Raw genomic sequence first — 72,089 nt, forward strand, 5'->3', positions numbered from 1 at the left:
TGTCACTTGTCCTAACCCGTTTCCATCTGATGTCAGAATTTCTTCCTTGTTATTGTTGCTCCTTTCGGAGCTTGTTTTAGGGGGCCTCCATTACCCCGATTCCATCCTTTATTGTCACACTTGGGGATATCTCACTTGTTTCCAAGAACTCTCCTCCCTATTCCAACCCTTCAGGATCCAAATACAGGAGGCAGCCTTCCCAGCTTCTCGAAGCATCTTCGAAAAGCGTCTTCCTTTGACGGATACTTCAAATAGTGGTACTAGCCCAGTCAGGTGCAGTTGCGCCCAATAACCTTATTCACGTATCCTGTGACTGAAACTTATCTTTTTAAGCATTCCAGACAACTTTGACCTCTTCAGCCATGAAGTCCTTGTGAAATGAACTATGTAGACAGGACAAAACAATGTGCTTCGTGTTAAAGCTTCCTGCTGACTCCAGGTCATTATTTGATGTCGGTACTGAGAATGACGCCATCAGAGCTGCCAAGGGGGAATAGGACCGTTGGATTCCACACAAGAAGACCCTGGGTTTTCTGTACAGTTTTGTTCTTGTGTTATGCTATTAAGTTTGCTCTTGAGTCCCTCTGCCCCTTGATCTCAAGATGCCACCTGTCACTTCTGACCACAGCTCCTCCCATCCAGACTTCTCGTCTACCACAGCCTCAGACAAGAGGCGCTCACCATCATTGAGCTGGTGTCTGAAAGGAACCCGGAGCATTTGGTTGTCGAGAAGCTGCCTGTGTGAAGCCTGCCCCAAGCTCCTTCCCTCCCTCTGCTTGGTTACAGTGGCTGAGGACACAAGGAAGTCTGAGTTTGAATTCCTGCTTTGTTTCTTACCAGCGGGGTGATTTGGGATAATGTATTTCATGTCTTTAAGCCTCAGTTTCCTCCTCTGTAAAGCAGAGATTATAATGTCTTTCATGCATTAGGATGTTCTGGAGATTAAATGAATGAATATTTGTAGAGCACGGAAAGCACTTGTTGACACTACTATATATTTGTTAAATAACTTAGATTATTTCTTTTTTAAGTCCCTCACTGTACTATATATAAACTTAAAATATACAGACAAGAAAATAACAGTAATTTGTTCCCATGTTTGTTTCATCAATAGATGGTGAGGGCCTGAAGAAAAGGCACCATGCATGACTTATCGCTTGTAATGTCTGTGTTTTGAGATACATAGCTGCTCACCTGCCTTCTCTGAATTTCTGACCATTCTCATAGCTAAGTGACATCACTCAAGATCTATGTTGTGCCCTGTGACACGTGCGTCCTTCACCTGACCACTCTGTGACAGATTAGTAAACCCACAGTGACCGTTTGAGTCAAGACTAGCCCACAGGTATCCCAGTGACTCAGGCAGATCTGGGCCCATGAAACCTGGGCATATGTGATTGGAAGATGCTCTTTATGAAAAAGAATATAAAGGTATATATGATATCAAATATACATCTAGAATGAGAAAACACATTTTGACAAATTATTAATTTTTAAAAGTTGACCAATATCCGGAAGAACACCATAATTGGCATTCGTTGACTGTCTGAAACACCTTGAAAATAGTTTATCCCTGGTTTTTGGCTGCATATACATACAACTAAAATTTTGAAGTGTCATTGTCTTTTTCTAAAGAGAATAGAAAGATAATTCATGGGTGATTTTTAAATTATTAGTTCTATTTTGGCAAAGTAGACCTTAGGATATCACACATCCCATAACTGGGAGAAATTTCCACCAACAGCTTCCGCCTCTGTACGTTGGAGGGCTTATTTCTCCTGCTTTATCCATCTGCTTGCAGACCTGGGCATGGAGGACACATTCAGATCCTGACACGCCCGCTAGACGCACACCTTCCTGTCACAACAGCAGGTGAATTAGTACCACTGGCAGCGGGAATGTTTCTAGAAGTCTAACCATGTATCACATCAGGAAAGCGAGCAGAATTTAGCCATCCTTGGAGAGATTGTGAACACACAGACCCAAACTAAGCATATCCCCAACTCCACTACTGCTTCTCTGGGTCCCCTGAAGGTCCTAACCATACCAAGATCATGGCCTAGTGTGAAGGGGAGACATCAGAGCCGAAAAAGACTGCTGTCTTAACCAATGTCGATACAATATCTCACGAGGCAGATGTTCCAAAGACACATGACCACACGAACACATTCCTAGGGTTCCCCCCAGGCCCTGAAAGGGGCCCATGCATGTGAAGAGATAAATCATCAGCTTCATTAGCTTTAGGGTAAATAAGACTCTGCCTCGGACCTCGGCTTTATGTGGATTGGCTGGGAACGATGAGCTGAGTCAAGTACATCTCTTGCCAAGTGTTATGGAAGTGGAATTCTGAGCCCGCTGCCAAAAAGCTGTGGGGATCTGAGCTGAAAGTCATGTATACTCACTGACTGGGCAAACTACTGGGGCATGTGTTTGAAATAAAAGAGAAAAAGAAACTGATCAAGAAGGAGAGGGAAATAAAAAAAAAACATAGGTGTGCTGGGGCCTCGAGTGAGAGGCATGGAAAATGCACAGATGTCCCAGACTGCCTTAATTACAGCCTTTCCCGAGGCTTGTTTTGGGGCTTGTTTCTGAATTCCCAGCAGATCTGTCTATATCCTTAAAATAAACCCCACTATTTGAGTCAGTTTGAGTAAATGCTTCACCTCTTCAACTGAACAGTGTGCTAGGGTATTTCTCTGTTTTCTGTCTTTGCTCAGTATCTCCGACCTACATTGGGATTTTGCTTGGCAAAAGAAGAAAAAGGAGAAGGAGAGGGAGGAGAAGAAAACTGGAGGACAGGCCCACAGCCCTTTCTGGGTGTGAACTATGGCATTGACCGCGAGGGCTTCGGGCATCTATTTTAGTTTCTCAGGGGTCACTGTTTCTCCCTTTGTTGTCACAGTCTACTTCTGGGTAGTTGAAGTGATAAATGAGGGTGTGTTGTTATGTGAAACCACAGTGTGGATGGTGGGATGTAATCTTAGGGGAAAACCGGAATTAATTCATGTCCACCCCAGCCTAGGGGGACTCCAAAACAAAGTTTGTTCTTGGAAACCACAAACAGAGGCACAGAAAGACACAATCTCTTTCCTCTCAAATTTCATTTCCTCTCTGACATTTTCTTTTTTTCTTTCTGTTAAGGAGCATTTAGCATAAGCCTAGGGTATAACAGGGAATGTTGTTGTCACCCTGGAAGATACAAAAGTGACTATGACCTGGAGCCTTGTTTCAATTTGTTGAGTGTCTAGCAGTTACCTTGTATCCTTTCCAAACCATCACCTCTTAGAGGCCCTCCATCATTGTCATATTCACAAAGGTATTTCCAGGAATGAACCACATGGAACACAAGTACAAGGCCTTCCTTTTTTGAAAGTACCATAATTGTATCAATTTGTTCTTCTGAATGAAGACTCTTTGAGAGGCAGACCTGATTATAACCCTGCAAGAACTTCCTCACGAAGAGGTATCCATATCAAAAATGCTTGTTTTTGATTCTTGGATTCAGAAAATAGGATCACTTATTTGAGAACCGATTTGGTACTCCCCAGGACTCGTAGTTTCCATTACTTGGATCTTTTCCCCATCCCCCAGTGGGACCACAAAGTCTCTGAGGACAAGCGTTATGTTTAAAGAACTATCATGTTCTATGCTGTTCTTGCTACATGTCCCGTAAGTGGTTGTGAATTCATTTTGCAGTGTTTGGATTATGGGACCCCTCCCTCTGTGGGCTGCAGCCTTCATAATGATTTAATTAGTACATTTTGCTTTTCCAATCTGATTCATAACCTACATTTAATTACTGCAAAGTATCTCTGGAGTGCAAGGACAAAAATTATTACTACGACATTTGAAGGAGTTGAGACTTAGACAAGTCACAGAAACCGCTAGGCACAAGCAAGAACTATCTAAAGGGGAGTTTTCCTGCCACCAGATTTTTCCTTTCAGCCCGATCATGGTGTCTCTCAGAAACTCACTACTCTGATAGCTGATGGCCAACAGGACACAAGGATGGAGGCAATGGATTGCACGGAAAACTGAGAGAAAAATACCAAGAGCGATCGCCATTTCAGGCCCAGCCTCTGCACCAGACCCTTGTAGATATTAACAAGTTCACGTGCGAGTGTCCGACTCTTCTCCAAACCCACCTAGGTCTCTGCCTTTTTGTTGGAGGTGTCCATGAGGACTGATTTCAAACGCCTGGAGAGAAGAAGACAAACACCATGTTAGAACTGCAAATGCAGAGTCTACACATAGTAGGGATTCAATCCCATTTTTTTTTTTTTTTTACCAATTCATCAATGTGTTTATTTTGTTGGCTGAGGACAGCAGTCTCTTAACATTGTAAAATTTATCTGGCATCTCCCCTCACCTCCAGGGTCAAGCCCACACTCCTTCCCATGGGATTCAAGGCCCCAGTGCTGTGGTTTTTGCCACTGGACAACTGAGGATTTCAGTGACGTGACACAAAGTCAGGTTCAAGGCCAGTCTGACCTTGATGGGATGGCTGTGAGACGGACGATGGCAGCGTGGGCTTGTCAAAGATCCCCCTTTGGGCCAGTGCCCTGCAGAGCTCACCTCCCCATCCCTTGATTCCCAGCTGAAGTTCTTTTCCTTTCAGAGTGGACTGGAGTGTGACACGATGTATGACGGAAGGTCACCACCTGGCATGGTATCTGATGCCAGAGATTTTGGACTCATTCCCAAATGAATGAGCACTAAACTCCTAGCTGTTTCCAGCAAAGCTCAGTAGTTGCCTCTGAGATTAAGGAAGGTCCATCTCCTGATAATCTGCCTGGAGTTACTTCTCAGGCTCCTGTCCTAACTTGGCCCCAATGTGGCAGCCATACAAGAATGGACAGTGACAACAGCCCCACGGCCCTCTGGTCCTCCAGATGGTGACTGCACTAAAACCCCCATCATTGTTGATTTTTTTTGTTAGTGTTCTGGTAGCTTGCAGGTACTAGACCTTCTGTCTTCTGTTATTCTTTTTTTTTCTGGAATGTTCTGAGAACTGCCAGAATTCCCAAGCCTATCAGCGACCACTAGGTTGCCCAAACAGTTTGTCATCCATGTGTGTCCATCACATTGCCAAAGGAACATGGGCCTGGTGGGGGCTGTACGTGGGCTTTGGCACGATTCCCCATGCCTCAAACATGTAAACAGCCAAGTAACGATAGAGACGATGAATTCATGACTTTATTTGCTGATATTGCTTTGATTTTAAATTAATGAAATAAATGCACTTTTGAAAAATAAATCAAACTAAGCACTGCACACGAGCACTTCGGAGACTGTCAGCTTAAACCAATCTGAAAGCTATGCCTTTTAACACAGACATTGGACATGAAGAAGACCTCTTGGGTCATTAAAGCTCACCCCCTGCCAATATCAGAGCAGCACTGGGCTGGTTTGGGGGGTGTGACTGTCTCAAATTCCCTTCCATCCAAATCAAGAGAGGCTTGGGCTGAGTCCTGCCTCGAGTTAGTCACGCCCTGTGGGGTGACACAGCCATTGCTGGAGTGCGCAGCCGCCCTCTCTGGCACAGCCTTGATTTGAAGCCATCTCTGATCAAAGGAAATGAGACCATTACTCCCATCACTACCTGACTGGACTCTGCCAAAACCTTGGGATGTGCAAACATCTCTAACACATCCAAAGCCAGGTCTCCCACTTAGCTGTGGGGCGGCCAGAATCACCCCACGTTTGCTGTTAATCACATTCCCCCCCTTGTAGGTCTGGCTGGGACACAGCTCCAGCTATATGTTCTGTCCAGCCACCTCTTCGTGTCCAGTGAGAGAAGCCCACAGCCTACCTCCAAGGTCACGCACCTGCATTCTAGCCGGTGTGCATTCTTTGTTGTGTTTAGAACTGTTATAGACAAAAGTGTGGGGAATTTCACCCTGATTTTCAAGCAGCCTCCTCTCCCTGGAAGACACAGCTCGGTGTCTCTGTCCAGTGAGTTAGTAAAGTTTGACTCTCGTGGAGGAATATTTTTGTCATAACCCACTGCTTGCGGCACAGTCGATCCAATTATTTGGAACAGGCAATCTGTCATTCTATTGTTTCCTTCCAATAGTCCCACTCTGGTGGCAGTTGTAGAAAAGAAACCACTTTTAATTAAAAAAAGAAAAAGGGGTGAGGGTGAGGGGAGCAACCCAAAATAGCATCTCAAAGAAGTATTTCTTAGGTTACTGGAGGCCAGGGGTCTGGGTCTGAGAACCTGATCACATAAAAAGGCAAAGAGTACTCCTCCAGGTGACAAATGTCTCGGGGATAGGAAGCTGTCACGTCTTTTGGCCCCTATAGAAATGACACTATTTGTCCGCCTGCTATTCAAACCACCAGCTTTCTGGAGCCTTTTACATGGGTTGCTCTGGTTAGTTCTGTTAATTAACAGGGTTTTTGCTCTCTCTAGTCTTGCCACGTTGCAAACATCATACGCTACGAAGTTGATTATGGACACACACACTTACTTTTTCAAAACCCCAAAAGGGATTCCTGACCCAGGAAGAGATCATTTCATTCTCATTTGTGAATTCATTTATTTTTTTTAAAAAAGAGGTTATAAAATGTTATTTTCCTATAAAAGTATAAGAATTAAATATAATAGAATCCAATAACAAAACCATCTTTATAGTATTGAAGGAGAACCATTCCGTTCAGAACAAAACAGGTACGGAACAAGCAGTTATTAAAAAATAGGACTGTTCTGTAAAACAAACAAACAAACAAAAAAAAAAACCAACAATATATCAACCAGTCAGAATTTGGAATTTCCCATAAAAGTGAATCCAGGAGATGTTGCCCAATGTGGTCACTGTATAAACTGGCCAAGGCTGCCATAACTAAGAACCATAGATGCCAAGATCAGGTGGCTGAAACAGCAGGGATTTATTTTCTCATGGCCAGGAGGCTGTAAGTTCAAGATCAAGGTGTCAGCAGGGTTGGTTTTCTCTGAGGCATCTGTGCTTGGCGTGTAGATGGCCGTCTTCTCCCTGTGTCCTCATACGGTCTTCCCCCAATGCCTGTGTGTGTCCTAATCTCTTCATATAAGGACATCAATCTTACTGGATGAGGGCTCACACTCCTGACCCTATTTTAACTTAATTATCTCTTTAGCGGCCCTGTTTCCAAATCCAGTCACACTCTCAGGTTATGACTTCAACCTATGGATTTGGGGAGGTACACAATTCAGTCTATAACAGGCCCTTGAAGTTATCATAGTTACTTTTGTGTCCTTACGTGTTGATTTCCAGGTAACACTGTTCTGTGGAAGGTTCCATGGGCTTCATCCTGAAACCCATATCTTCTCGAAGCCATTACACCCAAGCCTGCTCACACAGGGCCACTCAGTTCTCCCTGTTTTTGCGTCCTTGCATGTGGCCTCTCCTTGCCCTACAGACTGGATAAGCATTTGCCCTCCAGCTTTTCAGCCTTGGCTCACCTCGCTTAAGAACCCTTCTTCTAAGGTCCTTCCCAACCCACAGGCCATTCCTTGGCTCAGGGCCTGTAGCTCTTGAATTTCGGGCTTCATAGAGACCAAGGGATTGGAACTCCTGTAATGGGGAACTTCGTATGTGCTGAATCAAATGCAACTGGATTATTCTGCAAAATAATCCACTTTGCAGTTCATTTTAATTTTGGATGCCTCAATCAACTTCGAAGTGTGCCCATTTATGCTGGCCTGGTGGGTTTTGAAATTCTAAAGTGGATGCAAATTTGAATGTACATTTTGGTAGCTTTACACGGCAAAATGATTACCCCAGTGTAAAACTAAATGATCAACGTATTTTAAAAGTTCAGACAAATATTGCATCGTGATTTTTATTCTCAAGCAAATGAGGCCTCAACACCACACAGATAAATCATCAAACATCTGAAAACAGGACTTGTGTCCCCTGGCCCCAATGCCTTCCACCACTCTGTGTTTTTGGACTCACGTCCCTCGAAATATGTACACGGAGTTCATGTTATTTGGGGTAATGCCCAAAGTCTATCAGACAACCTTCAGAGAAAGGGAGGACCACCCTTGCCGGGGAGACAAAATGAACAATACTGGGAGCAACACATGCACGAGTGCACACATATTTGTTGAGCCACAAGGAAAGACAGATGCCCTCTTTGAATGTCAATTAAACTTGGGTTTAAATTCCAGTTCTCAACTGCGTTGGAAGGATCGTTCACTCCTTTGTGCCTCGGTCATCTTGTTTGTAAAATGGGAATACACATCTGCCTTTCTGGGCATTGCACAGCTTGGGGTTCACCCTGCAGTGGGTGCAGCCCAGCTCGGTTTCAGACACACCGGGGCCACTTCAGAGGGCTCTTGTTAAACTCTTCTTCCAGTGGAAATTTGACACAATGTGTAGAGGGAGATAAGATTGAGAAAACCTGCAAAAACACAGAAGCGGAAACACAAATGGGGAAAAAATCCTGGTCACTGACAATTCTTTAGCACTCAGGTGTCCATCACGCGTATCTGTAACTTATATATGATGAGCCTGAAACCATTCAGCGGCAAAACCCTGGGGTTTTGCAACCAAGGCGATACAGGACTATGACAGCGTCTGTGAGTTGTTGCATGACAGGAGATGTTCCTGTTACACTTAATCTGAGACTTACTTTGTATGCTTGTATGAAAGATTCTATGGCACATGTCACCTCCCTAATACTATACCTCTGCACAGGGGAGAGGCGGGCCTTTTGCAGAGAAGTCTCTGGAAGAGTGAACTGTCCTAAATGTAAGCACTCTGCAAAGACTCTTGCATCAGAAGGACCAGAAGCAAGAATTCAGATTCAGGTGGGGCACACCGCCTGTTTAAAAGTCTTAATGACGAAATGCTGTCAAAGGTAGTGAAGGAGGGCCGTGGTCACTCCCGGGACCTGATTCAAAACTGCAGGAGCCTCAATGGAGAGGGGCAGTGGCTGTGGGCCATGGTGGGATATAGAAGAAACTGAGCAAACGAGGCGGAATCAGATCAAAGAGCAAAGCATGTGCCCAGGACACAGCGGAGAACGCGCTTCATAGTGAGACAGGATGTGTGTCAACATCAGACCATTAGTTCCTGCAGTTCGCGTACACAGACTGCTTAAATTAACCACTCTGCACACACTCACCTTGTTTATTTTACTGGGATTTAGACTTTTCCAGCCAAGCCTGTTTCTTGACATTATCAATCCTAAACTCAAGACTCCTGAGAGTTTTCACTAACGAGACAAGAAGAGGTGTCACGAAGAGCACTTAATTATTTCCTGTTCATGATTTCTTGACATTTTCATAAGAATTCTGAAATATGGTTTTATGCCCATTTTATGGAAACGGTAAGATGGAGGCTAAGGTGAGGCAAGTGAGGGACCTAGCTGCAACGTTTAAGGTGGCACTCATCCCCAAGTGCCCAGCTGGCGCCTGAATGCCGCTGAGGGCTACTGCCTCCATAAATGTGGTGCCCTTGATGCCTCACCCGTGTTCTGGGCCGGGGAAACAGGGACAGGGAGGTAGGGAGCCGGCCGCCATTTCCAAGTTGGTTCCAGTTGGGCCTCGAATTTCTCTCAGGCGAAAGCAGCTGATATTTGTAGAGAACTTCTCTGGTGGCGCATGGTACACTCTCCTGGTGACATGTCCCCCATAAGGAATGGGCCCTAGACAAGCTGAATGATATCTGCTTCTCATCAGATGATCAGGTGTTACTTACAGAGAAGCCGCAGCCGCACTCTCCACAAGCTCACACACCGTCGCAGGAGCCAGGGCTGGTCTCCAGGGCTGCCTGGAAACGGGGCCAAATGGAGAGAGATGATTCATTCAGTGCTGCGTGGTTCACTTGCCCCAAGCGGGGAGGCAAAAGGAACAACAGGAAGAGGTCCCTGCTGATCCACGCGGTGGAATCGGTGGGGCCGGGAGGCAAGACGTGACAGGCAGGCCTGGGATGAGGGAGGTGGCAGAGGGTGCACCCCTACAGCAAACTGCCCTCCACCTGGAGCGAAACCGCACTTGCACCCTGGCCTGTGGAGCACACGATGTGCAGGCTGCAGTCGCTTCACAGCCTGTTCCCCGCGCCAGCCCAGCCACCGCCTCCCAAGAGGAGAGGCATGTGCTCTGACGGCTGCCTGGGAGGGCCATCTGTGATCTCGGCGCTCCAGGCACAGGCTCTGGCAGAACACGGAAGCCACCCAGACACTCGTCTGGTCTGTCCGTCTGCCTGCTGTGGCCTGAACCCACAGGTCCCCAGCCCACAGCCCCCTGTGAGGCCATGTATCGGGGTGTAGGAGAGCATTTCTAGAATAACACATCGTTTGTCTATGTAGGTTGTAGCCCGATGACAGAAGGTACAAGTACAAAAGCTCAGAGTGTTTGAACTGGACGTCTCCTTGCTGTGCACAGGCCGCGGGGCTGCCTCTTCATTACACAAGGGCATCGGAAGCCCAGGTGACTAAATGACGGACGCACATCGTGTAGCAAGAGCTCAGGTCGCCCTCCTTGTTCTGTGCATTCCCATTCAACTCAGCGGACGCGTACTTATGTCTAGGATGTCGAGCACGCTCAGAGGCCACCACATGTGGTCCCAGAACCCAAGTCCTGGGTCCTTTTCAACCTGAGTTACATTTCAAGCTGTTTTCCTTCGTTTAACAACCCGGGATCAAGGGCAACACGCCCATAGGAAAACTAAAGAGAAATAAGCCTTGCTGCAGCATACATTTGTTTTGTTTTGTTTGTTTGCTTGGGTTTTTTTGCTTAGCCTGCCCACATAAGGCTCTAGAACTTGGACTCTGACATAATGGTCAGTTGGGTCCATGACTTTTGTGTGTGTGTATGTATGTATGTATATCATAGCTAAAGAGTTTCTTCACAGAACAACCTGCTTAAAATGACACGGCACAACTTCTGCAGTAGAAACTATGTCCTTTCTCTATACACTTAATTAAAACACAGTGTAAACAACCCAAAGCTGAGGCATATATAAGCCCCCAGCCCTTTAGCAAAATGTCATCAAAAGCACTCTCTAAACTGGGGCAAATTCAGACCCTGTTTTACTGCAATTCATTCATTTTTTTTTATTTTTCATTCAATCAACAAACATTTAGTGGACCTCTTCTGTGTTTTGGATACATCCTGATTTCCTTTCCTCTTGTATACATGCCAATCTCTTTCGAAGCTGTGCAAGAGTGAAGCTGCTTCTGTGACCTGTGATTTTTAGGATGCATTTCAGGGAATTCTTTATTAATTGAGTGTCTGTCGTGACGATTGGAGCTATAACACCTAGTATGACCGTCTAGATTGCTTACGTTTCAAAGCATTCTGTGGAATGCCGTCATCCCTGTCTTTCTTTTCTCAGCAAGCTCTGATGTAACCCAAGTTCAATGTGGGGATGGAAGCCATTTCATACTCCACTTGAGGTTTGGCAGGAAGCAGGCAGTTTCCATATCGAGTTTGACCTGAAAATAGGATTCCCACTACATGAAATTGACCTATGGATTGATTAGGTGATCCTTGTTGGGTCATAGGATAAAACATCCTTCCCAGCTTGTAGGAGTTGCCAATCTCTTTCAATGAAATCATGTCTCATAGCTTGGGCCACTTATGCAAGCTTCTGTAGTGAGCTTAGAAGTCTGTGTGTGCTCATCATTGTGAAAGTTCCACTAGGGCTTGGCGTATCAATGTGCTCAAAGAGTTTCTTAAAGAGAAAATTACATACATATGCTAGATAGCAATGCCAAGGGCAAGTGTCACTATTTTCTTGTATTTTTTTTTAAATAAGGAAACTGAGTTTCTTAGAGTGAATTGATCACTTGACCATTATATTTAAAACACCTTTAAGGAATTTGATACTCTCAATATCTAATGGATCTTAGTTCCCTCATATACAAAACAATTTAAATTTCAGATTTTCAATGTGCAGTGTTAATATAAAATGTCAAAGGGTTTACAATTTTATAACATTAAAAATAATATACCTGTTATTTCAACAAACGTTTATCGATTGGGTTCTATGTGATGGGCGCTCTTCTAGATAGTAAGGGTACAGTGGGGATCAGAAGAGACAATATCCCAAAGCTCAAAAATTTAACGAGATAAGAAAGACAATGAACCTCACTATTAAATTAAAACAAAATTGTCGTAATCATTAAGCTAATAATGATAACAGAGGATGTGACAAAAGAGTGACTAGGTAGCGACTTCAGGTTATCTGTTCATGTAAGAGCCTTCCCGAGAAGTGACATTTGAGCTAAATCTATGTGATGAAAGGATGACTGTGCCTAGATCAGGAGAGGGGGAAGCATTCCAGGCTGAGGAAACTGCTAGTCCAAAGGCCCTCAAACAGGAATTAGATAGACTATCCACTGAACAAAAAGAAGGACAGAGTGTGTGTTGCATAATGGGCAAGATGACAGGAAAGAAGACGTCAGGGCTGATGTGGGTAGGAGCCAGAGAGTCTGTGAGCTCAGACAGGGAGTTTGAATTTTATTGTCAGAGTGATGGAAATTCACTGGAATGTTGGGAGTAAGACGTCCATGTCATATTATTTGCATTTCAATAACATCACTCTGGCTACAATGGATGGGCTGAATGAGGAGAAGTATGGGTCCAAGCAGGTAGACCAGGTGGGATACAATCTGAGTTGCATAGAGAAAAAAGGATGCCTGCCTTGCCCTACGGTGACAGCAAGGAAGATGGAACAAATCAGATGATTCAGCATCTATTTAGGAGATGGAGCTTACAGCATTTGCTGATGGGCTGAATTTGTGGTGGTTGGTGAGATGTTTGAAAATGTTGGTAAAGTTTTCAAATTGTGATTTTTCAAAGGACTTCAAAACAATATAGCAGTCAAGGAGAAACAAACCGATAAAATTACTTCTTGGGCTCAGCACAGCTCCCTGCCTTCACTTAGACTTAACTTGCTGATGTGATGTCTTCAGTCTTTGGTTTTCATGGCACTATCTAAACTCTGGACAACAATTGGGGAGTTAGAAGGGTTTGCTTTATTTTCTACACCAACTTCCTGAAGAATGAAATGAACCCTCTGGATACCTGATACAGAGTCTTACATTCAGGAGGCGTTTAATGTGGCCCTCTGTTGAGCAAGGCCCTGGGCCAGACCTGGGATTGCAAACGGATAACATAACTCCTCATCCCATAGAACAGACCAAAGGGGCCCCACTGAGCCGTGTCTTATGATTGACAGCCTGGAGTTGTGACCATTTCCCAGTGGGTAAAGGGGCAGGAAAGTATCTTGAATGAGAAGTCTTATGCTAAGTTCTCCACATAGCTTCATTACCTAAGGGTCCAGAGACAGGAAGGGCATTTCTACCAGAGGTGCTATGGACTGAATATTTGTACCTTCCCTAAACTTAAATGCTGAGATCCCAGCACTTAAGGTGATGGTATCAGGAGGTAGAGCCTTTGGGAGATGGTTAGGTCATGTGGGTGGAAACTTCATAAATGCAATTAATGTCCTTACAACAGCGACCCCACAGAGCTCTCTTGCCCTTTCTGTGCCCTGTGAGGACACATGAGGAGACAGCAGACTGCCACCCGGAAGAGAGCCATCACCAGAACTTGACCTTCCAATAGAGGATTTGACAAGAGAATGACTAAGTAGTGACTTCAGGTTATCTGTTTATGTAAGAGGGTCCATCACCTGACCTCAGACTTCCAGCATCAAGAACTGTGAGAAATAAACTTCTGTTGTTTATTAAGTCCCCCAGTCTGTGATACTTTGGTAAACCAGCTCAAAGGGTCTGTGATAAGAGGAAACAGTAGCAACAAAGGCGGAGGCAGGAGGAAACAGAGTGTAGGGAGTACTCGCAGGGAGACGGTAGGTATAGGTTCATGGCTGGAGAAGAATTTGCAGAATTTTAACATAATTAGGTTTGCATGTTTTACAAGAGTCCTTTGGTCGAGGTGCTAACAAAAGATTGGAGCGTCCACGAGAGGATATGGTGAGGAGTTATGTTATTCTAGGGGATATTAGAAAATAACTTTGGCTAATGCAGCAGTGATGCCACTGGTTTTTTTTTTTTTTTTCCTGTTGAGAAGAGGTAACCGTTTCTTATCTTGCGTGTCATTCTCAAATTCATATATCTAAAACAATGCTGTCTGATAGAAATACAATGCAAGCCACATGTAATTATAAATGTTCTAGTAGCCACTTTAAAAGGGGTAAAAATACAAAATAAAGGAATCAACTTTAATACTATATTTTCTTTAATGAGATAGATCCAAAATATTTACCATGTTAATACATAACATAAAATATCGATGGGATATCTCACACTCTTTTTTTTCCCCCACCATGTCTTTGAAATCCGGCATTTTACTCTCACGGCACATATCAGTTTGACCTACCTGCATTTCAAGTGCTTAATAGTGATTGTCGTGCAGGGTCTCAGCTCCCACTCCCCGCCCAAGAACGCAGGACACGGTAAGGCCAAAAAGGAACACCCACGGAGCCATAGGTAGGGAAGTCAAACCAATATATTCTCGCTGGCGTCTGGGCTGGAGACACAGGAAGCAGGATCTACATAATCTGCCTAACAGCAGTCCGCGCTTGCCAGCCACCATCTTCTTGCTAGCCCCCATTCCCCTCTGCTAGCGTAGCCACAGCCGTTATATTAGTGGCCAATGGCCTACGGGTTACAGCTGACGGCCAACTAGCCACAGCTGCTGGCATCTGATCACAGTTGATGGCCATTTACTACCCAAGCCAGCACCTTTCTATGTGAGGCTGAGAGCCTGGAAACTGCTTTTTGGGGTTTTGTCCCCACACTCCACCCCTACAGGGTCTCGCCTCACAATCTACGCGACAAGCGTCTTCTGCGAGGGGCCCTGTGCAAGGAGCCTGGAGGTGAATGCACTATCCTGAACACAGCCAGTCTCTCTGGGCACAGCCAGGGTTTCTCAGGGCACCACCACAGTACTTCTGGTCACAGCCAGACTTCCTGGGCTTCTTAGGGTACCACCTGTCTCCCCGGGCACAGCCAGCTTTTCTCAGGGCACCACCACAGTACTTCTGGTCACAGCCAGACTTCCTGGGCTTCTTAGGGTACCACCAGTCTCCCCGGGCACAGCCAGAGTTTCTCAGGGCACTGCCACTCTCTCTGGACACAGCCAGACTTCCTGGACTCAGCCAGGGCCTCAGGGCACTGCCACTCTCTCTGGACACAGCCAGACTTCCTGGACACAGCCAGGGCCTCAGGGCACTGCCACTCTCTCTGGACACAGCCAGACTTCCTGGACTCAGCAAGGGCCTCAGGGCACTGCCACTCTCTCTGGACACAGCCAGACTTCCTGGACTCAGCCAGGGCCTCAGGGCACTGCCACTCTCTCTGGACACAGCCAGACTTCCTGGACTCAGCCAGGGCTCTCAGGGCACTGCCACTCTCTCTCTGGGCCTCTCGGGGTACTGTGCTGGAACAACAGCGGCTCACATCAAGGTGCTTACATATTATCAATGGCGGCCAGTCAAGACACAAAAGCAAACATCCACCAGTCCCACTAAATGATGGTATGTTCCCAAACAGTCAAGCGTCCATTAAATCAGGCATAGAAGGCAATTCCCCATAGTCCATATTCATTTGCCAGGGCTGTCTGGGGGTGAGGGATGACCTTGACCTCACCCTCATCGCCCAAGGAGGACTCAGCAAGCGTTTCCTCCTGGGACTAGTCCCGCATCCAGGCTGCCTCAGCAAGCACTTCCCAGCCCACAGGGCGGCAACAACCTTCGCTTTCTCCGCCTTCTCCGGCCTCTGCTGGTTGGGGAACCATCCACATCTTCCCACCCCTCCACGGGGATCGAGCTCTCCGGCAGCTGCTCCTCCTGGTCTTCCTCAGACTGAGCTTTCATACGCACAAACTGCTCCACTGCCCTTCGGAAAGCTTTGGCCAGCACCGTATCCTGCCGACTACGCCATGTGTCGTGCGGGGGACCCTGCTCGCTGCGCCATTTGTCGTGCAGGGTCTCAGCTCCCACTCCCCGCCCAAGAACGCAGGACACGGTAAGGCCAAAAAGGAACACCCACGGAGCCATAGATAGGGGAGTCAAACCAATATATTCTCGCTGGCAGCTGGGCTGGAGACACAGGAAGCAGGATCTACATAATCTGCCTAACAGCAGTCCGCGCTTGCCAGCCACCATCTTCTTGCTAGCCCCCATTCCCCTCTGCTAGCGCAGCCACAGCCGTTATATTAGTGGCCAATGGCCTACGGGTTACAGCTGACGGCCAACTAGCCACAGCTGCTGGCATCTGATCACAGTTGATGGCCATTTACTACCCAAGCCAGCACCTTTCTATGTGAGGCCGAGAGCCTGGAAACTGCTTTTTGGGGTTTTGTCCCCACAGTGATATATACACGTGACTACCATAGTAGACAGCTTTGATCTAGAATGTTCTAGCATTTCCATGTGAAAGCTGAGCCAATGACATCCGGCGCAAATTCATCACGAATGTCCCATCACAGAAACTGAACCTGGAGTCAGGACACCCTAGTTCTAGCCACAGCCCTTCTACAAAGCCATCATAGGATCTAAAGGCAAAATAATCAGGGGCCTGAACTCCAGTTGCCCCTTCTCTACCCGAACAGGACGGAAGTAGTGATCCCCTTTAGCTCTAAGGTCCAACGATTGCATGATTTTTCGGCCGTGGTAGTGGAGGAAATTCCAGAGGCATTCCCTGGATGGATTGCAACCGTCTGCTACTTTTTGTGTGTGGACATTTTTCTTCAGTGTAGCAGTTTCGCCCGAAGTCCTAGTCAGAGCTGGTACGGGAAGATGGGTCGGCTTAGTCAATCGTTGGACAGAAAACCTTCCAGTGCCTCTCCAGGTCTGTGGGAAGTGGGCAGGGTGGTGCAGCCTTAGGCTTGTCCCGTGAGTCAGGAGGAAGCTGACTGATGCCAGGCAGTGCTATCAGAGATAAAAGGCAGCGAAGACACAATCTCAGGACTCATCACTTGCTGTCCCAAGTTACTTCTTGCAAAAGATGAGGTGTTAACCTGTCTGGCCTGGCTGCATTTCAGTGGGAAGAATTAGTCTCCTTGCCTGAATTCCCCTAAAAACTTCACCTGGCCAGAAATTCCTTCCCATGAGCTCCTCCTCCTCCTTGTTGCAATGGGTACATTTGCAGAAACGCCAAGTTTCAGGAGAGGCTGGGGAGAGCCTTAGTAACAACCTTTCATGTTGACCCAACTAAGAGCTTAGGTGGCATCTGCTCATTCTGAGTTAAGAAAAGAGATGAGATACTTATACACATAAACAGCTTGACAGCTGGATGTATGTTGTGAGGACAGAGTCCCAGAGAACTGTTTCCAGGCTCTCGATGTCGTGTGGAAAGGTGCTGGCTCAGGTAGTAGATGGCTGTCAGCTGTTACTGGTTAGCCATTAGCCACTGATATAATTGCCATGGCTATGCTAGAGGGTTGGTTGGCAGAGAAGCGGATGGCAGATTGTGGATCGTGTGGCTCCTGCTTCCTGTGTCTCCAGCCCAGCCGCCAGCGAGAATACAGTGGTATGACTTACCTATCTACGGCTCCATTGTTCCTTTTTGGCCTCATCATGTCCTGCGTTCTTGTGCGGGGAGTGGGACCAGAGTCCCTGCATGACAGATGTCTGAGAGAGAGACAGAGAGGGAGAGAGAGACAGAGAGACAGAGAGGTTCAGTGGCTAGATTCGTCTAAGTCACTATGAATTCTGTAGGCATCGTACAGGAAGTGCTTATACCAAGTCCTCACCTGAGCCCTTCCCCCCTTACCACACGCCACTCTCAATACCCTATCATTGCCTCTATCACTGTATTACTCACCTTTTCAACTGAAAATTGTACATGGAAATGTTTCTCAAAACAGGGGTCAGCACCAACTTTATTATAGTTGATTAAGGTGCCAGTTGAAAGGAATATTTCTGGATCACTCCCCAGGACTTCTGAACTAGAAATGGCCTTTGTAACAAGTATCTAGGGAATTCTAATGCTTATTTCAAGTTGGGAATGTTTTATAAGGTCTGTGTTTCTTTTGTCCTTTGTTACACATTGGAATCACCTGGGGGGTTTAAAAATACTTCCTGGGTTCCACCCTCAGATTTAATTGGGATGTGGGATGGCTTGCCATCAGGGTTTTTAAGAGCTCGTCAGAGATTCTATAGTCTGGCCAAGGTTAGAAACTACTATTGGGGTTTAGGTTATATCCTCTACGCTGCCCTGGCAATCTTTAAAAGGTACTAAGTGTCCCCAACACACACAGACACTCACACTCACACTCACACACTCACACCACCTATCCTTGGGTAGCTGTCCCCACCTTGTCATGTTTTCACCCTGCCCAAGGGTCCCAGGCATAATTCTGAAAGTCAGTCAGACCTCAAGCTTTGACACCTTGAAGCAAAAACTTAATATTATGAACCAAGCAAGAGAATAGTTTTTTGCATTCTCCAGTTTATTCACTTTTGCTGCAACCTTCACTCATTAGTGAAAATTCTGATGCACAATTCTCCATGCAAAGAGTAATCATCCAGACATATCCCCAATTACCCTTCTAAAAGCCCACCCAACTTCCAGGCCCCGGCATACCGAAGCCCCCTTAATTCCCGTCCCATATCCCAGCAGTTATTTATATGATTATCATTTTGAACGTCTTATTTCACTCCGTGGTTCCACAGGAACAGAACGCTCTGGACCCTGGGAATGGCTGTGATCTGAGTCCTGCAACTGTCCCTTAATGTTCATACTTGAGAAAGGAAATGCATTTTTTTCCTTCCTAGTAAATATCTTATTCATTGATAGTCTAATTTATTTTCATCCGGAAAGCCTGAGGCTGCGCTTTCCTCGGGGGCTAAGATATGTGTTTGTTGACGGCGAAGGCCAAGTTGGAGGGTACACCTTCAGAACAGCACACATACTGGAGGTATCCAGGCCTGGGTCTCTGGGACCCCAGGCTCCTCCTCACTGATGTGGACTCCTGAACTGAAAAACAACACAAGCTCTTTCTTCCAGCAGTGGTCCCTGCTGGAAGGCCTCCTGTCTGCCCACATGAGCAGGGCAGGTGTAAATTCCATAGGCCATTTTCCCAGGAACCTACATGTAGACAGACTATTTTATAAAGTCACAAACCTGATGATCTCTGTGTATCTTTTTTTGCCCCTTTCTTGGCTAGGTAAAGATTGATTTTGTAGTATCTTTGATAAGGAAGATTACTGCACAAATTATAGCCTATTATAAATATTGAAAAATGTATTAATCCTCTACTCTGCCAATCCAAACAAGAAGTGGACAGAGCCCCTGGATCTACTAGGTAAACAGATGGCAAACCCTCTGTGGGGGCAAAGCCCCAAAAAGCAGTTTCCAGGCTCTCGGCCTCACATAGAAAGATGCTGGCTCGGGTAGTAAATGGCCATCAACTGTGATCAGATGGCCATCAGCTGTGGCTAGTTGGCCGTCAGCTGTAACCAGTGAGCCATTGGCCACTAATATAACTTCCATGGCTAAGCTATCAAAAAGATGGGGGCTAGCAAGAGCGGATTGCAGAGGCGGATGCCGCCGATGAGAACATAGTGATATGACTCCCCTACCTATGGCTCCGTGGGTGTTCCTTTTTGGCCTCACCATGTCCTGCATTCTTATGTGGGGAGCGGGACCAGAGACGCCACCGGACGCCCCGCACGACACATGGCACAGCGAGCAGGACTCCCTGCGCGACACATGGCGTAGTCGGCAGGATACGGTGCCGGCCAAAGCTTTCCGAAGGGCAGTGGAGCAATTTGTGGGTATGAACACTCAGTTTAAGGCAGACCAGGAGGAGCAGCTGCCAGAGAGCTGGACCCCCATGGAGGGGTGGAAAGATGTGGATGGTTCCCCAACCAGCAGAGGCCGGAGAAAGCAAAGGACATTGCGGCCCTGTGGGCTGGGAAGTGCTTGCTGAGGTAGCCCGGATGCAGGACTTGTAGTTTCAGGAGGAAGCACTTGCTGAGTCCTCCGTGGGAGATGAGGGTGAGGTGAAGGTCGTCCCTCACCCCCAGGACAGCCCTGGCGAATGACTATGGACTATGGGGAATTGCCTTCTATCCCTAATTTAATGGACAGCTTGACTGTTTGGGAGCATACCACCATGTAGTGGAACTGGCGGATGTTTGCTTTTGTGTCTTGACTGGCCGCCACCGAGAATATGTAAGCACCTTGACTGTGAGCCGCTGTTGTTCCAGCACAGTACCCCGAGAGGCCCAGAGAGAGTGTGGCAGTGCCCTGAGAGCCCTGGCTGTGTCCAGGAAGTCTGGCTGTGCCCAGAGAGAGTGGCAGTGCCCTGAGAAACTCTGGCTGTGCCCAGGGAGACAGGTGGTACCCTAAGAAGCCCAGGAAGTCTGGCTGTGCCCAGAAGTACTGGTGGTGCCCTGAGAAACCCTGGCTGTGCTCAGAGAGCCTGGCTGTGTCCAGGATATTGCATTCACCTCCAGGCTCCTCGCACAGGGACCCTCGCGGAAGACGCTTGTCGCGTAGATTGTGAGGCGAGACCCTGTAGGGGTGGAGTGTGGGAACAGAGCCCCAAAAAGCAGTTTCCAGGCTCTCGGCCTCACATAGAAAGAGGCTGGCTCAGGTAGTAAATGGCCATCAACTGTGATCAGATGGCCATCAACTGTGGCTAGTTGGCCGTCAGCTGTAACCTGTAAGCCATTGGCCACTAATATAACTGCCGTGGCTACGCTAGCAGAAAGAATGGGGGCTAGCAAGAGCGGATTGCAGAGAGGCAGATGCCGCCGACGAGAATATAGTGGTATGACTCCCCTACTTATGGCTCCGTGGGTGTTCCTTTTTTTTTTTTTTGGCCTCATCATGTCCTGCATTCTTGTGTGGGAAGCAGGACTAGAATCCCTTCATGATACCCTCCACTGTACCCATCTTCCTCTTAAAGTAAGGCAGCTCAACCCTTTTTTCTTCTGTTGAAAAGTAGATATGGAATTGGTGAGTTAGTAATTTACGTGTTATTTTTTAAATGTTCTTTTTTCCCCCTCTGTGTCTGGGTGCTATTCTTTGTCTTTTACTTAAAAACTCTTGAGTTCTCTCACTTTTTATATGTGAAAATTTAAACACACACACGCGCACGCACACACACACACAGTGCCAAAAAATGTATACACATTTTAAGAAAGGAAAAAAAAACTGTATTGAAATTGTAATAGTCAATATATACGGATAACAAGATGAATACAAGTCATGTGCATACATTTTAAGAGATGTTATTATATCTATGCTCAAGCAGGAGTTTGCCGTCATCAGAAGTGTCTGGACGCTGACGGGAACCACTTTGAGCACCTCTTGTCATTGCAGAAGTCAAACGTGACTTGTATTCATCTTTTGTTATTGGAATATATTGAGTATTACAATTAATCCAGTTTCCTTTCTTAAAATGTGTATATATTTCCCCTGTATATGTTTTCTAAGATACAAATAAGACCACGTTTGTATCTCAAGTGAAATCATTCCTTTAGTTTCATGTTCCATTAGGCCAGCTTGGGAGGTTGTCTGGGCCTGGATTATGAGTTTTAAAAGTCAGATTAACATGGAGCGTAATGTCATAAACCAGGGATTCTCAAACTTGAGTCAGCATGACTTTGAGAGCTGGTGAACACACAGGTGCTGGCCCTCATACCCTAGAGTTTCTGATCCAGAAGGTCTGGAGTGGACCCAAGAGCCTCTAACATGCCCTGGTGTTGGTCCCGGGACCACATTTTGGAACATCAGGTGTCCATGCTGACTCTGAGCAGAGAAATCATACAAACTGGTAGAAGGCTCTGTTTAGAACCGTAAAACTACAGCACAGTAGAGAAATCAACAGGAGGGGCAGAGATTCAAGATCGTGCCCAGCTGTGGGAACCCTACAGAACTCCTTGAATCCCCTGTGATGCCTGGAGCTCACTCTTTGTGGCAGCTGTTTTACTCTGATGGATTTCTACCTTTTAAGTGGTCTCTTCATTAAGGAGCCATGAAGGTAATTAAGGTTGTTGGAAAGGCTCAAGGCTTCTCTGTGCAAATGGGCCTAATGCCTCAGTGTGTCAGGATAGGTGACACACTTGCTTTTGGTGTCAGTGGAGCTGAGGTGGGAAGCAAAGGAGGCTGAATGCTCTCACTCCAGAAAATTCCACACAGTTTGCTTCCAGACTGACCTCTGAAATCCTCCCTGGCTCCACTGAGGAACATTTCTACTTGCGGGAAGAAAAATGTATTTTGTGTGTGTGGCAATGTGTGGTTGGCAGGACAGAAGCTGAGATTTTTCTCTCTCCATCATCAGACTTCCAGCTCTGCGCTTGCCAAACTTAGTCAGCTGCTGGCACCAGTGACAGAAAGTAATGTTGAGTGGCTTTCTTCTTTTTTCCCCTTGGTTTTCTCAAAAGATTTAGACAGATGAAATAATACTCCTCCTGCTCCCTGCCCCTGCCGTAATGCAGTCCATTTGTCTAAACTACAGACTTCAGCAATTATTTGTGCTTTTTTTCAGGTTGAAAGCAAATTATGTCTGCTCTGAGTGACGGCGGCAAAAGTAACAATAGAATTATTCCTCATATTCCTTTGTACGGAGGACGGGAACTTCTTTGAGTACATGCAATGTGCTACACCTTTTGTATATGTTACCTCCTTGGATCTTTACTTCAACCTTATGAGTAGGACATTGTCATCTGTCCCATTATTTTTATTTTAAAAAAATTTATTTTTGAATACTTTTGGACTTATAGAAGCTTAACCATAGTACATAGAATTCCCATATACTTTTCACCCAGCTACCCCTAATGGTAACATAACATATTTTTAAAACTAAGGCATTAACACTGAGACACCACTATTAGTTTAATTATAAACTTTATCCAGATTTTACCACTTTTGCCACTAATACCCTTTTCCTGTTCCAGGATTCCATCCAAGATACTACATTATATTTAGTAGGCCTATCTCCTTAATCTCCTCCCATCTGTTAGAGTTTCTCAAAATTTCCTTGTTTCTCGTGACTTATACACTTTTAAAGAATATTTTGTAACAAGTCTCTCCAAAATGTCCTTTGATAGATGAATGGATAAAGAAGTTGTGGTATATATACACAATGGAATACTATCAGGCGGTAAGGAAAGATGATATAGGAACATTTGTGACAACATGGATGGACCTTGAGAGTATAATGCTAAGTGAAATAAGTCAGACAGAAAAAGCAGAGAATCCTATGATTTCACTGATATGTGGTATATAAACCAAAAACAACAAAAGAACAAGACAAACAAATGAGCAACAAAAACTCATAGACACAGACAATAGTTTAGTGGTTACCAGAGGGTAAGGGGTTGGGGGGTTGGTGATGAGGGTAAGGGGGATCAAATACATGGTGATGGAGGAGAACTGACTCTGGGTGGTGAACACACTATGGGATTTATAGATGCTGTAATAGAGAATTGTACACCTGAAATCTATGTAATTTCACTAACAATTGTCACCCCAATAAATTAAAAAAAAAATTCTCCATTTTGATTTGTCTGATGTTTTCTCGTGTTTAGACTGATGTGATGGCTTTGGGGAAAGAAAGCCACATACCTGAAGTGATCAACTCCACTTTGTACATGAGAAAACTGAAGTTCAAGGTGGTTCAATAAATTGGCTAAGGTTGTCCAGTTCACAGTCCTTGTTATCTCGAATTTCTGAACCAGTGTTCTACCACTCCCTCAAAACTCTTCCGGAGAGAGTGTGAAATAAATGGCTAATCATAGAGACGATGGGAAGAGATTGACTTTAAGGAGAAAGGCGACTTGAGGGGAAAATGACTCTTAGAATTATCTTTATTCTTGGTGCCACCCGGGTCCAGGGAGAAGACTATATCCAGATGCTTTCAAGTTTACCTTAAAGTTTTAAACAATATCAGGGTGGATATTAGTTCAGTCTTTTTTAGATATTACCAATTGGTGGGCCTTTCCCCCACCAAGGCCACAAGACTTACTCCATCTACTGGACAGTGTTTATTTTCATCTCTTTTCTAAATACCAACTTAAGGGGAAATAATAATTCTTGAATGATTTGTGTGTATTTACGATGTGAGTTTTACTTAGCCCCAAAACAAATTGGCAGAGTTTTGAGCTAATCCAATTCCCTCAGATAAAAACTGGGGACACTGAGTCTCATGATGGAGCAGAGGAGTCGGTCAGTGTCTCTGAAGTCAATCACATCAAAAAACACTACTGAACTTAATCTTTAGAGACATACACTGACACGAGCATCACAATCTCCATCTGGAACATGAGGCAGTGAAGAGAGTCATCGCCCAGCCCATTCATGGCTTTCAGTGGTAAAGGCAATGCTTGAAAGCAGCCAGATCTCTTAAGCTCCAATCTAGAGGTTTCTCCCTTCTACCGTTCTGGTAGGTCAAGTGACACAGCAATTGTCAAAACATGTATTGACCTCACAGTCTGAAATCAGCAATGAATCAACATCCAACGTATTGCCTAAGTGTCACCTACATGTTACCAAACCTGGGGAACATGTGCCAGCTCTATTCCACATTCTGAAAACAGCAAAGATGACCGTAGAAGCTTAAACAGGCTACTGAAGTGGTTGGATGTATTTATTTATTCCCCTCTGGTGGATAGATACTCTAAAAGGGAATTATTTCTTTTCCCCGTTGATTAAGTGATGTTTTTATTCATTCAACAAATATTAAGAACTCGCTATATACAAAACATTGTCTTAGATGCTTTGAAAAATAAAATTGGTGAATTGCGTGAGTCTAATCCTTAATGAGCTCAGTCTTTGCCTGACTGCTGTGTGTGTATGTAGTCATGATTTCTAATGTATAAAATAATGCTCCAAAAGTCACTCTGTGATTGACATTATCATTTCCATTTTGCAAATTAAGATTTTTTTCGTCTTGAACAGTTTATTCCCGTGCTGTAGCCCTATGGTGTGTCAGAGGAAGAACTGACACCCTGCTCTGTTTGATGCCATGGCTAGTTCCCCTCCCCTGTGTTGCTCTAACAAGGAGGAGGAGATATTCACAGAAATTCCGTGATGCACTGTGTCATGTGATCACCAGTAAGGAACAAGTGGTCAATCACAACCATAAACTGGGTTGTTGGGTTGTGTAGAAAAGTTTTGTTTTTTGTCTTTTTTTTTTTTTTTTTAATCAAGGAAATTCATCAGAGCTTTTGTGGAGGAGGCAATATTAGATGGGGCCCTTGTGTTAAACAGCTTTGTTTTTGTTTTGTTTGTGTCAGACTAACCTTCCATTCCCATTTTCTCCTTCTGCTCTGCCCATGTGGCTCTTCGTGGAACTGACCCAACCCCAGCTCTAAGGAGAAGACCACAACACAAGCAGGACGTTCACATTTAAGCATGGCCATGTGACCTAAATCAGACTAACGAGAATTGGCCAAGGAAGCTTTGCTAGAAAGATGTTCTCTTTTTCTGGTATCATCTTTGTGATGATGATGTAAAGCCTGACAAAGACAGAAACCAGCAAAGGGGAAATCAGAGCCAAGGGAGAAAAGACAGATTCTTCCACATATAGTTTGTGTGACTAGATCCAGCTATGCCTGAAGCCAGCCCAGACTTCAATTTCTTAGTTAATCACTTGACGTAATAATTGAATTTGTCACTTGCAACCCAAATATTCCAGGTTAATACATTCTTGTGAGAGGGAAAGGACCTTGGCAGTTAATGGTGTAGCTGAGGAGAGAAGAGAGCAGGAGAATTGGGGAAAATGACAAATGGTTTCCCTTGGCTGAGATGCCTGGCTTTTGGCCGGTTGCTTGGGAAGTCATCTGAGTATAAAAGAAGACAGACATTCAATGTTCCCAAACAGCCCAGAGATACGCATCAGAATCTTATTAAAACCTCAACATTTTCAATGGGTTTTCGGTTAAACAAAATCAATTTTGTTCTTCCTAATTCAATTATAGATCACTGTAGAACTAAGAGAAGAAAAAAATTAATAGTCACTTCAACCCTTTTAAAGCAGTAACTGCCCCCATGTCATCTACTTACCATTTACTCACTCACTTTCTGCTCCATCTGGAGAATGTGGTTCTGTTTGCGGCAGGGTTTTTCAGGCACTAGTCCCCTAACCCTAGACAACTTCATCAGGCTACAACTCTCTTCCTGTGATCGCAGGGCAAAGCAGCGTATGGATGGCAACATAGCAAAAGTCTACAAAACGGTGTATATCTTATCGTTTGTTGTTGTTGTGAGTTGTTTTGTCTTATTCCTCTTCTCTGGATAGATGTCAGGGCAAAAAAGAAATCTATATCATCTATATCTATATATCTAAATAGCTAACTCTCGGTATCTCAATATCTATATCTATATCTATATCTATATCTATATCTATATCTATATCTATATCTATATCTATATCTATATCTATATCTAATTATGGCTTAAGTCTGTCAAGCCCAAAAACCTTTAATCTCCCCTTCCCTGTAATGATTTTGAGAGGCTGACAATTTGGTTTTCCCCAAGCCTTTCTGGGTACGATCCAATCAATGTTTAATTTCCCAAACTGGCTCTTTGAGAAGATTTATTTCTTTGTGTTTGTACTGCAAACCATACTTTTTCTAAACTTTGCACAAAACAGGGAGAGAATGCTGATTTTTTTCTATTCATTCTTTTTTTTCTTTTTTTTTTTTTAAAGAAAGAGGCTGTTCCAGGGAGAAAAAGGCACCACTGAGAGAGGGCCGTGGGGCTCATGCTGGAAGGCTGGTAGGATTTCCACACAGCCAGAGAGATGGAAACCCACTCTACCAGGCCCTCTGGTGCACCAGCCACCTCCGTTCTCCTACCACTTCCTTTAGCCAGGGATTCCCTGTGGAGCTGTTTCTACTCGGTGCCATCCTGCATTACGTCAAGTTGGTCTTGATGTCCCAAGATTGCCTCTTTGTACCCATCTCTCAAATGTTCACTGAACGTGCCCTTGGGTCCCTCTTGTTCTCTGGTTTGAAGTTCTGTCCTTTGGGGTCTATCACATCCAAGGAAACGCCGTCCCCTAACCAAACTCAAGGTCCACCACTTTATCTGTTCCGAGGCACCACGAGTCTTCATCTTACCATGCCTCCTTCCTTCTTAACTAACTACCTGGAAAGGTGGGTCTTCTTCTGACGGCCAACCAGAGGCTCTGGGATGACATGCATTCTTCACACCCCATAACCAGTTATTCAACTGATAGAAATGACCCATCTTGGATTTTTAAAATAATTTTATTGCTTTATAAAACACACACATTCTCATGTGAAGAAAATGCGAGCAGTACAAAAAACTGCAGAGAAAAAATAATTAACTTACTAACAGGCGTCCATCTAAAAATGACTTTTAAAAGTTGGTTACTATCATTCCAAACTTCCTGGTGGTGCATACACACAGATGAAAGGCTAGATGAAAGCAATTTTGGAAAAATGGTCCATTAATTATACATACTACTTTTTAGGGTTTTGAAAATAATTTTATTTGTGTATAAAAAGAGAAACGCTGATATGAAGTTGCAATAACAGCCGAACTACAGTTAAATGTCTTCTTATAAGTCTGGCTCGTCCTTCGTACCCAGGTTCAGTTCCCAAAAAGATTGAAAGCAATTGGGAGTTGGGAGTTATTGGCCTTTTATTAGTTGAGTTTTCAAAATATTGCCACAAATATAACTTAAATATGTATTGAATCTTTGCCATAAAAGTTGGAGACATTTGTACAAATATGTTTTCTCTCATTTTCTATCCTACTCCTTGGGAAATTTTTTTAAGGTTATATTATTGTTTTTGTATTTCCAAGGATTATAACATATACATATGTTTAATCTGTAATAAATCCCACAGTTGCTTATTCCTAGCTCAATATTCTAATAGATTTAATTGTCAGTGCTAGCCCTTCTAGTCTGTTTTCTCTATTTCTAAACCCTTTGTTTGTTTTAATCTCTCATTTTTACTCCCTCCAAATGCTCATTTCTAAAGTTTGTGAGTTCTTGAGAATTTTTGAGCATGACTCTTGTACATATAGTATGTTGGGTTATTTTGTTAAAGAGAAAAATATATTTTATTGAAGGAAGGAAATAGATTTAGAAATTAGAAATAGAATGTGTTAAGCCAGTGCCTTCAGGGTAGAAACACTGAGAGAAACAGAGACGATAAGGAGGGAATGTCTGCAAAGTCTTGTCATCCGATGACCCCAGTGAGGAGCTCATCCGAAGCCTGGCTGGGATGCAGGTGAGTGGAAGGGTAAACGTACCTGGCTAAGGCAGTATTTTGCAGACACCATTCTTGTTTTCTGAGTAGGTGCCCTTCTCTTATATTTTTTTACGAAAAAAAAAAATCCCAAAACAACAACAATAAAAATATTGCAAGGGAATGGAGTAAACTGCATTATGGGCTGGGGTGACAGTATTCCTTTATTTACCTGGTCAATATGTAAATGATAAGACTAATTTGATACAGTACATGATATTATTGATAGACTAGCTCCCTCTTGGAGGCCAGAATAGGGAGGAGTTTGGGAAGAGATAAAGGGGTGGAATTGGACTATATCAGTCTGGAATTAGGAACGACCGACATACTCTCTACAGGGGAGCATTGCTAATTCAAAGGGCATCCCAAGCTAAGACGTGGCAGGCCCTTCCTTACAAATCTGTTTGGCACACCAGTGGTTGTGGTGGCCCCCTGACTTGATGCAGTGTCCCACCCTTGCCACCAAGAGCAGGAATCTACATCCAGGAGAGTCAGGGGGGCGGCATTCTCGAGCCCTGCATCACTTCCCTCAGAACCTGGGAAACACGATTTTCCCGTCTCATGACTTTGGCTTTTGTTGTAAAGAAACCTGCAGCTAATTTACTTATTTTCTTCTTGGTAGGTAATTTGCTTATTATTTTTTCTCTGTCTTGATGCCCACAATTTTTAGTCTTCATTCTTATTCAATAACCTACATCTATATCTATATCTATCTAATCTACGTCTATCTATCTATCTATCTATCTATCTATCTATCTATCTATCTATCTATCTATCTATCTACTATCTATCTATCTACTATCTATCTATCTATCTATCTATCTATCTATCTATCTATCTATCTATCTATCTATCATCTATCTATAGATGCTGTTCACCTCTGACAAATTCTTCCCTGGGACCTACTGTGTGTTTTTAATATCCAAATTCAAGTCTTTATATAAAAATGGAGACTTCTTATAGCATTGGACGCTTTCCTGTGGCCTCGTCTGCTGACCTCCTGACCAACTGTACCCATTGCACACACGGCGACTCCCCTGGCCCATACACAGCAACTCTCTGTGGTCACTTTCAGTGTTTTCCAATTAAAGGGACTGTACTATCCCCAGGGCATTTCCTATGCCCTTGCCCCTGTTTTGGCTTAGTTATTCTTCCGTTTTTCTGGTTGTGTCTGATGTACTTTTTATCTCTATAATAATTCCGTTTTTCTCCTGTGCCCATTTTCCTGAGCTCCGCCATCTTCATTCGTTTCTGTTATCTTACCATCGATTGTATCTCTTTCTTGAACTGTTTTGCAAAGACACCAATTGCCTTCAATTTCCCCAAACTCTTCATCTGTGTCTGGCTAATTTTTTCATGGACATATGTTTCTTACCTGTTTTGTGTTCGTTTCCCTCCCTCAGCCCTTCCTTTGCTCAACACCTTTTGAAAACCCTGATATTTGCTTCTTAGTATTTACTCATCTTCTCATAGGAGCAGTATTTTGTGGGCTAGTATTTTCTGGGCTAGTATGTTGTGAAAGAGTAGGATAGAGAAGGAAGCTGGATGAAGCTGACTCTGGTTGTCTGTGTTGGGTCGATAGCTATGTCCAGTTTTGGCTTTTAGGTGGCTCTTAATCATCCTATGCCCCAAACCCCCAGCTCCCAGCTGCTTCTGCTGTGATCTGCTGGTTCTGGCTTCCTCTCCCTTCAACACCTTACCTGACCCCCATCAGTATTCCTTGGCTGGGAGACAGACTCTCAGAGAATTGAGGTGGCACATCTGTTCTCTTCCTTCAGCTCTACCATACCAACCTTGCCATCGTGTGGCACAAAACTGAGTCAAAAAACATTCCTCTCCTGTTTTCTTAATTTCTTTTCTCCCCTTTTCCCTTCGTGTCTAACCACATCTCCAGATCTAAGGATCACCGGAGGGCACTTTCGGGACTGTGAGGGCAACTTTCCGAAGGCTTTTAAAGAAAACCGCGTTCCATCCAAGGTCTGAGGAGATCTGTGTTGCCTCTTTCCATCCTTCCACATTTGAGTTCAGATTTCATTGTATTTGGCAGAAAGTCTTCATAGCTTGTGGTTTGGGGTTGTGGCCATTTCCTCGTTGCATTGGGAATGGTGTTCTCCTTTTTACTTGTAATTCCTCTGTGTGTGTATCTCAGAAAAGAGGCATTTTAGCTGGAATTAGCTCTTCTGATCATGTTTACTTCATTGTTACAAAATGTACACAAGATGTTTTTTTGGGGGGAGATGTAGGAGAGAAAACAAAAATTATAATGGTGACATGAATTGTCTGATATTCTTTCTTTGCTCTTTAGAGATTTGCATGAGGAGAAATTTCTAAGGGGGCAGAAACGCTATAGTGATAACTTGTCTCTCCAACATTTAGTGACTTGTCCAATAATCCAGGCAATTCTGAGAAAGCTGCCTTTCAACAGGCTTTGGCTGTTGGATTTCAGGGTTGCATAGCCTCATGTAGTTTTGCTTTTTGTCCCTGACCTAATTTAAAGCTCATCCAGAGGGTGGTAGCTAGGAGCAGAAGACATGACATCCTATTTCTAAACCTGGTTCTGTCCTTACCAGCTATATGTATGATTTTGGTGACATTTTGCAACTTTTTTTTTTTAAGGCTCAGTTTGGTCACCTGTGGAATGGGGATTTATGTTGATTAAATGAGAATGTATGTGAGAAAGCACTTTTCAAACTGTAGGGCCACTTGCTGGGGGATGAGCGTAACAGTGGTAGGAAAACAAGCGCGGCATCCAAGAGACATGGCCTCAGATAAGATCCCCTCTTCTCTCCCTAGTTGTGAGATGTTTATTCTCACTGACCTTTAGTTTTCCCATCAATATAAGAGATAATAACCCTAGGCAAGATTATTGAAAAGATTTAATGAGATAATCATGTAAATGCAGTGTTTGGAGGCTGTAATAGGAAAATGGTTGGAACTCAGTTAATAACTGGCGTCTCTTTACTTTCTTGCTAATATATTTTATCATAAAAGGTCTAACAGATCTATGGTGTCAAAAATTCTATACAGAATTGTACACCTGAAATCATGTAATTTCATTAACAATTGTCACCCCAATAAATTAAAAAAAAAATTCTGAGGGACCCTGTATGCCTCCTCTGCTGCCCCTGACCAATCAAGGCCAATGATCTTCTTGTTCTCTAATACTTTCTATTTAACAACTGTCCATGGAGCCATCAACACCAAAAAAATAAAATAAAAAATAACGTGGGAGCAAAGCAGATTCTGCACCTGGGTTAGAACTCACTGCAAACATGGCCCGCCCAACCCTGCTCTCTCTGACCCCAGTCTCTTTCTCACCTGGGTGGTCTTTTCTGGGATTGACCTGCTTCTCTGGAGTTGCAGGACTCCCATGCATACCAGGCTTCTCTTTCCTGCTCTACCCCTCATCTGCTCTGACGGGAAAATCTCGACTGTTCTTGCACTGGTTAGCCCTCGCCAGTCTCCGCTCACCCACTCTGGGATCTTAGAAAAAGCCTTGCCAACTCTGCACCTTAATGTCCATCAGTATAAAATGAGAGAATTGAACTAGATCATCTCTGGGATTATTCTAGAACCCAAGAGGACAAATGCATGGGAAAGCTTTTCTATTATTTCCTGGGTGAATGAGGGACAACGCTAACTGGTCACAGCACCCTTTTTCATCTGGCCCGGAAGGGTCTCCGGATCTCTTTCCACTCGATGGTCCAGCTCACCAACATCAACTGTGAGTCACAGTCTCTTCATGTGCATAGCACGAGAGACACTGGGGCAAGGATGGTTTCTCTTGCTGTTTTTAAAACTCAGTGCCAAACACCATGTCCAGCACAGGTGGCTGTTGAACAGGTGCAGACTGTGTGACTTCCTCTCAGCTCCAAAGCCCTTGTTCCTACACATTTGAAACACGCTGGAGAGTGATGTCATTTGTATGGGAAGCGACAGGAAGGGCTCCTTTATTGCTCTGAGAAAGTAGGAGCGGTTTCTCCATGTCTTGGAGATGATGTAAGTGGAGCAGAAGCCCATTCTCCGAAGGGAAGAGGCGTCATTAAGAGCAATAACAGTTCCTGCCTACTTGGCTTATTCTCAGAAAGCAAAGAGCAGTTACTGTAAGGAAGCCGGCTGTCTGGGCCAGCAGCTTTATCAATGAATGATTTCCTGAAAGGAAGGGAATCTGTGGAGACCGTACCCTGTATTTGATTTCGGTGCATGCGCCGAGCACGCAGGACTATCTTTGATTCAAAGGAAGCGAGATAATTGTTTCCCAAACAGACTCTCGCCAGAGAGCTTGCTCCTTCCCGTTCTGGTGACCCCGAACCAGCAGCCTCGGGTCTGCCCCAGACAATTATCCTGTTTTGCTAGGGAACAAATTGCTCTTTTGGGCAATTCTGAGCAAGTTTGCCAAGTTCACAGCGATCCCGGAGGAGGCTCTAGGGGGAAAACCTCTCTCCAAATCCCTACTCTGGCCCTTTGAAAGGAAAGCAGGTCATTTTTTAAAGAATTCCAAAGAAAGCAGCTAATTCCGAATGATCCATCCCACCTTGCAAGAGGCCTCGGGGCCAATATGGTTCCTGGTGCTGGTCTGATGCTAGGGAACCAATTTCCCATGCAAATAATTATGCATGCAATTAAGTAATTGTAGATGGAAAGGAGCAAGAGCACAGGAGGACAATGCCAAAAAGAAGTTGTGTGCATTTCACTTTCAAAAGACAGCCTATGGGACATGGGAGCTGAACCCAGCTTGGATTTGGTTCTCACAAATGATTGAATGAAATCAGGAGCTTGGACAGAGTAAGATGTCAATCTGGTAAAATGCCATCGCTGAGAACATGGGCCCTGAAGCCACACCTCTACGTGCAAAACCCGGGTCTGTCATTTATTAGCTGTGTGACGTTGGGCAAGTTACTTAAGCTTTCTGTGCCTCCTCACACTCTAAAATCACATTAATTATAATATCTACATTATATGATTGTCAAAGTTTAAATAAATGTGTTTATTTAAACACATTGGATCTGTAGATCCAGATCCAGATATAGACATATCTTACGTGGGTGGGTGTATGTGTGTTATATATATATAATACATCTACATGGCTCTAAACAGTATCAGGCACTTTATAATTATTAGCTATTAACTGATGATATTTTAAGTAAGTTACAAGCAATCATTGTATAGGAGAGCCAAGATATTTAGCATTGTTGGTGATTCTTTTCTTCTGACCTTCCCCCTTCAGGATTACACATATCAACCGAACAGAAGAGGGTAAGGAAATATAAGGTACTTAGTCTAGGAGATGACAAAGAATAAGTGGCTTCTGATTCTGGCAGTGAAAGGGTCAAGCCACGGCACCCCAGGCTCTCCAGAGAAGCCATGTTGTTTACAGTACATGTTTAAAATAATATTCCTGCTTGGTTGGGCCTCCCCTTGGGACAATGCAATTTCAACAGTAACAGAGGATTAATTAAAACTGGTCCCGCTGGTGAGGCTGGCAATTTGGGATGGAGCAGAGGGGACACCCCCACCAGCCTCACTCCACACCAGAAAGGGGACAAGCCTGCTGAAAGTAATTAGTGTGGCCCAAGGGCAGACCAACACTTTTGCCCTATTTCTATGCATTTGATTAATATTTTAATTTCACCTCCTCTGAATGCAAGAATAAGGAAGATAGAGACTCCCAGAGACAAAATCAATAAAGGATGGATCTCTTCCCAGGCCATCCTGGGCAGGGCTACCTATTTTTCAGACCTGGTAGAGGCCTCTGGATTTATGGCTGTGCCGGAGGGGTAGGCAGGCAGGAGGTTTCATTTCCAAGAACAGACACAAAGACACACCCTGGGGACAAGTAGTGCACTGCAGGAGGGAGAGGGGAAGGCTCCTTCATGCTCTAGGAAAGATCATGAGCTGCCCGCTGTCTGCTGGTCAAGCTAACCCTGCACAGCATGTCATGACATGCCAAAGCTGCCATGCCTTGGGCTACCAGCCTTGCCCCTCCCAGCCACCCTCCACTGGCTCAAGGAGTGGCCTTCTAAATCAGGTGACTGTCTCACTATCTTGGACCAAACCCTCCCAGAACGGACTTCATGGGATCTGTGGTCCTTTCTGGAATTGTAGGCAAAAATACAGGGAAATCGAAAGTCCATAGCTCCCTCACTTCCAAAATGTGAAGTGCCACTGCTCTAGGGGCCCCTATTCCTTTTAGAACAAAGCTCAACTCCTTGGTATGACATGCAGACGTTCCATGGCCACTCCTCCCCCTTGGCTGTTCTCCCCGACCCTCTGTCCCTGGAGCCCTATGCATATGGACGTTCAGGGTGGCACCCGTCTGCTCTCAGAACCCTCTGCTAGTGCCCAACTCTGTGCCTCTCTGCCTGGAAACTCCCTACTGGGACCTAGGAGAAGCTTTCCTCAATAGCCCGCCATCCTGCTGAGCTTCCAGAGACCCCCTAGAACATGAAGGAGAGCTTCCTGAAGGCAGGGGCTTTATGTTCCCACATCTGAATGCCTAGTTGGGCCTAGAGTCTGGCCATTAGATTAAGTTGAAGAATTAGCAGTAGGACCTTGGGTAAGGAAAGACGTTTATGGCTCTGGACTTTGAATATGGAAATGTAATAACCAAATAAAATAGGTTCAGAAGGGGACTAATGATTTTCCAGAGCTGTGCTATTCAGCACAATAGCCACATGTGGCCATTGAGCTTGAAATTAATGAAAAGTAAAGGAAACATTCAGTTTGTTTGCCACATCACACCTATCGAATGCTCACTCGATAACCACGTGTGCTAGTGGCCTCACTGGGCTGAATCAGGTCCTGTAATGTAGCGTGCGTATGCTCGTGGAGAACATCACATAGAATATTTCCATCACCACAGACACTTCTCGGAGTTCTCTAGATTGCAGCACTGCTCACACTCTGCAGTTCTGGAAATCAATTTCAGAGCTGTGTGCTTTCTCTCCAGCTGATACCCAAGCCTTCCTTTCCAAGTTCCTAGGATTATAGGGCAGTCAGCTCCCCACACACCCAGAGTGTGTTTCCTACACATGAATTTGTTGGATCACCATTTGGTTAGGAGGGTAGAGAACAAGAAATGGAGGGGCTCTTAGCCTCTTCTCTTGGGAAATCCAACCCTTCCTTATGATGTGCGTGGTTGGATGGGAGAGTTGAGGACTCCTGGGGTCCCTGTGGGGCAGGTACACCTCTGGGTGGGACCAGATATGGATGGTGAGACCCCAAAGTAAGTCTGTCTTCCAGACAGGCCTTCCAGCCTGCCCAAAGCTGGGGTCTTGGAGACTTACTCAGGACAGAAAATTTCAGGGGGGGAAATATTTCCTGAAAGAAAAATTGGTGAATTTTTGAAACAAGCTTGAAACAATTTTTCTTTCCAAGCCTAGATGACAGAGGCAAGCTCAGGCCAGGGAGCAAAGAGCCTCGTTTCAGTGCCAGTTTGCCACCAGCTTGGTGGTGACTTTTGGCAAGCCACTGCGCCTCTCTCTGGGCCAGCACTTTCCCTGTGTGCTCATTACAGGTCTAGGCAAGACCTCTCAGGATCCCTGATTCTGAAGTATGTGCCCAAGGTTGGCAGCCTGTTCCCTCTGGAAGTTCTTGGAACGGTGCAATTAGGAAATTCACCGAAGGCCTTTTGGATCAGGAGATGCCATCTGCCCACTTGAGGGCTCCTCGTGAAGCACAGAATTGCCCTCAGACTCATGTTCTCCACTCCAGCACCTTCTCAGGGTCTCTGTAGTCCAAAACCAGTGGAGGACATCAGCCACCTGGGAGTTTGGAGATCTTCCGAAATCCTTCTGATGTTTGCCGCTGACCTGTTTTCCACATCGCTACTGTGCTTGGGTGATGGAGGCCCAGCCAATTAGAAATGGATGAGCAATAGCCCAGGGGATCATGGTCTGCATAGGCTTCGTGCTGACACGTCCCTTCCCAGACATCCCTTCCTTTGACATTCTCATCACCTCCTCCAGGAAACCAAGGTGGGAATTGGTCTGTAACGTCCAGATACAGACATTCAACCTTGCCCACGTCCCTCAGCAAAAGTGGCTGAGCTGGGTCTCAGTGCAGGGTCGTCAGCTCATGCTGAACTTGCTGGGAAGGTCTGCTCTGGAGAGGCCATCTCTGGGGGAAAGAGTAGATGAGGATATGAAGCTCGTGAAGCTACGTGTCATTCTAGCAGGTGGCTGGGCTGGAACGTCTGCTTGCCTTTGTAAACACATGGCAGGGAGAACGTAGAGGTGTTGAGAGCACCAGGTGAACCCAGTGTCTTTCCTTTTTTAGGTGAAGCAAGAACTTGGTCAAAGTCACCTCCTTGGCCACATTCCTCCTTTGCAACAGGAGGAAAATGATTCTCTGTCCATAGGCTTGTTTTGAGAACAGAAGTCTTGTATTGGAACATCTAGCACACAGAAGGTGGCTAACATTGTGTCTTTTTTTCCTATGTTTTTGCTTTTCCTCTGCAGACCTGCAGGAATTGGTTAGAAAGAGGCAGAGGGATGGGCAAAGCTCCTTGGTCCTGGCCCTACAAGGAGGATCCAGGCTGGGGCATGGACACCCTTCAGAGATGTGAGCCTGGCTCTCCCCAGACTGTGGTATCTGGCTGAATGTTCCCTACAGGAGGAGGGATGTGTGTTGGCTGCTGCTGTGAGAACCCACTCCGAGGCCCCAAAGCATGAATGCTGAGTCTTTCTTACTAGCCCCATTGCTGATTCTGGAAGGCCACCCCATCCATGCTGCCCTTTGCAACAGCTGTCCACCCAGGACACCCTACTCATCCCTTCAGCCAGGTTTGAGTGGGGGTGGCTCTTTGCAAATGAAGGAAAGAGGTCAGGGGCCTTGCTCCCCTATAAGTTGGGGTGGGTGACTCATGCCTTTTGCATAATTTAGCAAGAACTACATGAACTCACTCTTCTTTTCATCTGGCAGTCCCGCTCACCTCTCTCTATGTGGGTTTCTTGGGGCAGGAGGGGTGGAGGGTTGGTGATTAATCACAGAGCTGGGGTGAGGAGGAAACTGCCAAGTGCCCCGGGACAAAGTAAGCCCCACCGCAAGCTGGGCCTGGCTGCTTCCACTTGGGGAAAGCAAAAGCAGCTGCCGAGGGACTCTGCCCTCAGTGAACAATTTACCTCTTGTTACCTAGCTCTTGTATCTTCCAGAAAGGACAGAGCAGACCAGGAGACCCAGGGATCTGGGAGGCTCGGGTTCTGGCCCCAGCTTCTCCCTGACCCTGTGACCTGAGGTTGGGGAACGCAGTTGGAATTTAGGAGAGATCTAGTTCTTAGCTTTTACTACGGCCAAGAATAAGCTCTCAGCGACTCATCAAATCTAAAGCAACCTTGGCACATGCTCTTTTAAAGAAATGAGCCACCTGTTTTCACATGTAGGAGCAAATTTACCCAGCATTATGGGAGCAAAGTCTGGGGTCCCTCCACTGAAATAGAAATAGAAATAGCGTTCCTGTATTCCTTTTTTCTCCTGGTTCATAATCACATGCCCTTTGTGCCAATAATAATAAAAATGATTAATTTTTCTTGGGTTCTGACAATGAGTCATGCCCTGTCTAAGCACTTTCCCTGCCATCTTACTTAATCCTCAGCAGATCCAAGAGGTCATTGTGATGCTTGTGACCATTTACAAAAGAAGTGACCATGGTTCAGAGGAGGACAAACGCTTGCCCAAGCTGATACTCTGCAAATTTAGAGCCTCGTCCTGTGAGACTTAGAAACCTGTGGATAGCCATCGACACTCTGGGGCTCTCTCTTCTTGAATGTCAAGTCAGGGGCCAGCCGGAGATCCACATGGCCCTTTCTTAGGTCAGCTGGGCTCACAACACAGGACCTCCCAATGTCACGGGCACAAAGCGCCAGGCCTCTTCTCTCTCTGTTCCAGCAGCCCACAGACTCCAGACTCTCACCAAGTGGGGGCAGCATGGTGAAGCGTCCTGGCCCTGAGGCCACGAGCATGCCTAGCTGGGGCCGCTCCCAGGAGCTGCTTCCCATGGGGCTCTGTGAAAGTCTTCCCAGAGGCCTGGAAGGCACAGGGAGACCCTGAGAAAAGTCAGTGGGAAGGCAGGAACGGGGGGGAAGGAAAGGCATTTAAGGCGATACTAAAAAACATTAGGGGGGCAACACTTGTCCTGCCTTCCAAAATGCAAAGTCACCATGGAAGCAAAGAGTTAGGTGACACTTGAGGCTGTCCCTATTTTGGACATCAATTTGGTTAACATGCTCGTTGAAAAGAATAAAAAAAAATCTTTGTACCTGAGTACATTACTGGGGGAAAAAATGAGCTAACTGCTATACCGATTTTCTAGCAGGTGTCGGAGGACTTAGTAGTCCTTAAAAGGGTTTCCTAAATGTAAATGATCAAGAGGATAATAATGTCCCGTAGTCTTACCTTACATTCTTAAAAGTGACAGATTTTTCAGCACCGGGAGTGTCTGGAGACTTGGTGGAAAGTAACCCCTGTTCCCAGCTGGACCTTAGTGATGGAAGCTCATGGTGAGTGGAAGGCCGCACTAGATGCTGGCCAGCCCCGCTCTCTTCTGCTTCCTGATGCTGAGTCTCCTGAAAAGTCACTTACACTTGTACGGGTTTCTGTATTTCTAACGCAAATGACTTCTAAAGAATTCTTGACTTTCGCCGAGGACGAAATGGAATAATAGATTTAAAGGGCCCGAGTCTGGGTCTGAAACGGAAGGATCACTCAACACAGATACTCCCCGGTCCTTTCCGCTCTGCCTTCCACCCTTTCCTTCCTGCCTGTCTTCGGAGGGCCAGGGCTGTGGGTCGAGAGAGGAGGTAGCATCTCCTGCAAGCTGGGGCAGGGGACACAGGTGTATGTCACGGGCACATGCGTGGTGCACAAGGCACAGTGCCCTCGGACTGCAGGCTGGAGAGGCTCCGAGGAGACGCTCCATCTTGGTCAGGAGGTGGATGACAGTCACCAGGAGCCACACGACTTCGGGTGCTGCCCATGCTGGCTGTAGGTTCTCGTCAGCTGTTTTTCATTTCACCGTGTTCTCCAAGCTCCAGCTCCAAAGGGACCGCCCGGAGACAGAGTCAAGCTCCCACAAATTCAGACCCGCGAGGTGCCACACAGGGCTGCCATGCAGCGGTCCAGCCCGGTGACTTCCATGTCCGTGTCTCTGTTTGAGAAAAGCCTGTGAGCCCACACAGACACTCTCCCTGTCCTCAGCCTATCTGAGCACCCGACAGCGCTGGACATATTGTAGCCACAGTGGGTGGCAGAACAAACCAACTGGACACCAGTGCTCTGTTTCAGCTATTTGTCTACTTACAGGAGGTCTGAGGTCACATTCCCTGTCTTCCCTGGAGAAAGATGGGTCCTTGAAGAACTAACACGAGGCTCTGATCAAGGATAGGCGTTGCCTACGTCATTTATTTAATCAGCCACTCAACTAAGACTTAGTCTGCGTCTTCTATGCCCTGCCCAGTATAGGTAGGCGGTCTCTGAGTGAGACCATCTCAGCCTACACGCTGTGTGTGTGTGTGTGCGTGTGTGTGTGTGCTGGGAGTGGGCAGGTGGGGTTCGGGATCATATAAATACACACAAACTCAGAAGATAGATTACAGTCTGAGATCTGTGTGGCTGGTTCTATGAGTGAACAAACCGGGAGAGAAGGCAAATGTAGATCCAGAGGAGAATAAGTAAGTGTGCTGCAGCTGTCCTCTAGTAAGGGGCCTGGGAGAAGTCTCTGCTAACACATCTGGAAGTCCATATAACTCAGGCCCAGCATTCTCTTAGAGGGAAGCTTTTGTCCCACATGAACCCTTTCTGAGTGGAAAGAAGATCGGTCGGTCAAGAGAGGAGATCCTGCCTGTCAGCCCCTCAAGGGACTGTGTTACTCAGCGCTGGCTTTGGCTATTCTGGGTACAGGAAATGCTGAGTCCAATAATTTAGTGGATTTGTTCATTCTTCTTTCCCACTGGATTCTGGGAGCTTCAATTTCTGGGACATCAGTCAAGGGAAATTGTTGGACACCTGAAATGACACACAGACTTGTGAGAGCTTGTCTCTCACACCGTTCTACAGCATTTTATCCACATACTCCTTACATCAGGCTGAGTCAGAAATTAAAATACTAAGGCTCTGCTAGGAGAATGGAGTCCAGTGAGTGAGCCAACCAGGTAAGGACTCTGGGTCTGTCCTTACCCACCTGTGAGCACTTGGGAATAGTCACTTAACCTCCCCAAGCCTCCGTTTCCTCATCTGTGAAATAGATTTGATAAAACAGACCTTCTAGGGCTGTCTATGTTGAGGTGAAGTGTGATGAAGTATTCAGAAGCCCCTATCTAATTAAGTATTGAAAACATCCTGACAATTTATGCATATTTACACAAGGACCTAAACTGTACTTTTCATCAATTAACTTCCAATGTTAGGTCTGTGGGAACCAGTAAAATTTATCCCCTTTTCTCATTTTCACTTTTAAGATCTGGGTCCCATCATTCAATCCCCATTGTGCAGTTGGAGCTGCAGGTCAGAGGGTAACAACATGCCTCGGGCACATGAAGAACCATATTTAGAGTCAAGGTGAATATTCTTTACACTCAGATGTGCCCCCAGAATCCTACAGAAAGACAGCCTCTTGCTGACATAAAAAAACTCGTATGCAAAGCTACGAATCAGCCAGGATTTATCCTCTAGGCGGGCTCAAGTTCCACACACATAAAAGGTCTTTCGTTATCCTTCTGAAATCCTTCTCATCTTCGGCGATTCCTCCAACTTGGAAGGCAGCAGGATGCCTCAAAAATAAAGTGATGTTAACCAGGAGTGCCTTCACATTCCCTATTATGTCCTTAAAACCCGTGTGACCTCCAGCATAAGAATTTACTCTGCTGAACCTTAGTCTACTCATCTCTGAAATGGAAATAATGAAAAGTTCCATTAAGTGCCAAAGGAGATGAGGCATGCGGCATTTAATAAATGCCCTTGACATACCATTTTCCTGAGATAGTCAATTTTTTTCAGAGGCTGTTTGATTTAAATTCAGAGAGGACCCCATCCTGGAGCAACAGACATTCTGGAACTTTAACGTGCACAGGGAGCAGCTGGGGGCTTGTTGAGATGTGGTTCTGATGCAGTGGGTGTTGGGTAACACTTGAGGTTGCGATCCCGCATTTCTAGCACCCTCTCAAGATGCTACTGGTCAGTGAAGCACCCTTTGAGCAGCAAGGTGTTAGTGGGCGCTATGAAAGAAGGAGGGAAAAAGGAAGGAAGGAAGAAGGAAGGAAGGAAGGAAGGAAGGAAGGAAGGAAGGAAGGAAGGAAGGAAGGAAGGAAGGAAGGAAAGAAAGAAAGAAGGAAGAGAAAGAGGAACGGAGGGAGGGAAGGGAGAGAGAAAAGAGGCAGCCACATACATCTTGCACACAAAATTTAATAGGTTCTTTGTCTTCATACTACATTGGCTCTCCTCCATGCATACACAGAAGCACAAACGCACTCCTACAGACACACACGTGCATGCCCACACAAGCATGCCCATATGCACACTCGACGACGCACAGACTCCCATTACCCTAGCTGCCTCTCAGGTGAGGACCACGCCACATCAGAGTTTTCATAAATGGGTTCTCCAAGGGAATTGCTAACTTCACCCTGGATGGGTCTTGCACTCAGTCCATTATAAAACCCACATCTCTCCTCCAAGTCCCCTTCCTCTACCTTAAGTGACAATGCTGAATCCGTGACCCCCATGGCCAGCATCTTTGCTCTGGGAATTGCCCAGACAGGATAGCGATTCGTTACTGGTTGTTAAGGACCCCACCTCGTTTCCACACCCTCTGTGGCTGAGGAAGAGGACGGACACGTCCGCAGCCTGCAGCTTGAGCTTCTGATCCATTGTCCTGCAAGGCAGCCCTGTGTGCGGAGCAGGCCCTGACCTGATGGCCATTAATTTCTACATCTGAAATGATAAGCATCACTACAAGAGAAGCTACATCTTGTTGAGCAGTTAGTTCTTGCAGGTGCCGTGCTAAATATTTTGTTTATTAATGTATTTGATCCGGGCTCCATCCCTGTGGGTAGGTACTATGGCTACACCCATTTTACAGATGAGGAAAGTGAGGCTCTGGGACCTGTAGGTAACCTGAATGGCAGGGAGAGTCAGAGGTGGTTCCTGAGTGTGCGCACTGGCTGACCATACTCAGCTCTTGAAGTAGCTCATTGATCGCAAAATCCCCCTTCCTGCTATTTCGTCCTTCCCTCTATGTCTTTCCTTTTAGTGCTCTTTCTTTCTGTTTTCCTCCTTTTCTTTGTGTTCATTGTTTCCTTGTATTTTCTTTTCTTCTTCTTCCTTGTCTCTTCTTTCCCCGCACATGGTTCCTTTGCTGTCTCCAAGGACATTGCCATGGGTGCCCTTTAGCCAAGGAAAATGAATCTTACCTTCAGCTGTAGTTAGTGCTGACAGCTCCACTGGTGTGGGGAGATGAAGGGCCGTGAGCTGGAGAAAGCGGCAGGCCGTGGTGACTGAAATAGTGCCCCGGGGGTCTAGCTGATGGGTCCTCAGCAAGGTGACCAGTCCAGCGCTTGTGTTGTCGGAGAGAATTCCAGCTCATCATACCGGCTACGATTCACAGAGCACAGGCTACGTCTGGCGTTTTACGCGTCTTATTTCCTCTGAGCCTCGGAACAGGTCTCATACGTGGGTGTGTGCAACAACGTTCATCTCACCGATGACGAATCTGAGTGCTATAGACTGAATGTTTGTGTCAACATTTATAAACGGAAATCCTAACCCACAGAAAGATGTATTGGGAGGTGGTATTAGATCATGAGAGCACAGCCTTCATGAACAGGGTTAGTATTCTTACAAAAGAGGCCCCAGAAAGCTCGTTCTCCTTTTCTTCCCCATGAGGTCACAGGGAGAAGACGCCATCTATGAACCAGGAAGTGGACCCTCACCAGACACTGAATCTGCTGGCACCTGGAGCTTGGACTTCCAGCCTCCAGAACTGTGGGAAATAAATTTCTGTCACTGGTAAGTCACCCAGGCTGTGGCCTTTCGTTATGGCAACTCAAACAGACTGAAATACCAAGTGTCAGGGCTGCGATAGAAGAGATGACCCAAGGCTGGCCAGGGGTGAGTGGTGGGTCAGGAGTGGCACTTGCCCTGGTTGGCACTTTTTACTATGTGACATTGTCTCCTCTCTTATCCAGGAGCCAAAAAGAAAAAAAAAATGAAAAGAAATTAAAATAAATGATGCCAATGTGAAAATCGGAGATGGTCATCGTGAAAGAGAACTTACTTCAAAGATGAAAGATTTGAACCCTGAGAGGAGAAAACGCTTGACGGACACTTAGAGGCCACACCATGGGCTTGCCACAGACCCTGGACCTCACTGTACCACTCTCTGGCATCTTCTCTAGGCCAATGCTGCCCTGGGAAATGGGCTACAAGGTAGCGTTTGCAGATAACTCTTTACGGTGCAGCACCCACACAAGTGTGCGTACACACCACACACACGATGAGTGGTGGGAAGTGTTGGGTGTATTTCCCTTCACTGCATCTAACCCTATGATTCTGTTATTTTAGTACGTGCTCATATGGTTGCCGAAAGCCATCGCCTAATTTCACTAGTGCAGAGAACCAGGGGTCTGGTTTCATGCAGGTCTCACCACGTTACTCACCTGGGAAAGCTCATCAGGCACTGTGTTTAGTGCCCCACTGTGAGCTGGCTTCACACACGCACACCTCTTCTCTTTCCTTATACCCTTCTTAGCCAAGACTGATTTCTCAACCAGACAGTCAGGTGTGTGCTTTGGGACAAGGGGTTGCCGTTAGGAGCCAGACTTTTCCGTGATGAAATGTTTATAAGGTGATAGCTCCACACATGGTCCTCTCCCTCAAATTCATGTACGTCGTGATAAAAATCCACTGCGGTCTGCCCCGATTTGTCTTGTTGGCTTCATCTTATTTCCACTCCTCACCATCTTTCCTTACAGTAGTGTGGTCGTCCTTAAATTCCTCCATTGAGTCATGCTGTTTTCAGGCTTCGGTGCCATTACTCATTTGTTTGTTCTGCCTGGAATGGCATCCTCTCATTTTGAAGACAACTCGAGGACCTCCCCTGAGAATGTCACCTCCCTGCACACACAGTCCACCCTTTTCCGAGGGCTCCCCTGCTCTCCTCTCCAGCACTGTGCATGAACTTCTACCTTAGCCATTTATCTCCCTCGAGGCCAATGATTTTCCTGGATCTGCATCTCCTCCAGGTGCTCAGGAGTTCCTGGAGATGATGGATGGTGCCTGACTCATCCCTGCAGCCCTGACACAGAGCGTAAGGCTTGGCATGGAGAGGTTTTTGTGAAGGCTGGTTGAATACATGAAAGAACAAATGAAAGAGCAATGAGTAGCCACTAGATCCACCCGAGATGTGCTCCCCAGGCCCCCTCCATCGGGAAGGATGTGCCCACCTTTATCTGCCCTGGCCCCTGAGCTCTGGCTCTTGGAGCGCTGGCACCTGAGAACATACTACTGTCACCTCCACTGTCCCTCCTCCTTGGGCTTCAAGTGGGTCCAGAGACGGATCAGGTCAGAGGATCCCAAAGATTCGTACCTGGGTTGGCGTTCCGGTACAGTGTTTTGCCTCCAGAGGACTCACCTGTTCCTAAGTCATACTCAGCTGATGAGCACCTTATCTCCATGCTGAGTGTGCTGCATTTTATTCCGTGTAACAGCAGCACCGCGGTTCAGTCTTCCAATCCACCTCGGACTGCTTCTCCGCTGCACGCCGCGGAGTGTTACAGAAGCTCTCCAAGGCTCAGTTTCCTTGTCTGCCAAACAAGGGACAGTAATACCACCTCATCGCATCTTAGAAAAAATAAGTGAGATAGTTGACAGAATGTTCCTGGCCTACAGTGAATGCTCCGTGTTCATGGTGTGTGTGCTTGTTGATTTTGATAAAGGTCATTCCTGAGTGTAAAGGTCTCACACAGTGACAGTCAGCCTGGGAGACCTTAGCAGGGGGCCCGGTGACACCAGGTCAGGCTTCTGACCTACAGAGCAGATTGCTTATGAATAGGCGCTGTTTGGTGTTGCTAAGTTTGTGGTGATTTGCTATGCAGCACAGCAAACTAATTCAAGTGTGAGGGAGCCTCTCGCAGACTGGAGGTAGGGAGGCTGGGGTGCATCTGGAGAGGAACACAGTCTGGTGTCTGCTGTTGGTGACAGTGGTGGCAGAGTCCCAGAGCCAGAGTGAGCCATGGAGGTCCTTGCAGGCGGTCAACTCTTGGGGACAACCATTGGCGAGAGGTACATTGACTATTCCCACATGGAGAGGGTCCACTCATGGCCAGGTCTGGGCCATCCAGGGCTGGTTTTGTTAATTTATCTGGTCAGCAACAGAGCCCTTGAGAAGGAACAAGGCTGATGTGTATAATGTTCGTGTTATTTGACAGAGGGGACGTGTGTGTATTTGTGCACACATGTGCAAGTGTGTACACATGGTGGGGGGGTGGATAAAGGGGAGAGTCTCATAGCCCGACAGCAGCCTGGCACTTGGCAGCCACATGCTCTCTACTTCAATTATGTGAGTTAATTCACACAAAAGCTCTTGAACCAGGGTCTGGTACACAGTAAGCTCTGAAGAATACTACTACTTGTGTCATCATTGTTATTCTCTGCCAATGAACCCTACACTTCTCTCTAAGATTTGTAAGTCCTTCAGGATGCCCAAACAGTCCGTCCAGTGGGCCAATCATGCAGGGGAATTCCCTTGGGATCCCGGTGAAAAGGCTCTGACAAGTCCTGCCACACAGAAAGCTGTTTCAGCCAGTGTGGTCCACACACATTTTTTTTTTTTTTTTTTTTTAATGACTGTTGGCCTCTTACAGGAACTGGGTTTTTTTATGTCTGGCGATTTGATTTCTCCTTCCCATTCAGTGAGTCTTTTCTGAGCTCTGCATAGACAGGCATCTCTCATTTTGTCCTTTAATGAAGGAGGAGATGAGCAGGGTAATTCATTCCATCAGCAATTGCGACAATTACGTGTGTCCTCTCCACAGCTGTCAAGATCTTGTAAACACCTCTCCACAGGCTCGCAATGATCACGTAAGGTTAGTATCAGTGCTCCACGGTATTGTCGATGGAAATGTGTTTCAGAGAGCCTGTGTGACTTGCCCCAAACCACAGAGCTAGAAGGTAATGGAATGGAGCATACGCCTTAGTTGCCTCAATTTGCAACCCACGCCCTTTGAAATATTTCAGGGTGCCTCTAAAATTAGGAGTTCCAAGGAATTTATAAATTGTGACCTGGGCTATCTGTACATTCAGATGTAAAAGCAAATCCTCCTGACGTTCTGTGTAATTGAAACAAACCTCGGCGTGGCCCACAGAGGGGGCTGTGTGTAGGCAGCGATCCCAGGTGAGGGGTGTGTTTGCCATTCCTGATGTGAGCCGTGGCCTGGGCTTAAGGCGCCAGAAGATTCTCCACTGGAAAGAGAAGATGCCAGAGCTTCAGCAGATGGGCTGTTTGCCTCTGACCGAAAAGAACAACATTGTATCAGTGTCTGCTGGGCTTTCACAAAGCCCAGGTAGAGATAAGTATTGATGCACCAACCATAGGAGAAAAATAAAGTGAGCTCAATCTGTTCTCTGAGAGTCAGTAGAAGGATTGCCACGTGGCCGTTTGTTGGCACCTCTCCTCCCCACCATGGCAGGTTTTTGCCTGGAACCACCAGAGCCTGCTCCGCCCCTCATCTCTGCACTGGTCCTGGCAGGGCTCTCCCAAGGACACGCAGAGTGGCGTCACCGTGCCCCCAGCTCTCGGCCCCTAGAAATTACTTCTTGCTCTCTGAGTCTGGGGAGGAAAATAACTTGGTTTGTGTGAGGCATTTCGGTTGCGTTGTTGTCTGTGATTGTGCTGTTGTGTTTTCCTTACTGAAAAGAGAAAGTTAACATTTGTTCCTCCAAAGAGTCTCTTTTCCATCTGGAATCAATGGGGGGCCCTCAGCAGATCACCCCTGAGGACTGGCTGATGTTTATAGGATCTTAATCCTGGGGGGGGGGCTGGCTTAGGAGGCTGGTAATGGGGTCGGAAACCTCTCCTCTCCAGGGCACCAGCTGGAAGCCAGCCCAGGCTCCTAATGAGGGGAAGTTTCCAGCTATCAGGAGGCTCACTCTGTGAAAAGAGGGCTGAGGCCAAGGTGGCTTCTGCTCCCCCCCTTCTCCTGTTTCAGGTTCAATGTCAAGGATTTCCAGATCAATGTCAAGGAGGCACAGGGACTCAAGGATAATTGGCGATTATCAGTTTGGCACGGATGAGATGGGAACACGTTTCCTCACCAGTAGAAGAGAACCTACTGTGTGCTTTACACTGTGCTGGGCAGAGAACACATCGCTTCATTTAACCCTCAAAGAGGTCTCATGAAGATGGTAGTGGTACCTCCACTGGTCCAGATGGAGAAACTAAGGATCAGAGAGGTTGAATAATTTGCCTAAGGTTGCACAGGTAATACACCTTTCTGATGACAGAAGCTATAATCTTTTTAGTGTTTACCGGCAATACTGAGTCTCTTAAATGTTGAATGGTCTAGACTGGAAGCATCTTGCTCATGGTAGGATAGGATACACACACACACACACACACACACACACACACACACTGCTTTTATCAACATCAGAATTCAGCATTCAAACCATGTCATAATAAATACCCACAAAATGATTACAGGTTCATGGCTTATAGAAGGGGATAGCATTTTCCCCCCCTGAAAGTGGCCAAAAACTGGTAAATAGTTTTCATTTTGCTGGCCATATGGTCTCTGTTACAACTTCTTAACTCCGCCATCCTAACATGAAAGCAGCTATAGATGATACACTAAAGAAAGGGCCTTCCTGTGCTCTAAATTATTTAATTTACAAAAACAGGTGATGAGATAGACTGCCTATGGGCCATTGTTTGTCAGTGCTTGACTTAGGTCAATCCTTCTCCCATTAGGATAAACCAGGGAAGGCTCCCTGGAGGAGATGCCATTTAAGGTAAGCCTCAGTGAACAGGTGGAATTTGGAATATGAATTTAAGAGAAGGGGTGGGCGTTACAAAACAGAGACCGAAGTGAATGAAGGCATGGGGCAGGAGAATACAGAGTGAATCTAGAAATGGTGAAGGCTTCAGTGCAGGAGGTCATCCGTGCAGGGCAGCCAGCAGTGTGCAGACACGGCCCAGAGGACGTGCAGGCCCGACTTCAGGAGAAACCGAATGCCAGGCAGAGGGGCTCCAGTATGTCTGCAAGCTCTACCAGTTTTACCAATGTTCCAAATCCTTCATCTGGAAAAGAGGTGAGAACTTGAATCCCCAATGGTTTGAAATGAAGTTAGGGTAGGAAAAATTACATTATGAAGCCACAGGGAAACCCGTGTTTCTGGAATCAGGTGCGGGTAGTGGGACTGGTCGTAGAGATGGGAGGTGAAGGACCAGCGAGGAGAGACACATAGAGTAAAAGGCTGAAAGTTATGCAAAAATCGAAGATCAGATGGACCTTTGTGAAAAAATACAGCCTCAGCAGAGTGACCCCAGACCAGTTACTTAACGTCTCCTTTAACACTAGGTGAGTGATGGGTACCCTTCAAGATGTAGTGAAGATGACAGGAAATGGTACAAAGAATGCATAAAGCCCACGTGGAGGCATGTTAAGACCCATGTATGAGGCCGTCTCTCAGCTGAGACCAAGGAGCGTGCTTCACTCAGAGCAGGCACTGTGGGTTTGCTGCCCTGACTGCAAGGTGAGGACAGTCTACGTTCAATGGGTGTTTAGGGGTGCCGAGAGTCGGTGGAAGGGCGTTTCAGCTTTACTTGGGGAACCAGGAGGAGCAGTAGCTGTATATCGACACCCCGTTTGTTTTCTACACATCATCTCTCAGCCGTTTATTAAACAGCCCAGGTCGGGCTGTTTCTCTCAGCCTGTGCTTGGCCATTTCCCACCGCCAGGAATGCCTTTTCCTGTCTTCTTCCCTCTGCACTCATCCAAGGCCCCGGCCAAAGGCTGCCTTCCTGTGAAAAGTCTCCTGGGCTCTTTCAGGGCACTCTGTCAACACTGGCGCTCACACTCCAATGCCATTGGTGCTTTATGGCCTTGGAACCACCAATAAAACACACGTTTCTCAAGAGCAGGTTTTAGTTACGTTTGTGACAACAGCCACTGATATTTCCATGCTTTGCACAGATTTGGTGCCAATGATTACACTGAGCGAAGCATGAAAAACATTTAGTGTAAAAAGCTACCATTTCTTGGTTGGTTTGCATGACCTTGGCATCGTGCTAGGTATTTTTTTTTTTCAACATCTAATATTTACAACACCTAGTCTGTAGGTCTCATTTTCCTCATGGACAGGAGAGGAAACCAAGCTCAGGCTTGAACCGTGAGTCGCAAGCAGCCTCTCTCCTTTCACAGGACTTGGAAATAAAAACGCACAAACAAACATGCTCCTTGGCGCTGTTCCCTCACCCAGAGCTGTGCCCAGTCACAGGAACCATTCTGAGCAGTGTCCTCGGAGTTCATTGTGTCGATGCTGCCACACCTTAAACGCCCAGGGAGAGCTAATCGACCTGGCACAGCTCAATTTCTCCCGCACTTGAGGACTCACATTTCTCTACCATGAAGGATCTGAAAATGGAGACATATCCAAGGGCACGGATTGAAGTGGGAAGGGGCCAACAGTGTCCTCCTCCATCCAAGGGGCACAGGGAGTGTTGCACCGAGTGTCCGGTTTGTAGCTTGCAGTTAGTCAGCGCCAAGTAGCCTTTGCACAAAGAAGGAAGGTGCTGCTCTTAGCTTATGCTGCTGGGTGGTACCACGACTCGAAGGATAGGGAGGAGCCACCGAGTCTCGGTGATGACCTCTGTGATGGGCAGAACCATGGTTCCCGAAAACTGTCCCCATCCTAGTAGAACTGTGAATATGTTAGAACCTAGTAATACGTAGAGCTTAGTAATGCCTGTGTTGGAAGACAGGACTTTACAGGTGTAATTACGTTAAAGACCTTGAGATGGGGAGATTATCTGTTTGGGTCCTAAATGGAATCAAGGCGGAAAGAGGGGGTCCTTAGATCAGTGAGCCTTTCCCAGCTGAGTGCACGGTCGGCGGAGGAGTGCCTACAAAAGCAGGGACAGGCAGATGCAATGTTTCTGGTTTTGAAGAAAGAGTAAGGGGGGCCTGAGCTGAGGGATATGGGATTCCTTCTTAAACGGGAAAAGGCAAGGAAACATCTTTTCACCCAGAGCCTTCTGGAAGGAGCACAGTTCTGCCAGCACCTTGATTTTAGCTCAGTGAGACCGTGTCCGACTTTGGTTCAGAGAACTGTGTGATCACATGTTTGTGTTGCTTTAAGCCACTCAGTTGGTGGTAATTGGTTACAACAATGGTAGAAGACATACAAATGCCCACTCCTTTCCATCCCCCACACACAAGCCAACAGCCCCATGAAAGAGCAGGAAGCTCACCATAGCAATGATCTTCTAGCGCCATATGCACACAGCCTGTAGAAGCGTTTGACATGGACAGAACTTTCCAGAAGGGAGCAATGAAGAGAGGCCTTCCAGGGATGGAGAGAAGAGCTCATCCACCCCATGTGGTTTAGCCCAAAGGACATTCACTTCCTTTAAGACGCACAGTTTGAAAACTCAGACAGCGTGGAATAACAGAACATGTTTGGGACTGTCAGTCAGACAGACGTGTGTTCAGAGCCTGCTCTATCCATTATCTGTGTCCTCACCTACAGAATCTCATTTGAGGATAACAGCATTTATCTTCTGGTGGTTCCGGGGACTTCACAGATAAGGGAGCTATCTATCTATTAAGTAACCATTGCCACTGAAACCTAGTAGGTGCTCAATGAATTATATTGTTTTTATTATTTTGCCTTTGCCCTTTAGATTAGGATTTTTGTCCCCCTACCCCCCGACGAAAGATGGAAACAAATCATTCAGGTACTTCATAGGGGGTTAAGTGATAACTAGCAATGCTATAAAAGTGCAATATTTCCTTTCTTAATTTCTGAAAATTTTATTAAAATAATAGATGACTATAGTTTGAATTGTCAAGTGATCATACAAGAAGTGTAACAAACAAACAAAAAAAGAACAAAATATTTGTTCTCTATTCAACCTCAACTCCAGATTCCTGCTTTCCAGAAGCTGTCACTTCATATTCATACCGAGACACACAATCCAGTGACTATTTATTTATTTATTTATTTATTTAGCTATCTACCCATGAGAATCCTTTACTCCCAACATTTTACTTTAGAACATCTGTGTTACATTCAATAGCTGTGGCACCAAACCTTCTCACGAGTCCACAAAGACGAGTGGCATTTCCTTGGCACAAATCTCAATCTCTTGTGTCAAGGAGAAAGAGAGGGAGATACTGATGCCCTACTACGTGCCAGATTTCACACTGAGCAATGTGCCCGTTTTTTATCTCATTGGATTCCTGCAACCCCCTGTGGGAATTCTCATCGTACAACCACATGAAGAAGCCAAGGTCATATGACTGTATGGTGAGGTCACCTGCCTGGGGCTGCACAGCTAATTCACAGCCAAACCAGGTTCTAACGGGAGGTCTGACTGCTTTCCTCTGCTCCTGGTCTTCCCACCATCCCATGGTCTATCCTGGTTGTCACAGCAGATTTACTGAAGTTGTGTTGGCTGTCTGACTACTTCAATACTGGGAGCTAGAAACTTACTTACCGTTATCATTTTACATCCGAGAAAAACTTCACTCGCATGGAGGTACTATGTAACTTGATTAAGATTACACTAGTCATCAGTAATAGAATTGGTATTCAAACCCCAACAACGGATTTCAGACTACGCATGCTTCACCACGGGACTAGAAGCCATCTTCTCTCTTTCTCCTCTTCCTTTACGAGCCCGATATGTTCAGGATAAACAGAATAAAGTTCAAACTCCTTAGCACGGCATGCAGACTGCTTCATCTCTGGCCCTTGTACATCTCGTGTCCCCCTTTTCTATATAGTACAAACCTATCAAGAACCTATTGGATTCCTTACAGAGCCAGGAACCCAGACCACGTGTTTTTGTTTTGTTTTGTTTCAGATTTTGCTTATGTTGGAGGCGTTAGCACACCCAGCTCACCCACATCTCTCAAGCTGCCTGGGTATTGTCAACTGATCTTTCAAGACCTTGGAAGGATGTCAGCTCTACCATGCAACCACTGTGGCCCATCGCTCCAAGTGCAGACACCAGCCAGGATAAACCGGAGAATCTCACTGGGCTCCTGAAAAAGCTGCTGTGACCCTCTTCCTACACACCGGTGTCCTTTCTTACTTCTCTGTTATTGACTATCATCTTTCCCTCCGTGTTAGAAGATCAAAAACTGTCTGGTCAACCTCTACTTTAGCAACTCTAAACACAAACTTTGAAAGTGCTTCAAAATATTTGAGAGAGAGAGAGAGAGAGAGAGAGAGAGAGAGAGAGAGAGAGAGAGCAAGAGAAAAGGCAAGAAGCAAAAAACAAAACAGAAATGTGAGTTGCAGTTGCCTCGCTAATCCGAGTCCTTTTTATATTGGTGTTAACACATATAAATATTGGGGATTCCTGTTGCTGAATTCAAGTCTGCAAGGCTGTGGTCGTTCACAGGGTTACGTCATTTAAGAGGAAATCACTACATTTTTTAAAGAGGAGCCAGACAGAATACTGAGAAGTGTATAATGGGACAGAAAATAATAAAATCCAGAAAGCAATTGCCACAAGTGTAATTCCCACCTCCCCCAACACACATATCAGAAAAAGGCTCTGTGTGTGCTAAACCTGCAACAGCTAAAAGTCGTTAATTAAAACCATTTCCAAATCTACTTTGACCAGAATGATCAACCATGTTAATGGTTAATTGGTCTGTTATAAGAATTCTAAAGGCAAAATAATAATTATTGTCACACCAAACCTATTATTATTATTATTATTATTATAATAAATCAATGGAAAAATAAAACATAGGTGGACATATCCTTCTAACCACTAAGAAAATTTTAGACTGATGAACTAAAACAAAAAAAACAAAAAAAAAAGATAGAAAGAAAGAAAGAAAAGAAGGGAAGGAAGGAAGGAAGGAAGGAAGGAAGGAAGGAAGGAAGGAAGGAAGGAAGGAAGGAAACTAAGAAAGAAAGAAAGAAAGAAAGAATGAAAGAAAGAAAGAAAGAAAGAAAGAAAGAAAGAAAGAAAGAAAGAAAGAAAGAAAGAAAGAAAGAAAGAAAGAGAGAAAAAAGAAAGAAAAACTTCCGAAGTAGTTGAACCAGTCCATTATGCTCTGTTAAGGAAAACACTTTTCTTTTATGTCAAATAAGAAGGCATTTCTCATAGTCCAGTCTAGGCATTCTCTCCAAAGTTGACTATGCAAACCCTTTTGGGGCTCTATTTAACATCAGGCTGTTTGCCTCCTTCCAAAGTTGACCATTTGCGACAAGAATGAAGACATTCCAGAGCCTTTTGATCTGAAGGGGGTCTGCTCTTTAAAGCCAGGATGGAAGAGGGAAGTGGAAATCAGCCAAAGACCTGGTACAGTGAGCCCTATGAAGGACACCCACCCACAAATTAAAAAGCAGAGCAAAGGAGCCACCGACGGCAGTTGCGCTACCAGGGACCTACTTGCTGCAGCTCCCAGTCCTGTCTGCGACAAGCCTTAGGCCTTGTCACTTGCTGGAAGTCTGGAAATCTTCATCTGCGAGCACTTCCTGTGCTTAACTTGCTCACACAGGGATCCTCTCCTGGCCCCTTCACAGACTCTTTCCTTGAGGGGAAATGGAAAACCCAGGCATTGTTTCAAGTTTGTATAAAGTCCTGCCGAGAAAACCTTACATTCCACACTTCTGGTTCCATGAAAGAGTGTTTGAAGTGGATTCCAGGTACTGCACATTTGAAAGAAAAGAAAGTCTGATATTCTTTTTTTTGAAGGGAGAAGGGGGCAATTGCAGGAGGCTGACTTTTGTGTTTGCATGTCTGATGTTATAAGAAATCTTGAAGTTTTGATAGACTTAATTCCTACCGCAGGAGTGTATAAAATAGCCCGGTTAAACTGCCAACAAAAACCAGGACCACACCAGGAAAGCCACTGGCTTTCAAGTGGCCACCTGCCAGGTCCTGCCTGGCAGAATCCCAGCGAATGAAAGAATGTACAATACCCCAACCTATCAAGCCGGACATGGCCTTGCCCTGGTCTAAGCTAGGTAAGAGGGGGACCATTGCTCATCAACACACTGCCTTCCATGGCCAAGTATAGCTTTGTCCTTCAAAGGCAATGCATGTGAAAAGGAGTTTTTCGGAAACCCATTTATGAATTTGCAAACACCCTTCTACGCTTCATTGGTTTTCTCTGTGTATATGTGCGTGAGTGCGGGTGTCAGTATTTTTTTCCTGCCCCAAATCCTTTACCGATTATGACAACTCACAGATCTTTCTTTGTCTTTTCCTAGTTGCTGCCGTTCAGACCAATTTTCGTCTTGCATATGATTTTAATACAAGTGCTTGTAATATGATTACATTAACTGTTGAGCAATATTGCCTCAGCTGAACCAAACCACAGAGTTCTTTTTTTAACTGCACTGGGAATGACTGAGCTCTATCTAGAGCATTAATTCTTCATTAAAGAACACTGGGCAGAGAAGCCGGGTTTTAAGCGGTATGTAAATAGGAATTTGGATGCCTGGGTGCAATGGTGTAGGAGAAGAACTGGGTGGGGTGGTAAACGGTACACATTTTGCTCGGAGTCAAAGGAAGTTGTCCTTTCTCGCTTCAGAGATTCTAGTGACTTCCTGGAAATGGGCCCTCTTTCAAGTTTGGCATTTCATAGGATGGGCAGAGTGGCTTTTTCCTTTTTACTTCTCGAGAAGGGAATTCTGGGAGAACTGTGAGTTGGGGTTGGTGAACAGAGGCAAAAAAAGTCTTCTGTGGTTTATGTAAAGAAATAACTCTTCATAAGATTCTGAAGGTAAAATTAGGATAATCCTGATGATGATGATGGCAATAAGAAAAAGAAGGGGAGGAGTGGGGGAGGAGGAGAGAAAGATGATTTGGTTTGATTCCATTCTGTTTATCTATATATGAGTGTTAGAAATGTGTGCAATCAGTATAGAAACCATATGTCTCGATTGTTTTGTTTGACTATTTGTTTCCAGAAGAGTTTGATGTCAGAATTTCCATCCCATTGTCTTAATAAAGCAAAAAGGATTCTACAAGTCCACTAATTACAGGATAAAAACTGTAGCCTTTTGACATGTAGCCTTTTGACATGGAAATATTCCAGGAATTGTTTTTGTCAGACTACGTACCTAGAAGTTTTCTTCTGATTCAGAAAATATAGCGATCCTGTCATTTAGAGAAACGTGTGTATGTGTGTGAGTGTGTGTGTATGTGTGTGTAGAGTGGAGGAGTCAGACAAAACCTAATTTATCTTCCGGTACCTGTTGATTTGTTTGTTGGTTTTGTTTTGTCTAATTCTTGTTAGAAGAATAACACAAGCCACCCCAAACTTCTGGTTCATTCCCTAAGTCTCAAATTCAAATGGATGTGTCCTTTGTGTCTATTTGTTTGAATTGTCGTTTTTTCTTAACATATTATGAGTATACAATATATGGGTATATATTTTTTTCTGTGCATTTTTTATCTAGGTGCACCTTTGATGTTTTTTGCTTCAATTTCAGACTACAGATCTGGTAAGGGTGAGAAAAGGTGACCCCCATTCTTATAACTCCAGAGCAGCTGCTAATGATTTTGCTGATTAAAAAAATGTAGTTGGTGGATCTGTCATTAACAATGATTTCATTCTTCCCCATTCCCCCACCTTCTTGTCCTTTGATATCAGGGCAGAGGCTTCTTCAGCTCGGAGCTGATGTGCTTGCAACATGTCATCTGGAAATAGTCTCCTCCCCCTGCTTTGGATGATGTGGCCTGACTCTAGCAAGGAACACATTTGTGCACAGTCTTCGTAAGGACTTCTCTTGGCAGTGACACTGGTCAGCCCAGCTAACGGGGTCTCTGGTTCCTGAAACTTGAAGAGCAGCCTGTGCTGATGACAGGCCAGGGGTTGCTATCTAGCGTCCCAGAGTGAAGACCTGCTGCTAAAAAGGTCCAGCCTTTTGAAGGCTCCCTCAGAGATCTGAAAATCTCTTTGAACCTACTCACTGGGCAATGCCTGTTCAGAGTTGTCCCAAAGTCTGAGAACACCTCCCTTTAATGAACCAAACTATAAGGAGGACACTATAATATTTTCATTCAATAACCCATAAGACTAGAAGCAGCGTAGCAGTGATGTGCCAGTAATATTTAACAATGGCTCTCTGGGGGGAAACAACCGTAAGTTGTAGCATTTGCCTCTCCCCATGGTGTAAATACACCACCATTGCCAATGGTAAGCTACCAGCATGACCTCCTTGAATGTGGAATTGGAAAGAGGTGCCCATGATTGGCTCTCACAAGCCAGGACTAGCTGACCCCCTTGCCACACTGCTGTAGATGCTGAAACAGTAGAGGGGAGGGCACCGGAGTGGGAGAGCAATGACCTATCTTGGATTCCATCTATGCCCTTCCCTAGTGTAGACAAGTTACTTTGGGGTTTTCTGTCAGTGCCTCGGAAAAATAGGAGAGTGTCTTTCTAGGTGGGAGTGACTACAGTGAGAAGCCACCCGAGGAAGGTTTCTCTGTCACGAATGACACTAACAGGTGCCTGGACTATGCTGTGGGCTTCCCAGGAGCCCTCATTGCATCCAACTGCGCTTTCTGATGTGGGTGCTGCTATTATTCCTATTTTACAAAATAAAATTTGAGTCTTGGGGAGGTGAAGAAACCTCCTCATAAAAGATACCAGTAAACTTCAGCATATCTGCACAACTCATTCATTTCACTCCCTCAGGAGATGCTTAATAATTTTAGTTTTTAAGCTGGAAAAATATTCATTATAGGTAGATGACTATTCCCTTGCAATCCTGAAATTGGGACAGATATTCTCAAGAGAGGGAGGTAGCTATGACCCTCGGTCTTACACGAACACACATGTCATCCGTTTACAGCCTTCTGATCAAAGAGTGGTAGGCTGTGGAGAGGAGTCATGACCTTCATTCTCTGAACACGGGGTTCATTGCTCCCAGGGGGCTATGGAGAGCAGCTCCTTGCCATAGATCTGACTTACTTACATTTCACTCCTTAAGGAAGCAATGAAGAAAGGTCACAAATTTGGGATTACCAGACTCTAGCTTCTTCCCCATGTCGTCCTTTACTAGTAGAGTGAACTTGGTTGAGTCACTTCCTTTATTAAGGTATCAGAAGAACCTCACCTGTAAATGAAAGATATTCATAAATTTGTCATTGATTGTGTGTGTGTGCATGCACATGTGTGTGTGAAAGTGTGTGTGTGTGTGTGTGTGTGAGAGAGAGAGAGAGAGAGAGAGAGAGAGCGCTCATATAATGAGGGTCAGCGGCTTGAGGGCAGAGGGTACGTCTCCTAGGCTAATGTCTTCAGCATTTATCCAGCAGCAATACTGTCCCTATTTGATGCATGAGTGAGCCAACTGCCTGGAACAAACATCAGCACCCAGAAGACACTTAATAGGTGGCAGTCATAGGTACTCCAGTCCCAAAGACCCAGTAAAACCACCCTCAGACTTTTGGAAAATGACAGCTCTGTGGTTTTATAGTTTCCAAATCAAGACGAGATACATATTTCTTTAATGTGAGCATACTTTCAATGTGAAACAGCCTCTCCGAAGCGACAACAACAAACAGCTAATAAATTGGGAATAAATAATGTACAACACTGCAAATTGCATCTCCGATAATCTATCATACATCTGCTATGGAGAATGCAAGATAACAATAACCCTTTGATGTAATTGGGCTCCTGAGCAGTAGCATACGCTTTATAATAGCCTCGTTGACATTGTTTTGCACCCAAGGAATCAAATTAATGCCTCCTTGCATATTAAGTGTTATGTGGTCCTGTCTGTCTTGGAAGCGCACGTGTGCTGCTATTAGCACGAACAGGAGTCAGGTCTGGGCTTGGGGTGTGGGGAGAGACCCTTGGGTTGCAGTGGAGAGAGGCCAGGCAATGTCCTATTGATTTCAGGGGGACTGTGTGTTCTTTGAAAAGCCTAGCAGTGGTTCCAGAGGGTGTCTTTCCAAGTCTGGCTGCAATGTTAATAGAAGTGTCAAGCAATAACAACTTAATTGTATGTGTGAGCGTGCAATATTGACACATACAGTATATCTCCTTCATCTTTTCCGCGAGCCACTGTGATGAACTCTACGAGGAACCCAAGCCACACATTAGCCGTGCTCATAAATACTAATCTGGCCAATTCCATCTCCTTTGGCACCAGAAGGGCAGTTTCATTCTAGCTGCTTCAATCCTGGTTTTCGAAAGCAGAGTAGGAAAGCAGTGCTGAGACCACTATCAGATCTAATGCATTTTTTGCCATCCTTCCCCAGGACAGTTTCTAGCACTGTTCTCTCCCATCGGAGGGCAGGGCAGGGAACAGTGTCATCACATGGCACTGCAGTCCTCGGGAAGAGGAAACACAGAAGGTAAGCTCTTCCTTCTTCTCCAGAGGGCAGTAGTTTGTGTCCGGTGAGCCCATCTCCCTGTGAGTCCAAAGGTCACCTCTGCCCCATCACTGACATTACCAAAATGGACTCTGCCAACCAGCTTCTATTCATTATCTGGCTGGAAACCCAGCGTTCCGAGTCCCAAGGCCTGGAAGCTGAGCAGCGCTAAGCAATTATCTGTTTTGAAGGAATACACTGATTTGACATTCTTAAGAAGTCACAGACGTCTGATTTCATAATATAATTTGTAGAAGTAAAAAAGGCAAGTTAAACATTTGCTTACACATATCATGTTTACATGTGTTCAAAGAACTTTCCAAAACTTTGCAGTCTCATCCAACTGCATCTTTTTTAAGCTCGCTTCGCTCTTGTAGGTTTGCAAACAAATTCCACAGCACATTCAACCGCAAATTGATTTACTTTTGGGGAATCTCCTTGAGTTTCACGACTTTCTTCTTGCTGTTTAACGTACACACAGATGCAAAAAAGAAAAAACAATCTCCTAACACAGGAACACAAATCTGGCACCCGGAAGAGTTGGTTTTTTTCATTTATTCTCAAAGTGAAGGGAAAGCAGCAATGGAAGCTATCCAGATCACCAAGGAGTGTGCAAATGACTTCTTGGGCCCCGCTGGCAGTGTGACTGACAGCCGCAGCTCAGGGCAGCTTGTACGAGGAGGAGAGGAGCGTCCCCATGTGAGGCAACCAGGATATCCAGCCTTCCATTACTCAGCCACCGGCATTCACGACTGGAGACATCTTCTAGGGAGTTGTTTCCCATACCTCCCCCTCGGTAATCAGTCCCTGAGTCCAAGTCCCGCGTGCTGTCCTTCCTTGTCTCTTGAATGCCCTGCTCTTGTTCATCCACACCCATGTCGCCCCGTCACGTAGCACTTGGACAGCGACAGCGCCTCCGACACGGTATCACTGCGTCCAGCCCCATTCCTGCCATCCGGAATGGGTGGCTTCCCCTCATGGCTTCCAGAGGGAGAATCATAAACCGCATGTCCGATCCCAGTGACACCCTTGCTAGACTTACAAGGATCCTCCTTCCTTCACGACGAAGGGCCCACTCCTCAGCATGACTTCAAGGTCTTTTAGGATCAAGCCCCTGCTTTCTTTGACAATCTCATCTCCGTGAGCACATTTCAGGCTCCCAAGAAGTTCTGTTTTGCGTATATGCCATTCTGTCTACCCCACAGGGCTTTTGTACACGCTCTTCCTTTGACCAGGAATATCTATCCTCTTGTCATTTTTTCGTCTAGAAAACTCATACTCATCCTTTGAAATCAGTTCAGACACACTTCTGGAAATCCTCCGTGACGCCCAAGGCAGGGTCAGGACCTTCTTCCCTCTGTCCCAATCATCCTACACTGCTCTACTACAACACTTGCCATACTATAGGCCAGGGGTGTCCAAACGTTTTTCAACGTTTTTCACCAAGGGCCATATGCGGTAAAATACACAAACAGCCGGGCCACTCACTCGAGGTGAAGTGCGTATTGCCTCACCTCGTTTATTTAAGTAAACTACATGTATTTTTGGAATTTGCTGCAGGCCAATTAATAATGGATCGCGGGCTGCAGTTGGCCCCTGCTATAGGATTACTTGCCCCTTTACTAGTGTTTGTCTCACTAAGATTTATTTTTCATGAGAGCTGGGCGGTGTCTATCATGGGTTTGAAAATTGTGTCTCGTTTAGGACCCCATGTTGGTGACCTCTGTATGCACAACATCAAACAGGTCCTGGAATGTAGTAGGCACTGCAAAAAGGTTTCCAAATAAGTGTGAATGAATTAGGTGATGAAAACGGACTGGTATGTAATAACTCAAAAGGGTATGGCTTGGACCCTTCTACCTGCCAAAGGCCCCTCACAAAGTGACCCAAACTTATTGCAAGAGTCAGGCCACTGTTTGCTGTGGACTCTATGGCTGATGGGTACGGACACCATTAACTCAGGGTCCTGGGAAAGCCATGTCATTACATTGACCCTCATATTTAGACTTTACCCTTCCTCGCCCCCCACCACCATCACAGCACCTGATGACGTGACCCCCTGGAGCTGGAGGAGGGCTCAGAGAAGGTGAGCACAGAAGGAGAATGCTGTCGTCCAGTGAAGGTGAGCACGAGAGAGCTGGAGACCTGCAGCCAGCGAGCAAGCGAGGGCAGGGTGCCTCTTCATCCCACTGAGCCGGCGCAGGGTTCATCTGGCCACGCACCTCAAAGGTAGCGAGCCAATGTGTCTTTGGCTGGCATTTCAGGATATCCCGTGCCCCACACCCTGCTTCACGAGAGGGTGCACAGCTTCCCTGTCCCCCACCCCCATGTGTGCATCTCATTCATTTTAGGGCGTTTCTGGAAGTTTGGGGACAATGCCAAAGGCCAGGCCATCAACCAAAGGGCTCCACCGAACACAACATCAGTGGCACAAAATTAAGAAGGCCGAAGTTTACCGACAAATACGCCTTTCAGTCTGCCAGACTTCTGTCCCTGAATAAAGGAGCATATGTCCAGCCTTTTGCCTTCCAAGGTTTCCGGTTTTGCTTTTGTTTGTTTGCTTTCAAGAAGTTGGTATATAAGCCAGTGTCTGGGCCATAAAGGGCGACTCCGAGAGATCTCATTAGTTTGCAACCTGGTTGGCAGCTGGCTGCCCCGGGCAGCCCTCATCTGCAGCCAGAGCTCTGCCATTAAGGCTTGGAAACCCACAGCGTTAATAGGAACCAGGCAGGGAAAGTGAAGTTGAAACCAGGAACGTGTGGAGAAGGCTTCCAGCTCTACTCAGCTGTGTGCCGACTGGTTCAATCACCCGTTGCCGCAGCTCGGACTGGAGCCCTCCAGAGGACAGTGTTGGCAATGGGAGTCTCGGGCCCAGGCTCCAGCACTTTCTGGGTGCCTCCCTCCAAACTGACAACTGACACAGACCCCTCCAGGGTTCCTGGGAGCCAACCCAGTGTTGAAACCCTGTCCCACCATGTGACTCAGCCAGAATGTGAGCGATACGTTGGAGATTTCCAGTCGATTCTTCAGACCACTCCTCCCAGCTTTTGGAGAGCTGGGGGCAGGGGAAGGCTGGACGGGCTAGATGGGCCATTTGGCACAGAGCTTCCTCCCACAGGCCTGCAGACCTCCAGGTGTGACTCGTGCACGTGAAGGAAGCAGGCATGGACACACACTGACCTCCAGGGTGGTCACCTAATTGACATATAATTAATTGGACACTATCTATCTGTTGTGTTAACTTCCAAAGCCCACCCCACAGCTGAACTTGGAAGAGGAAATGAACAGAGAGGATGGCTTTCTGCAAGGCTGTGGCCTCATGGCCTCTCGTGTGCTCCAACATTTGCTAAAAGGCATAAGCTACTATCCTGCCACTCACATGCATGCCGCCTTGGAATTTGCATGTCCCCAAGGAGCTCAGAGTCACTGCCATTCAGAAGCACAACTTCCAGCCTCCCTGCCGTTTGGGGCACCCATCGCCGAAGCTCTGTGCTACCAAAGTGAATGCAGCTGCTCTGGTCAAAAGGGCATCGGGGTGGATGGGATGGGGGTGCTGGGGCAGGAGGGAACCCTCGGTGCAGTCCCAATCATGATTAGTCTTCAGGACATAACAGAGTGAAGACTCCCTCTTGCGCATGGAAGTCTTCAGGGCCTGGCAACGTACATGACACTAGTACATGTGACGTAAACGGCTAACCAATAGCTCGGTTTTCTGCGTTTCTCTTTGTGACTTTTACTTTGGGTTTGTTTTTCTTTGGGAAACTTCTTGATTCAGAAAACAGAGTTGTCAGGTGATCTCATAACATGCACAAGGGTGCCACCCATCCTATTATATGTGTGTGTGTGTAAAAAATGTATGTATGTGTATATATATGTATATATATATATGTGCGCATGTGTATATATGTATGTGTGTGTGTGTGTATATATATGATATACACATGTATTTCCTTTTAATAATTCCCTTCAATTATTCTCACTGTTGAAAAACTGGGAAAATACTGACTACATGAGAAAATGCAAATTATTTACAATTGCATCACCCAGAGTTTAAAAACTGCTAACATCTTGATGTACTTTATTTTTCCAGCAAATATTATTTTACATATTTGAGATTACACTGAATAAACGATTGTATGTATTTTTTTAAATTAATGTTGTATTGAAGGTAGATTTATTGTCCTCTTTCCTCAGGGACACAAATCTATTTTAGGTCAATTTTAATTTTTCTTAATAAAGATACATTTTCACATAATTGGAGAGAACGGAAGAGGGAATAGAATTCCTGAGTTCCTTTTAGGCACTTCATTAATTGACATCTGCCCGTTCTCTGGAATTCTACAGCCTAGTGGTAGTTTGAACCCAAAAAAATAAAACCACCTGCTATCCATACCCAAAATATAGGTCAATTTTATGAAAGGAAATTAGCGGCGCTGAGCTGAAAGGAAGTCTGACCTCCCTTACTGAAGGGTCATGTGAACTCCAGAAGGGTGAAAGGAAACATCTGATGCTACATGACAACGGGGAGACGACAGAAAGACCCCTAAGCCCTGCTCCTGACAGCTCGGGTAGGAGGCTGCCTGGGTGTTTAACTTTCCATTAGCTATTTTGTTGTTGTACTTATTTACTCATTGCAGCAGTGTGAAAATCCACAGGTAAGATGGGATCCTTGCATTCCAACTAGAAATAATCACTATGTTTCTTGACCAAATTAAAACTCCTCAGACCAGGCCTACATGGAAGTTCCGTTAGATATTTTCAGTGGGCCTTGCCGTAATGAGATGGGACATTTTTTTCTCTTGTTGTGTATGCACGAGTTTTGGGAGAAGGTTATCTTGGGGGTTGGATGAATAAAATCAGAGGCAAGCTTAATCCTACTATGATATCAGACCTTTATTTCATTTGGGTCAAAATAGGTTTTAAAAACAAGCAAACAAACAAAAACCTCTTCTTGGTTGAGCATTCAATTTACCAATTTGTAGATCTGGCCGTAGATAGGCAGATATATAAGAGTTCATTTTATCCAGGAACACTTGGGAAATTTTCAAGTGATTCTCTTTCATGAACTACTCCTTTGTGCCAAAAACCATGCCAAACAAGGCAAATTCAAAGACAAGTTATGTCCCAGACTGGCATCCAGGAACTTCGTGGCCATATAGCTATATAAACAAACAAACAAACAAACAAACAAAAAGGATCAAGAGCTGTGATATTAATCCACATTAGAAACTGGAAAATACCATAAGTGACGCGCAGCCAAACCCTTCTTCTCTCAATGCCTCCATGTCATCGTCTTTAAAATGAGGCCAGTACGAGTTCCTGTCTGTCAGGCTGGTGTGAGAGGTAATGTGACCATGACTGCCTGTATACATCAGGTACTCAATAAAGAGTGATCAAAAAAAAAAAAGTAAAAACGTAACGTTATCGTCATAGTCAGGGAAGGACTCCAGTGGTAAAAGCACATCTGATTCTAATTCACGGTTGTACTGGTGACTTCTCCCTGAGGGGTCTGCCACCGCTCAGGCAGCACGCCTCCAAACAAGGAATTCCTTGCAGCACCTGCTTCTTCCCAGGTGTCCCTGTCAATACATTTTCTCTAACTGGACAAGCCGTGGTCCCCTTAAATAAGCCAGTGTTTAAGGTTAGCGAGGAGGACCAGCCCAGAGCACTCAGATCAGGGACATGAGTCCGAATGGAATCCAAGGCCAGCTGATGTCCGGTCCCCATGCTCAGGGCCCCGTGCCATGCTGCCGCTCATCCTGTCTCTCATCAGACTGGGGACGGGATTCCATGAGATCATGCGTGCAGGCAGCCAGTACGGACAGGGTCAGCTGCTGCTTCTATCTGTGCACACGTTCTTCCATCCAGCAGAGCTCGGCATGTACGTACTATAGGCCAAGATATATAGTGGGCCCTGGACAGAGCATAACCACGTAACCACCTCCCCACCGTATTTCATAGGACGCTAGAATCCGGAGGAGAAGAGGGTGGGGAGACAGTAAATGAAGCCCATACTAATCAGCTTAATACACACCCCCACCACCTCTTTTCTCCTGCTCCGGATTGCTCTCCTGCCTCTCACATCTTTTGTGAGATCTGTGTTTGGAAAAAGCCTTGAACTTTCACGTCTCCTTTGGCCCTTTTCCCCTCAGCTTTCTCTGCTGACTTACGTCCGCAGGACTTACTTAAGTCCTTCTGCCAGGAAAACGTTCTCCTTTCTAAAATTCTAACGAGGAATTACAGAGCCCACTGCTTAAGACGCACATGCCACTTTTATCATACAATTCTTAGCCTTGGCTTAGACTTACGGTTCTCCGTATGATTTCAGAGGAGAAAACTCTAGTTTCCATTTCTCCAAGCACTATCAACGGTGCACAGCAGGCAGTTAGGTATGTTTTGATTTACCAACTTTGAAACCTTCTACAAGTGAGTCACAGAGGTACACGCAATTCTGAAGAGCCAGAGGCTGGCGTTGCACGGCCTGGCCAATCAGAACGCACGGATCTCTAACACCTTGCGTGCCTAAAAGGAACCACTGAGATGTGATTGATAAAGAAGTCAGACCCCAGACTGCCTTCCGGACGACTGGTGACCTTGTTTTGTCTGGAATGAGAGAGGGGAGGCCAGGGCAAGCTTGAGGGTGCCGTAAACAGGATATGTCCATTAGTGCAACCTCTCCACATTAGCAGGTCAGCCCCAGCGTGGGGACGGAATGTTGCCCAAACCAAACTGGGCAGAAAGCCGTCAATGCCCTCTGTCTAAGCGGTCAACGTGATGGGGTTTCATTGGCTGGTAGGGCTCAGACCGAAGCACACCTATTTTAGCCCTTCATCAATTCATGTGTGTGTTTTGCCAGTTTATTCACTGGATGAGGTTTCTTGTACCATCAGCTTGGCTTCTCGGTGAATCTTTGAATGCCAATCTCAAGCAAGGGAGCAAACAGCTTTCCTAGGCCAGGGAAACTGTCCCATGAATCAACAAACAGTTGCTGCCATCAGCCACGAGTTTGTTTGTTCTTTATAAATTCAGACTCAATATTTTCACCCTCTGAGCACTGACTCATTTAAAAGGGCGAGGTCTGCAGACGTCCTCAGGAGCCTGGGCCCCAGGAAGCACAGAGCTGTGGGACCAGCTCATTGTCTGGGGGAGTTCTTATGTTCCAGCCAAAAGACAGGCCGAGGTTCACGCTGGTGCCTGGAGAGCTTGGTGACCCCTTTGGAGCGAGAGCTATGACTACATGCACAGATCTGGGTGAAGGGCAAATACGTTCCCCTGGGAAGGTTTCTCTTGGCAAAAGTAAAGCCAGAGTAAGCAGTGATCTTGTGCCCATCCATTGAGCACACTCTGCTCACATGTCTACCGTAGGTCAGGAACCATGGGAGGGTGAATGAGAAATAGACTTATCAGGCAAAGCCTCTGTCCTTAACACACTCGAGGATGCCCACCAAGCTTGGGATGACTGCACTGAAGGCACAGGCAATAAGTGATGTTTCTGTGGGGTTCTGTGAAGAACGGAGTGGCCCAGGCTTTGAGGTCAGACAGAAACTGGGTCCAAGCCCAGGTCTGTCCTATTTTAGCTATTTGTCCTTGGGTATAGTCTTGCTTTCAAAACCTGAGTTTGAAGTTGTTGTTGTTTTTTCTACTATAAAACATAATATTATATAAAGTGTGCAAAGCACTTAGCACCCCACCCAGCACCTAATACCTGCTAAATACATGTGAGCTTTATCATTCTCATCGTGATTGTTATGACCATCATCGTCATCATCTCTACTCACGGTGTGAGAGAAGCCTTCACAGTAAAAGAGATAATCAAGCACAGTTTTGAAAGACATACAAGGCTTGCCAAAGTGCCTGAAGGCAGAAACACACCCAGAGAGAAGAAAGAGTTTGTGCAAAGACTCAGGATATGGGGTGGAAGAGGGGGGCCTTCAGAGATCAGTGGCAGTTAAAATGACGGGAGTGAAACATGGATTTCTGGAGGAACTGGAGAAAGAGGTATTGGTATCTGGGTCCAATACCAAGAGCTGAGGCGTAGCCTGACGGATTGGGATCAAACCATGAGAGGTCTGGAATGGTACACTAAGGAGCACAAATACTCTGCTGGGAATAAGCAGAAGTCACTGACAGCATTGGACCAAAGCTTAGTGGTGGGGGGGGGGTGGGGGCTGGAATCTGGGTTGGAGGAGACTTGGAGACCTGCCTATCTAGAGAGATCAAAGAGAAGAAATTACCTAAAGAATAGAGTGAATACTGCAAGTAGCCAACCAGAAGAAATGCAAGATAGGGGGCTGGGGTATGTTCTCCAGGACCTTAAGATGGGTTTCTTTCCCTTGCACCCCCCCCCAAAAAAAAAGCCTTTTCCTTCATCAGTTCATGAAACAATGGAAAAGTTGTGATTTAGAAATATATTTGCAAAGGAAATTACGACTGCAGAACTGACTCGCAACATTCTTGGCAGATTTCAAATGTGGATTCTCTCTTCTGATGTCTCAGATTGATGGCCATGGGTAGACAGAATTCCATGTAGCTAGGAGAATCTGCTTCCAGAATCTTCTAGCAAATGACATCTGTAGGTCCAGATCTTTCAGAAGATCTGAAAGGATTATTGGGGGTGGAGGGGTGGGAGGAGGGAAAGCAAAGAAAGGAAAGGAAAACGTCTATGATTTCTTCTTTGTGGACTAAGTTCTCTGGTTCCATTTAAAAGCGATTATGATTTAAAAATGCATGCCCCCAACTTTTCAGGAAGAGATCTGCCGTGTAATGTAACAGACCCCTGAAACATTTCTTTTCATTTATTCAGAACTTTTACGGATATAGAGATGAAACCAGCATGCCTGCCTGTAGGGAGCCCGCGTTCAACACAGGACCCAGGCTTGAAAACGCTAGAATGGAGGCGATACAGGGAGCAGAGTAGGAGCTCCGAGTAGCAACCTCATCGGCCTGGACAGGAAGGCAGAGCTTTTGCAGGAAGACGAAGATAAGCTGCCTGTGCCACAGTAGTGGAGATGCATTGGCCATGTGGTGACCATATTTTTTGAATCAAAAATCGGGATAGATGATCTGACACAGGTCTGTCGATGGGACAGAATATTTGAAATCAAGGCTGTCCGAGGAAACCCAGGACATATGGCCACCATAACCCCCGATGATTGTCATGCACAGATCGGGCATGGTTTGATCCACAGAAAAACCAAAGCCAGGATTCAGGCAGATAATTTGCATAAATACTTAACTACAGATGTGTAAGAACTGTATTTCCTGACCGTATCTATCAGACCAGGCAAAGGCTGAGGTCCTAAGTAATTCGTAGTGATCCTATACAAAGCTAGGCATGGCCGAATGTTACCATGTCAGGGCTGGAAAGGCCGTTAGTGACCACCCTGGTCTACACTTCACCCTGCCACGTTAGGTGGAAAAATTGGGGCTCATGCCCCCAAGGCATGTAGCTGTGATGGGATGGAGTTGGGGCTGGGTGTCGTCCAAAGCTCAGCTGGTATTTGCTCCTTGCAGCCCTGCTGAATTTAGAGATACACCAGAAAAAAAAAAAAAAAAAAAAAAAAAAAAACATTAACTATGAAAAACCTAAACACACTGGCCTTAGTCCCACTAACTTGACATTCAGTAGATACCTGGCCCCCTTACTGAAAACCAGGGTGCCATAGTTGATGGCCTCGAGTCCAGATATTTGCAGGGTCAGGATATAGATGAGTCCCATCATCGAGATGAATACGGGAGTGCCAGGCCATTTAAGAAGCAGAGGAGATGGGCGTGACACAGGTGACGATACCAAAGCATGCCAAGCACCATGTAGTCCTCTTTTATTTTGCTCATAATTCTCCACTGGTGGTAAGGCTCTGCCAAAAAGAGAAAGACTATAGCAAAAGAGTGGAGGGTTTACTCATGTGCATACAAGAGTCAGAGTTTAGTCTCAGCTGGGCAAGAGGCAAATCCAAAGTCCACATGTCCCCCAAGGGGACCAGGGAGAGCTGGAAACCCATTTGAGAACTAAGCCCACTCTCCTCTTTCCAACTCAGGGGGACAATGAGCTGGAGGAGTGCATGGTGCCAAGTAGCACTCAGTATCTCACAGGCTCCCAAAAGCGTAAGCCGCCTGCCCAGCATGTGAGAAAGGCAGAAAGAGAAGTGGCTTTTTACCTGGGTGGACAAATATCAGCCCAGAACTCCGAGATGAAAATTCCTGACAGGTAGCCTGTTCCTAGTGTGGGTCTGGGCTGCAGAGGTGATAACTAATAAGGATCAAAAGACTGGCCATGCTTGGTCTCCAGGGGTCTCCCTCTGGAATGCCACCGCAGTCCCACCTGGAACATTCAGAGCTAGCTGTGAGCCTCTTGTCCAGGCTGGACACCACTGGGTGCGTTGTCGTTCCTTTTCTTTTCTCTCCTCTGCTTGGCTTCACTTCCCTTCACTTCCCTTTTCATTTCTCGCTATCTGGGCTGACTTACAATAGTGGCTCGAAGTAAGTATAAATTGTTTTTTGTCTAGGTGCTGGTAGGATCTGAGACATTCTCTGGATATATTGATCATTCTTAGCCATCTTTCCTTATGCCCACTCATCCAACCATCTCGCCATCCATCTCTCTTACCATCCACCCAGCCAGGCATTTATCCATTCTCCCTTTCAGCTCAGATCAGCAGGCATTTCCTGAATCACATATAAGTGCCAAAGACCCATGCAATAGACTCTGGCAATGAAGATGAATGTGACCTAGACCTTGAATTAGAGATATCACTCACAATCTAGAAGGCAGACTTGTAGTTATGTCTTGATAAGTGCCATAAGGGCTTAATAAGGGCAGCGCCTGGGGTGCATTCTTTCAGTGAGGTGAAGTTGGCCATTTGAAGGGAGACGGTGGGCAAGAAGCATGAAGTTGAGGGCTGGTAAGGTGAAAAGGCACAGAGGTATGAAGAACTGCCAATAGCTGATATTTCTAGAGCACGGCATGTGAAGTGGAGCGTGACAGAGCCAAGACTACATAGCTAAGGAGGTTCCAAGTCAGAGTGGAAAACACAAGCTACCAGCCATTCCAACACGTGTGTGTTTTAACCCGATCCTGTCACACACCTAGGGTGAGCAGCTGTCCTGGTCTGCCTGGAACTGAGGAGACACCCAGGATACAGGACTTGCAGTTTCAAAGCCAGTGCAAACCAGGACGGAGTCATCACACTGCACACGAACTGACCTGTATGGTGGCAGAACAAAGACCTCCCCAAATGCCCACATCCGAATCCCTTGAACCTGGGGAGACGTTGCCTTATATGGCAACAGAGGTACTTTGCAGATGTGAGTAAGTTAAGGATCTTGAGCTGGGGAGATTACAGCAGGCTCTGTGCTCACCAAGGTCCTCAGAAGGGAAAGAGGAAGGATGCCCAGGCTCAGAGACGTGGTGATGGAAGCAGCGGTCAGAGTGACACTTGCTGGAGGAGGCTGCAGGCCCACGGGTACGGGCAGTCTCTAGAGACTGGAAAAGGCCAAGGACAGAGCCTCCTCCCGGGACCTAGAGGGATCACAGCCCTCTGACACCTAGAAGTAACCCTGTGAGCCCATTTCGGACTTCTGACGTCTGAAACAATAGCAGGACAGATGTGAGTTGTTCGAAGCCACGAAATGCATGGCAATGTGTCACAGTAGCGCAAGGAAACTAGTAGACTGCTTCTCTAAAGATACATCTAAGAGATTGGGGCAGGCATGCCTGGCTGCCTTTCCATTGCCACTGGGCACACCCTGGTTTCTGACAAAGTACTGTTACTTTATTAGGTAGAGAAGGGGTTGTGGGAAAGACTAGAGCACACTGAGATGCAGTCCACTTGCCGCTCAACCAGGATGGCTGGATGCTGGCGACGGGTAAACGTCTGGTTCTGCCTTTGCCACCTCTGTGCTAAGGCCACTTCCCTGGACCCTCAGGTTCATGTTCTTCTCTAAGATAAACTAAATAATTTGGATTTATCATTTCAATTTTACAAACAGTATAAGTGTTCTTAAGTAATCATGCCTTCACAATGTATTTGTAGCTGAGCATGTCAAACGGGAGGTGACATCACCCCCAAACAGGTTAAACGGGTTCTTGGGAGAATGGGGAAATCTCCCCCTTTCTATGTTTAAAGCACAACTATACAGACAACGCATAAATAGATACACAGTACATCCGTGCTATTAACATTTCATGGGGGTGCAATTAGAAGAACATGTCAAAAACGTATCCTTTCGAGTATTCTATTGAAGAGAATAAAGTTGAAAACCACTTGTCTCGTGAACACATACCACATATCGGTATCCATTGAAGTATTTTCAATGGCACAGGCAAGACGGCGGAACAGAGAAAGGGAGGGAACTTGCTGAAGTCAGGCTGATAGCGTTTAATTTGATTCTCCCACTCGGCTATATGGTCCACACCAGTCTGAACTTGGTCTCTTTATCTGTGAGAGAAAGAATTCACTCCAAATTGTTGTTATTAGTATTTAATTATATAATGTAGATAGGAGAGAGAGAGAGAGAGAGAGAGAGAGAGAGAGAGAGAGAGAGAGAGAGAGAGAGGAAGAAGAAGAAGAAGAAGAAGAAGAAGAAGAAGAAGAAGAAGAAGAAGAAGAAGAAGTAGAAGAAGAAGAAGAAGAAGTAGAAGAAGAAGAAGAAGAAGAAGAAGAAGAAGAAGAAGAAGAAGAAGAAGAAGAAGAAGAAGAAGAAGAAGAAGAAGAAGAAGAAGAAGAAGAAAGATCTAGAATAAATTTACAGGTGCAGATATAGATGTTATGGAGATAGAGAGGAACATAGACATAAACACACACCTGGCACAGAGTACATTCCACAGTGAGGACGTTTATTTTCTTTCTAAGCCTTTTGCTACTTTCAGAACGTCCTCTTGGGACCCTTCTCTTGCTGTCTCCCACCCAACCGACCCCCCCGCCCCACCCCCAATCACCACCACCACCACTGCCACATAATTTTAAATACACGTGTGGAAATCGACATATGGAAACCTCTAGCTTCATTTCAGTCCCTGATCAGTTGAGACTAAAACATGTGGGTTTGATTATTCCGGAGCCCAGGAAGCAGACAACACGGGGTTCGGTTGACCGGTTGACCAATGATGAAAGTAAGGCCCGCAGGGTGACTTGCCCAAGCTCCCCCTGCTGGTCAGTCATAGTGCTGCAACATTGTCACAGGGTTTCGGGCACCTTCCAATACCACGTCCAAATGCAACAGGAAGCTGAGGGTTCAGCATAGCGGGTCTGTTTTCCCTGACATCCTCCTACCTGCATTATTACTACTTTGTCAGCATAGACACTGCTTATGCTCCCAAA

This window comes from Rhinolophus hipposideros, assembly GCF_964194185.1.
Source record: "Rhinolophus hipposideros genome assembly, chromosome: 5".
Lineage (NCBI taxonomy): Eukaryota > Metazoa > Chordata > Mammalia > Chiroptera > Rhinolophidae > Rhinolophus > Rhinolophus hipposideros.